Below are 70147 nucleotides of genomic sequence, written 5' to 3'. Positions count from 1 at the left end.
TAACTTATTTCTTTATTTAATAATTAATAACTAATAAATGCTTAAAAATCTTGTATAATTATGAGAATAAAATATTTAAGTATCTATATATCTTTTGCTTTTTAGTGTTTTTTAATTTAATGCTTGTATTTATGTGAGCCGAATACATTTCAATTTTACAAAAGGGAACTGTTCTTGTTAAATGAGAAAACTACCAAGTTAGAAACTACATATACTATATTTTACACGTGTCATTATAAAAAATGAAATAAAGTAAAAAAATTAAATAGATTTAATCTACTATTCGTTCTTAAATTAAATCAATTATATAATAAAATATAACTTTATTTATTAATTATTATATTTTTATTAATTAAATTTTAATCATGAGTTATTAATAATAATAAATAAATAAAATCACGTGTCAAAAAATATATTTGATATAAAAAATGTACGGTCATTATAAAATTATTTTAAAATATAAATCTTTTACTGGAAAACTATTTATTAAATTGAAAACTAAATACATTATTGACTTATATTTTTATAATAAATTTTGTTCTTTGTCGTGGACTACCAATTGCAATCATGAAAATTGCATTTATTTAATGTAACATTGTTTTATTTATTTGAACTTTTTGTCAATACCAGGGACAAGTGGCACTATCCCTTTTCTTTTTCTTTTTGTTTTTCGTCTTCCATATAATAATATTGACAACTTTTTTTGTCAATACCAATATTAGCTTTTTTTTTTTTTTTCCTTTCCATAATAATATGAGTTTGTGAATGCCAAATCATTTTTCTTAAGACATGTTTTTCCAGATTTGGAAAGATGTTCCAGGTTTTGGGGTGTGATTATCACGCGTGTAGTTAGTAGGCTGTCCAACACGGGACCGCAAGGGAGAGACAAATAACTATTCGATTGATATTCTCTATTTTATCTTTATATTTATAATTATTTATTTATTTATTTATTAATATATTATTATAAAAATATTTATTAATTATATTAATTAATTTAATATTATATAATTAATATATAAATAATTAATATCATTATTCTTAAAATTAAAAATTTATTATATAATCAAAATATTTATTTAGTATAAATATAATATTAAAAATATTATTTCAAAAATTATTGTTAAAATTAATATTATTATTAATTTATTAGTTTAATATAATATTAAAATATAATTAATATATTATCTCTTATATCAGAATTACTATTATTATCTTATTAAAAATTATCTATAAATTAATATATATTAAAATATAATTATTTTTTAAAATTAGAATCGGTGGTTAATTAGAAATATAATTTATGAATTAATAAATTAATAAAAATTATAAAATCATATATAAATTTAAATTTTATGTCTCAAAATTTAAATATATCTACCAAAGAAATTCTAATTCTCAAAATTTAATATATATATATATATAAATATTTATCAATTTGTATATTTTATTTATACATCCAATTTTTAAATATCTGATATAAATTTATTAGTTTTAGATAATTACATATATAAAATTAGAATATAAAATATTTATATTATTCGTTGGTGTAAGAATTAGTCTTAGTTTCTTTTTGGGGTCAAAATAGGAAGGTTACTTTGAAAATACGATGCTCACACACTTTGATAGAAGGTTGGGTACGCCTTATCGTCAACTAATATATAGTTTGAGGTCCAAGCAAAAAACAACTTTGGTTTACTCTAGAACGCGTTTTTACATGTGTTTTCTTTCTTATTTATGTAAGTTAGTAAAAAAATTGAGATTACCAATAAAAACCTGCTATTTTCTTTGCCTTCAGGAAAAAGTCTAACTATTCAATTTTCAAATGCCACTATCTTATTAGAAAGTAGAAGAAGACTTCTCAAACTTATGTGACGTATTTGCTTCACGCATTAACACTATCAAATTATGTATTCCAGTCTTAAGAGTGGTAATCTTAATCTTATTATTATTATTATTAATAACACTATTATAAATAACTGCATACATTATTAAAGTGCACGTAATATTCAGTTTAACTTAAAATACATCTTTCTTTCATCATAAAATATTTTTCATTTTTAATTGACAAATATACTAAGAATATTAGTTTTTTACAGTTGATACTATTAATTTTAATATTTTATTTGTTTAAAAGAGATAATCCATTTTCAATATACACGTAAATTAAGAAATACAGATTTGATAATACTAATTTTTATCATTATTTTTCTAGAATATTCTTGTTAAATTTTTTATAAAGAGTATAATTTCTAATTGACATGCGATTATATCTTTATTAATTAATGAAGAGTATTTTGACAATTACTTATTAGACTAATAATTAAAAATAAAAGATTGATCAAAAAAGAAAACAACAACTGTCTTTTTAAGATATGGACAATTTTATTAGATTTTCCAACACATTCATTATGTTTAATGATTTATTTATTACTGAAAATGAAAATATTTGGTATCACATCGGAACTAAGAAATATATCAATAAAAATTACAAACTTGAAATTTAGTTTTAAGTGATAATATTTATGTTAATAAATAAAAACAATTTTAACTATGAGCTATTGAACAATTAGAAAATGAAAGTGGGGTGTAATTTAAAATAGACAAAAAAAATATCTTTAGAAGATAAAAAATAAAATAAAAAAGTATATAATTGTACAGAATCATAAATGATTAATGAATGCATGTAGAGAGAGATCTCTAGGAATTATCCAAGATCTTAACAAAATGGCAGTATGTGCAAATGTGGGCCAAATAGTTAGGTTTACAGAATCAAGTGGGCGGCTAAATCTAATCTCTCACGCTTCTAAATGGAAAAGAATTAAAAGTTGTTGACATTTTGGTCCAAACTGTCAATTTCTTTTGATTATGTAATTCACACCTTTTTATTTTCTTTTCTTCTTTCATTAAGTGATGAAAGAAAAGAAAAGTGGTAGACATTAAAATTGCGTTTCCTGAATCAAATAAAATAAAATTGATTTTTAAAACTGTTTTAAGTCTACCAGATTGCAGAGTGATGATGAGTAGAAATACATGGTCTCATAGCTGTTGGTTATGGACAGAAAGAATCAATAGAAGTAGGCATTTCTAACTCGAGCAAGAAAAAGGGACCAATCAATTTTGAATTTAGGTCTGAGCTTATATATAATGCCGTTTAGGTAGGGTGCTCGTGACATAAAATTGTCAAGTAAGAAGTAATATACAAAATTTAATTAAAAAATATACGAGTTTAAAGGTCTAATTATACTTATTTCTTTAATATTTTAATAGTTTAATTTAAGTCAAGTTCAAGTCACTGCAGAAATATGAAATATTATTTTTATATAAGTATTATATAATTATTTATTTTTAAAATTGTTTTGTTAGTCGCGGACCACGTGAAGAAAAGGCAATTGGTAGTTAAGATAATACTATTAATTTCTGCTACTTAAATGTTTTAATAGTAAAAAAGAAAAGAAAGAGAAAAATATAATTCAGAGATTCCTGGAAACGATCTGATCTCCCTTGAAGATAGATAACATACTTTATTTTAATTTAATTTAATTTTCAAACGTATCTTTCATAGGAAGGGATAAAAAAGGTGGCTCCCTATGTATGCTTACCCCATGTTATCCTCTTGGAGATAAACTAAATGGGTCTGCAAATATTGACTTTCCTTCCCACCTTGTCTATCTATAATAATATTATAATAAACTTTAGAATTAAAATAAAATTCACAAACATCTACATAAGAAAATACACAAATTTATTTTCACTAAATTAGAATTTTACTGAAAATTCTATTTTAATATTATAAATTAATTAAATAGGGTAATAAAAAATATGTTTTGCCACGTATACAGACAGACACAAAAACTTGCTCTATCTCATGCTTTCACATGTCCGTACATTGCTTTGTGCATACATATATTATATATATATATATATATATATATATATATATATATATATATTTCTTTTGGATAAGGGTTCTCCATATATGATTAGATTCAAAGGCAAAGGCAAAGGCAAAGGCAGGCCATTATTATCATCTTTTGTTGAACCACCAATGTGATATCTTTTATTACTGTTGTAATTACACATATATAGGCTTTTTCCTTGCCATATTTTGGGTGGTCAACCTATGAATATATTCTATAGTATATATTCTTTAATATGCCTATTAATTAGTGCTAATTATTAAATATATATCAATCAATAAAGTAATTTAATTCGTATTTCTTTAAATTTGAATTTCTTTGTTGGACTATAAATTTGTGAATATAAAAATCAAACGTCAAGAGAGGAAATGGTAACGAAGGTGTTAAGAAATGAGGACTACTTTTGATGATAACAATAGTTTTATTACGTGGGTTCTCGCATCTTTAGCCTTTCATATTAAATAAACTTATCACTTGGTGTTAACATCATCCATAATGGACAATAAGAATATACTCCTTTCTAAATATATATATGCTTCCCCACACCCACCCATTAATATCTATTACATTTTAAGATCATCATAACAAATAATTAAGATGGATATCCAATTCTAACTCTAAGTTCTTGGATGGGACACTAAAACTATATATGAAAGCCGAAGTAAATGTTTGTTTATTTATTTATTCATACATAAATTAAGGATCTAATATTTATAATTTCAGCTGAAATCACATAATGAATGTGCTTATACCGAAAAGTTAATAATAAATTTAATTTATTTAATACTTATAATTTTTGAGTTAATTAAGTTTAAATTGTAAATATTGCCAAATATACTTATGTATAATACGTCATTATATATTATATTAATAAATTAAAGAAATAAATATTATTTTTAATTTTATAATTTAATTAAATTTTAATATTTTTTTATTCTTAAAAAATTTAAATTAGATATATTTGATCAAGATTTAAATTTGATGTATTTAACTCCATATAAAGTCAAAAAGCTATTTCAAAGTTATGAATTTCAATTTCCAGATTTGTCATTAGAACAAAATATTTCGATATCGAAGCATTTCAACGTCATATTTTGAATTATTCCATAATTTAATTTTAAATCATTAAAATACAACACTGTAAAAATTATTACCTATAGTCTAATTAAATAGCATATTGAAAAGTAACAAGTATACATATACTCTATTATAGAATTATAATAATGAAATCTCTCTATAACATAATCAAATAAATTATAAAATATTATCTTGTGAGATAAAAATATGAAAATCGAATCACATAAGTTTTAAGTTCTTATTATTAGATAATATAGATTAGATCATAAAAAATTGATGAATTAGTGAAATGAAAATATGGTTAAATTGTAGAGTGCAAGATGAGATAATAGATAAAGTTAAAGAGATGATTATTTGAAATTTTAAATTTCAATTCGTTTTTAATTGATAGAGAGAAATTTTTTTTATTGTGATAGAGGTAAGTATTACCGAACTACTTAATTCAATTCAATAATATATTTTGTATATAAAGTTACTTTATTTCGGTCTATCTCGTTAATCTCGTCCGGAATGACTATTTTAGTCAAATCTCAATCATTTCGGTCCGAAATGATCGAGATTTTGACTACTGCAGAATAAAAAATATTTTATTTCATTTTTTTTAATAAAATGAGACATCCCGGCCATTCCGGATGAAACGAAATAGAATTAATAATCTCAAACTATTTACTGAAAATGTTTAAATTATATATATTTGTCCCTTAGATTTAGAGGGCAAATTACCATTTGCCGATTGTTTTTTACCAATAACTTTTTAGTCTATTTAAAATTGTTATACGGTCTAACAAATTCAGAAAAAAAAAAAAAAGAAGCCTTTCTCTTTTTCTTTTTCCTTTTTCTTCTACGGAAAATGGCCAAAACCACTTTTCCGTTCTTTTTCTTCTTTTAATGTTTTTTCTTGTTTAATTTACGTTTTCTGAATTTTAGAGTGAGTTTACAAATAATATTTTGTACTCCCATGATCAACGGTGGATTTCTAGTGCTCCCAAGGTGAAGAATCTTTTATTGTAGTAGTTTAAGTATTTGAGTGTCTCCATTGATGTTTTCTTTCTGCGCTCTTTGGTGTGAAATCTTTCAAGTAAGCAGATCTTAGTTTAAAAACACAAAGTGGTGAGAGCATTTTAGCACCATGAAAGTTTGGTAGCTAAGGGAGTTAATCCCCCTCCCTCTTTACCACAACCCTTATTCGTTTCTTTCTTTTATGTTGCTTTTGCTTGGATTTCAGAGTGCCGGTGATTTGGAGTTCTCCTTGTTCACTAGGGCTGCGGTGATGGCCGAGTCGCGAGCACTTTTGTAGCTTCCTTTTCTTAGTTTATTGTTTGTGTGAGTTTGTTATGTCCTGCGAATAAAATTATGCATCACTGTGCTGTATATTATCAACAGTGACATTATATTCTATTAGTTGAGTCTATTTTGAAATTTTTTTTATTGGATTGAAACACTAACAATAAAATTTAATTTTAATTAAAAAATAATTATAAATCTGGAATATATTTCTGAAAGAAGAAACCCCATTGACATATATCATAATAATCTATTGTGGGTTTCATGGAAAAATACAAAGGGATGACACCAAGTTTAAAAAAAAAAAAAAAAAGGTTAAGAAGGAGCTTTTACTTGATGTGACACAGGATCACTACTCGCAACTTGTTAAGCAAAAGACCATTGAACTTGAAAGACGTGTGGAATTATGGATTAGCAAAATCATCAAAAGTGAGATTGCAATTGATGTTAACATTACACGTGTGCGGTGATCCATGACCGAGTCCCCCACACAAAAGTATGGTGGGACCGCGGCTAGATCCACGTGGAGAATTATGGCTGGTCAAGTACATGCACTAGACTTTTGAGGCAAGTCGTAATTGATTTAGAACAACCATAAAAAATTACCGACTCTTATTTCCCAAACACGCCCCTCATTTCACGCTACATAACCGACCTTAAAAGGGCATTTTTGGCAAGACATTTTTTTCTCAAAGAAAATCTGTTTCCGAAGTATGTTTGAATCCTCGGAAGCAGAATTCAATCTTTCATTATGATGCATCGGTGTTTTCCCAATTTACGTCCAAACAAAATGTAATAAAATCCCTCTACAAATAAATAAATAAATAAATGAGACGTTATCCAGGTTGAAGTGTTTGACTTAAATTTCTACAACTCCTGAAATGACCTTATTGTGCATTTGCGATTTTACCCCATTATTCACGGCTAAAGTGTCTTTACGTACACTTGGTGTTCCTCTTTGTGTTTCTTTTGAAAATATGTATAATTGGTGTTAAAAGTGTCATTTAAATCTTATCAAATCTCACTACGCCTACAATTATAGTGTCTAAAATAATTCCTCTATTCCGAATTTATTTTTAAATTCAGTTATATAAATTTTTATATTTTCTAATTTAATATCTTTATATAAACTAGTAAAAAAACCAAGACACTGATTTTTTAATTTAATAATCAACGTATTGATATTTTTACTATTAAAATATTTAATCCACTCCTTTTATTATCTAAACTCAAATTAAGTAATGTCTTAATCGTTATCGCAACTCGCAAGAGGACCAATCTTCCCTGTGGAGATAAAGGTTAACCACTAGTCTATGTTATCTGATGCTATTAATTAACGAAAGAAAAAAACAAAGTCACTGGATTAGTAATTAATGATTTCTTTCATTAACAAATATCTTATATATAAATACAATTTTTTGCACTTCTGCTTGTAACATGTTTCAAGAAAAAAGTTTATAAGGTAAATAAATATAAATGAGATCTGAAATAAAATAAAATTTATAATTTATTTTGCTTATAGTATATTATATTATTATTAATTCTAATTATAAATTTTTTATGTTATAATTTAATTTTATTTATTTTTAAATATTTTTCTTCTTCTGTTTTAACGGACAAAAATTTATACCAAACAACCCTTGATATATTTTCCTTGGCTCTTTTATAGAATTATCTTTTGGTAAATGAGTTGGTATAAGATTTAATAACAGTTGAGAATGAATACAAACATTTAGTCATCTAAAATTTTATTTTGTAAATTTTTTAAATATGATGTAGATTTTAGTCACTTTTACGATTCAAAATATTTGCAACTTCTAGAAATAAAGATTCAAATAAGAAACAACAATAATGTAGGATTAAAAGGAAATAATTATTAATCTAATAAATTTTTTACCAAATTTAAGAAATACTAATATAGAATAGGTTAATAAAAAAAAAAATTTAACCTGACAGATTTTGTAATATTTTAAGATGTGCTCCTTTACACACTAGAAAAAAAAAATACTAATAGTACATTCATATCAAGATTTTGTCATCTTAAAGTTTTAAATTAATTTTCATAAAAACTGAAACATCTAATTTCTTAAAATTATTTTTATATCTTTGAAATGTGATTTTTATTCTGAAAACTAATGCCAGAGAAGGTTTATATGGATACACCTAAAAAGAGCAATACAATTTCATTCTAATAAAATAGAATAACCCTTAAAGCAAATAATGATTAGAGTTTGAGTTGTTATTTTAACACAATTCATCCATATGATAAAAATCCCCTATTTAAGATAATAATCTATAGTAGACTAACCAGCAGTATTAAAAATCTTTCCCCAAAATAAAAAAAAAAAGTTTTAGAAAAGAAACATTATCCCTTCCGGAAGGGTAAAACAATAAATATACAGAAAGAGCAACGAACGATCCCCCGCTATCCTCTAATCCACTCCTAAATTATCCCCGCAGAAAAATAAAAATCTCAAAACTGCCCTTGACCTTCACCAATTGCTCTTTCTCCTCAAATAAATCCCCTCCTCAATCTCCTCACAGCCCCTCTCTCTCTCTTAAAAGTCTCTATTTTCATAAACTTAACTATATTTATCAATTCCTTTGTGCTTTCTGACTCGCGTTCGTGTGATTCGGTGCTGAGTCATTTTAACGATGACTCGACGGTGTTCGCATTGCAGCAACAACGGGCATAACTCACGCACGTGTCCCACGCGCTCTTCGACCTGCTCCTCGGCTGCAGGCTCTGGCTCGGCTTCGTCCTCTGCATCGTCGATCGCAGGTGTGAGACTATTCGGAGTGAGGCTTACGGATGGATCAATTATTAAAAAGAGCGCGAGTATGGGCAATTTGTCTGCTCACTACCATTCTTCAGCTGCTGCTTCACCTAATCCTGACTCTCCGCTGTCCGATCATGTTCGTGATTCGGTTCAGGATGGTTACTTGTCTGATGACCCGGCCCATGCTAGCTGCTCCACCAATCGACGCGGTGAGAGAAAGAAAGGTTAGCTAGCTTCATAATCTGTTGATTTTGCTTCGTTACCTAGTTTCATCCTCTGTTGATTTTGATATACTTCTTTTTCAATTATTATTTTAATTTTATTTAATTTTTGCTATATGATTTTTGGATAAGGTGCTGGGATTTGATGTTGAAAATGGTGGTTGGTTTAATCCGTTTTCTTTTCTGTTGATAAATATGTGATTGTGATTTTTTTTTTTTTTTTCTGAAAAAATCTAAAATATTTTGTTTGAGCCGAAAATTTCTTTGCGATTCTGAAGGATTCAGATTTAGAGTCTTTTGTAAAGGAGAGTAAAGAGAATGAAGATACTGTTTTTTCTCTTGTTTTGCCTTCTCTACTTTGACAGCTCTTGTATTACTGAAATATACTATGATCTCTATCCTTGTTAGTGTTACTTACACATGATGCATATGTTGTCTTTCAATATATTTCCGGAACTTGTTCTGCTATATGTGCATATTTTAATCAGAAAACTGTGTGTGTTACTGACTCAGGGGATTAGGTAGCAGGTAGTACCTTTTATTTCACAGGGGAAAAATCCTGCTTTGAATTATTATAATTTCCCCATAAAAAGACTAGCTTTTCACTCTTTATTTTTCTGGTATAGGCCTTTAATTGTGAATTGTAATCTAAACTTTCCTAGAAGTTGACAGTGCTAATGCATTCCCCAGATGATTATTCTGCCAAATAGGAGCAACTATTTGATTGGACTTAAGCTTGTTTTCCCTTTCTTTTGCATTTGATAATTGAAGAAGTAGCATCATTAGAATAAATTTTTAAATACTTTTTGGACTGTTGCAGTCATTGGGTTATTGTTTAACTGGCATTTGAAGTTCATGTGTTACTTGGTGCAATTTTTGCAATAAAAGGAGAAACGGCATTTTCAAACTGATCACTCCATCATCATTGTTTCTTCACTGTTCTTATTCTACTTCATGAATTGGATATGTTTTAGGAAGCCAGAAATGGTATAATGTGCTGCTTTTTTCTAAGTTTAGTGAAAATTATCTATGTAAGACCTAGGTAGGATGCAGCCAAATTTGGAGCTGTTCACTCATTTGTCTTATATATGAATTTTAGGTGTTCCATGGACAGAAGAGGAGCATCGATTATTCTTAATTGGTCTTCAGAAATTGGGGAAAGGAGACTGGCGTGGAATAGCTAGAAACTATGTGGTATCTAGAACTCCTACCCAGGTAGCAAGCCATGCTCAGAAATATTTCATCCGCCAGACTAATGCCACACGAAGAAAGAGACGCTCCAGCCTTTTTGACATGGTTCCTGACATGGTTCGTCTTCTCCTTTATGTTTATTTACTCATTTCAAAGTAAACACCTGCATCTTTATGTATTTGTCCATGGTAAAATACACCAATGGAAACCTGGCAGTTGCTTATTGGACTTGCCACATAACATGGAAATAACCTATTTTACTGCTTAAAATTATATATGATCTCAACTTATAAGTGCTAATCTTTCATTAAAAGCAACAAGATGACAAATATCCATTCATTTTGTCATTTTGAATCTTCAAACAAATGTGCAATTAATGCAGGACTACTGCATTATGTGATCTAGTGTTGTAACAACTTATTTGATTACTAGATTAGAAGATATTTTTTCTGTTATGTTATCTTTTTTTCCTTTGGAATTGTTGAAATTTATATGCACACTTCATCATGTCTTTGTTAGGCCACAGAACCCCAATCAGTACCAGAAGAACACGAGTTGCCATCATGTCAGTTAGGAGATACCGATAATGCAGATGCACTGCCTTCACTGAACCTTTCTCTTAAGCCAGAATGTGAAGCCATGGAGACTGCATCTGAAGAACCTGCTAGAGAACTTGAGGAAATGCTGACCGGGTCTAGTGAATTCAAACAAATGATACCGAAATTAAGTGAATTCACACCAGCTATACATCAGCTGAGTGAATTCACACCATTTGTTCCAGGATTCTACCCAGCTTATATGCCAATACCTTATCCATTTTGGCCTACAAATGCTGCTCCTCATGAAGAAGTGAACGGCATGGAGACATCAAACCATCAAGTCCTAAAGCCAGTTCCAATATTTCCTAAGGAGCCTGTCAATGTGGACGAACTGGTTGGCATGTCTCATCTTAGCATAGGAGAGACACAAAGAGATCACAGAGAGCCATCGCCGCTCTCCCTGAAATTAATAGGAGAGCCATCAAGGCAGTCTGCATTTCAGGCTAATGCTCCAGTCAGTGGGTCTGACTTGAGCCAAGGCAAAAGTAGTCCTATACAGGCAGTTTGAAACGGAGAAGAAAAAGGGAAACATTATTTTAGTAATTCTTTTAGTTTTTTCTTTCCCTCCTTTCCTCTCCTCTGTAAAATGAGAATTTTCCTCTCCTTTTGTTCTCCTCTCTATAGTGTCTTAAGTTTTATGGTCGTTATAACATAGGATGATGAATGATTTGGTTTGAAATATTTATTCTTTCTAACTGTAATCAGCTAGAATTATAAATAATTGAATCGTATGTCAACAACGTAGGGTGATGATTTGGTTTGGTACACTTTTGTCATTTCAGCTTTTTCTTTTTTCCCCTTCTTTTCTTCAATTCTCTCTATTGGAAAGGCTAGAAAAATCAAATTGTTGTAAAAGGTATTTTCAAAATCAGTAACAATTTTAAAAAATAAAGAAATAAATAATTTCTACTCAGAAATATTGTGCCCAAAGGAGGTTTACATACCTAAAGCGAGTAAAATGTAAAATTAGTTCATTATAATGAAAACATTATTAGTGTTTTACACAGATTATCCATATGATAAAATTCCCCTATTTAATATTTAATTTATAGTAGCGTAACCATTAATATTAAAAGTCTTCCGGAATAGAAAAATAAAAAGCCTTTTTGGAAGGTATAAAGTAAATATAGATGAAAAGAATTGAACGATCCCCCGTTATCCTCTAATCCCCACTTTAATTCTGCCCCCAAAATAATAAAATCCCAAAACTACCCTTAACCTTCGCAATTTCTCTTTATCCCTTAAATAAATCCCCACCTTAATCTCCTCACGGTCTCCCCCCCCTCTCTCTCTCTTAAACTATATTTATCCATTTCTTTCTTTCTTTCCGACTCCGGGGGGTGATCCAGTGGCGAGTCACTATAACGATGACTCGACGGTGTTCGCATTGCAGCAACAACGGGCATAACTCACGCACGTGTCCCACGCGCTCTTCAACCTGCTCCTCGGCTGCAGGCTCTGGCTCGTCCTCGTCTTCTGCATCGTCAATCGCAGGTGTGAGACTATTCGGAGTGAGGCTTACGGATGGATCAATTATTAAAAAGAGTGCGAGTATGGGTAATTTGTCTGCTCACTACCATTCGTCAGCCGCTGCTTCACCTAATCCTGATTCTCCGCTGTCGGATCATGTTCGTGATTCGGGTCAGGATGGTTACTTGTCTGATGACCTGGCCCATGCTAGCTGCTCCACCAATCGACGTTGTGAGAGAAAGAAAGGTTAGCTATTCATCTGTTGATTTTGCTTTACCCCTTTTTCTCATATCAAATATTCTTTTACGTCTATTTTATTTTTGTTTTATGATTTTGGATAAGGTGCTGGGATTTTATTTTGCTGATGGTAATGGTTGTTGTTAATGATCAATTATTTTGTTTGATCAGTTAGTTTTCTCTTCTTCTTTTTTCTTCTGTTATCTGAATTATAATAGTTTCTTCTGTTATCTGAACTATAATTATAATTAGTTGTAAATATGTAATTTTTTTCTATAATAATTTCTTCTGTTATCTGAACTATAATTATAATTAGTTGTAAATATGTAATTTTTTTCTAGTTGGAAGTCTTAAACATAAATGGATATAATTGAGTCAGTTACAAGTTCAATTAGAGATTGCAGGTTGAGCTCAAAATTTCAGTCTTTCTTCTGCAGTTCAGCAGTATTCAGTTATAGTGAAAGTAGTGCAGGTGACTTGTCGTGGATAAGTTGAATATGTTGCTTAACTTGAAGTTGTATTCACTTGAACAAGGATTTAGGATGACTTTGGGAAGAGGGGAGGAAAGAGAACGAGGTCAATACACTTATTTCACCACAATAATTGTGAACACTTTTTCTTCTTGTTCTACCTTCTGCTAGGCAATGTTTTCACAAGTCTTAAGAGCTTTTGCTTTATTCAAAGATACTATGTTTTCTATCCTTGTTAATGTTACTTACACCTAATACATGTTTTGTTTTTTGACATATTTGGAACTTGTTCTGCCGTATGTAAACATTCTAGTTTGCGAAATTCTTTACTAGAGATGCTCAGAAAATCGAGTGTGCAGAGGTGGGAGAATTAGGTAGCAGGTGTTACCTCACTGTCCTGCTTTGAATCATCTGATAGTGGTTTTCTGTATTTGAGCTTATTTTCCCTTTTTTTGCACTTGATATGATGAATTAAAGGGGTAGCCCCATGGCAGTAATTTTTCCACTGTAGTGTTTGGACTGGTCCAGTGATTGGATTATTGTTTAAGTGGCTTTTGAAGTTCATGTCTTACTTTCATGCAACGGCACTTTCAAACTGAGCACTCAATTATCATTGTTTCTACACTGTTCCTATTCTACTTCATGAATTGGAAACTCTTTAGGAAGTCAGAAATGATATAATGGGCTGCATTTCCTAAGTTGAGAGAAAAAAATCTATGCATTACCGAGGGGCAAGGCAATCAAAGTTTTCATGCTAGTTTTATATTGGAACTGTTTGCTCATTTGTCTTATATATGGATTTTAGGTGTCCCATGGACAGAAGAGGAGCATCGGTTATTCTTAATTGGTCTTCAGAAATTGGGGAAAGGAGACTGGCGTGGAATAGCTCGAAACTATGTGGTGTCTAGGACTCCTACCCAGGTAGCAAGCCATGCTCAGAAATATTTCATCCGCCAGACTAATGCCACACGAAGAAAGAGACGCTCCAGCCTTTTTGACATGGTTCCCGACATGGTTCGTCTTCTCCTCTTATGTTCATTTCACCATTTGGAAACAAACACCTGCATCTTTATGTATTTGTCTATGATAAAACACGCTGATGGTGGCTGACTTAAACCTGGCAGTTGCTTATTGAACTTGCCACATTTTCATAGAAATAAACTATTTTACTGCCTAAAATTGTATATGATCTCAACTTTATGTGCTGGTCTTTCATTATAAGCAGTAAGATTGAACGTAGTTGCTAATAAAATATCCATTCATTTGTCATTTTGAATCTCAAAACAAATGTGCGACTGATGCAGAATTAATGACTTATATGGCCTAGCATTATATCTATTATTACTTGATTAGAAGAAATTTTATTAATTACGTGATTTTTTGTCCTGTGATTTGTTGAAATTATTTTTCCCACTTCTTCATGTCTTTGTCAGGCCACAGAACCCCAATCAGTACCAGAAGAACACGAGTTGCCATCAGGTCAGTTGGGAGATACTGATAATGCAGATGCACTACCTTCACTGAACCTTTCTTTTAAGCCAGAATGTGAACCCATGGAAACTGCATCTGAAGAGCCTGCTGAAGAACCTGAGGAAATGCTGACTGGGTCTAGTGAGTTGAAACAAACTGAACACAGATTAAGTGAATTCGCACCAGCTGTACCTCAGTTAAGTGAATTCACACCATTTATTTCTGGATTCTACCCAGCTTATATGCCGATACCTTATCCATTTTGGTCTACAAATACTGCCATTCCTGAAGAAGCAAATACTGTAGAGACATCAAATCATCAAGTCCTAAAACCAGTTCCAATATTTCCGAAGGAACCTGTCAATGTAGACGAACTGGTTGGCATGTCTCATCTTAGCATAGGAGAGATGGAGAGAGATCATAGAGAGCTATCACGGCTCTCCCTGAAATTAATAGGAGAGCCATCAAGGCAGTCTGCATTTCATGCAAATGCTTCAGTCAGTGGGTCTGACTTGAGCCAAGGCAAAGGCAGTCCTATACAAGCAGTTTGAATTGGAGGCAACAAGGAAACAGTATTTTAGTGATTCTTTGGTTCTTCTCCTCCTCTCCTCTGTACAATGAAATTTTTCATGTCATTCTGTTTTCCTTTCTATAGTATCTTTAAGTTTTCTGGTCGCTTATGACATAGGGTGATGAAGGATTTGGTTTGAAATATTTATTCTTTCTAATTGTAATCAGCTAGAACTATAAATAATCGAATGGTACGGCAACAAATTGCCATTTTATTTTATTTTTAACTGTATTATTTTTATTATTATAATATCTTGAAAGTGACGGAGATCGTTTAAAAATTCCGTATGTTGACTATTTTTATTTATATATTAAATTAATAGATTGATTTAATTTTAATAATAGAGGGTAAAAATATATATATATATATATTTTACTTGCAGTTCACATCATTTAAGAATTAGCGAATTATTAATCTGTTGAAGTCAAATTTATTAGAAAAGATATAAAAAAATCAAGCTTACACCGCCAATAATGTTCTTTTTCTTTTTTAATTAATAAAATAAAATAAAGAAAAAATGGGAAGCTAAATAAAATAAAAGAAACAGTATGTATAAATTAAAAACGGCGCCATATACCGTTTAATGATTACCAAATTCTGCGCAGAAACCATTTTTAAACCCAACGTCTCTCTTTCTTGTCTCACATCATGTATCTCGCGGTTTTACTCCATGCTATGCCTTCTGTTTGTTTCTCAAGAATCTGAAAGAAACCATAGCAGGTTCTAACAATAATATTTGTTAGCAAATTGTATTTACTTCACAAGATTCGCTTTCATTGAAAGACAAAACAAACAAAAGGTACCTTGACCCTTTATTTGATCACAGTTTGAACTTATTACGTGTATCATTATTTGTTTCACTTTTTTTTTTTTTGCTTATTGAGACTGATAAGCTATTTAATTTTCTATTTATCGGCAATACCTTTTTTTTGATAATCGAATATTATTGCTTATGTTTCTTGCGTTAGGTGCAGCCATTGCGAGTGTATCGAAAATGTAGACGAAAATGGAGAATTGAAAATGATGATGAATTTATTATTCAGTCTTGTAACATACACTAATGCTTCATTAAGCTTTGTGGACTTCAGTGAAAAAGTCACCAGATTAGTGCTCATTGCGATTCAATTTCAATTGCATTGTCCTTCTAATTTTTGGTTATTGTTGATTGTTAAAACTCTCAATTTAACCTTGATCTTAATTAGCTGTCTAATCTTCTACATTATTATTTTAGTGTTTTTATTAGGTTAATAGATTAAGTTTGCAATGTCAATTAGCAGGGAAAGTGGATGTACAAACTCTCAGTCTTTTCAGTATGAAGGAAAGAGCGGAAGCAGTGCGGTTGGAATAATTGTTTCTACCTGAACCGCGAGTAAGATCTTTTTCCCTTTAAATTTCACGTAAACAATTACTTATTCTTACTTTGACGATACATACTGCTATGTATATTTCTTTTTGAGTGCTTTACTTTATAAATGTCAATCAGAAAACGGCTTGCTGTTTGCCTTTTCCTTTTGGGCTTTATGTAATTGACCCTGATTCTTGCACTTCAATTTCTTGTGCTTTTTGAAATTGTAAATAGTGAATACAAGCCTGCTGATTGTTGATACTGACATTTTAGGCATCTTAGATATTGCTGAAGCCTCTATGTTCTTGTGTTTGTAGCTATAACTAAAGTCACTTGCAATGGTAGAAGCAAGAAATAAGAAAAGGAAAAGAAGGTTTCATATTTTATTCATGCCATACATAAAGCTCTAAATTCTTCCGATTAATTGTTAGTAGTTTGTTGACAACTGGGATACAGGTCGAGTATATTTAGGTCTAGAATTTGCATTGGCATCACATGCAACATCCGCATTGGTATGCCTTTCATTACTCCATGCCTACTTGTGATGGGGTTAGGCTCATTTAGATGATTATGTTAAAAGAATTGAACTAATAGTGATGTGCATGAGTTTCTCTATCCATAATTTGCTTTGTCTTTGTAGCTGAAACTAGATAGTTTACAATTGAATCATGAGTTAGTAGAAGGAAATGACTTCATAGAGTTTGATCAAGTGAGGGGAACTAGACTGGGGAAGGACGTGAGGAAGTCGAAAAAAGAATCTTAGAAGCTCTATTGTTGTCGAGTCTTGGTCAGTGTTGTCTCTTTGCAATTTAGGATGTTTGACACATTGCTGTTTGTTTCTAATGAATTAGCAACTTGTACATTGCCTGAGGTGTTTGATTGGCTTCACGGAAGAACTAGACTTGCTCATGAATGTTCGGCTATGTGGTAAATTTACTTCTCCATTTCCTGTAAATACCAGGATGGATCTAGAGACTAGATTACTCTTCTGCTTTATGGGATCTTTCCTTATAGTCTATGCTCATTGATAATGCCAACAGAAAATGACTCATAAGATGCTGCAGAACAGAAATTGCTCTCGTATAATTCCTTGCATCTGTTTTGTATATGTTAAACACTGCCATGCACTTGTCTTTCATTAGACAGCATTTTCTGATAATGATGTAGCTGTTGCTTGTTTTGGCAAGAAACTTGCCTTTTGTCTCACTCGGTCACTTGTCAAAAATCTTGTCATAGCAGTGTTTACTTAGGTGTATAGCAATATTATCATAACTCTGCAAAAAATATCTCACACATCTTTGATATCATAGAATTCTATTATGCATGAGAATATCTTTAGTTTGCTTTCTAAGGTCCACCTGTGGTGGGAACTTGACGAAACAATGGCCATTTTGTTCTTTATTTACTTTAAAATTTTTTCACTAGTCTGCTATTGTTGGCCAAGTTCTAGAGAAGGTTGAACTGCTCATGGCTTCTTTTGAACACATCTTTTTGTGCCAGTGACGAACTTATGTTTTTCTTATCCATGTCTTTATCCAGAGTAGAATATTTTCCAACATGATTTGGATTGATTTGATTAAGGAGAACTGCAATTTGATGTGTGAAATGGGACAATAACATATGCATAATAATTATACATTGGGACAGGTGAAATACACAAATATTTGATTATGTGGTGACAGGCTTTTCCTCTCATACTCTCTTTTCAATTTTTATCACTTGCTCTGCGAATTTCCGTCTTCCTGCTTAAACTCAAAGAGCCCTTCTAAGTGATCAATAAGCTGAATGTAGTTCTTTAGAACACCCTGAAGTGTTTATTGCTACCTCTTTCTTCCTAGAATTCTAGAAATGTGTTCTTTTTTCCAAAGTTTGATAGGCGTGGAGGTTGCCATTCAGTGAATGGTTTGCTTTTAGTACATCTTACAATTTTTTGTATCCACTGTGAATTTCTACTTTCTTGTTTGGAAGTCAAGAATCCTCTTTCTGGAATCAACAGTTTGGACATTGAAGTTTCCATGATTTCTTGTCTTTCAGTATTCTTAATATGATTATTATTTCTGAAGTTTATTTTAATATGGAAATTAATTTTATGAATTCAGAAATGTAAATTTAAATATTTTTGTTCTTCCTTTTTTTTTAAACTTAATTGTAGTATTCAGAACTACATTTTACACCAGTTATCCTTAGTCAAACGCTGTCCCGTTTACTCATTTAAATTAGTTTATGAAAATTCCAAAGGACTTAAATTTCTGGAACATTGTATATAAGTCTTTTTTGCATTTGTCAAATTTGTTTTAATTTGAAGAATATGTTTCTGCTGTGGTGTTAAAATTATGCTGCATAATTGCTAAGGGTAAATTAAATTTAATGGAAGCTGGAAAACAAAGTTGGATCATCTCATGGAAATAGATGTCATGGAATGCAAGCTTCAACTTGAACACATTATGACTTTCTGTTACTTTCTAGTTTACTCATCTAGCATTATGTTTATACACTTCCCCACACCCCACTAAGAAACCATCCCATTGTTTCTTGTTGATTTTCTCTCGTGGCAGAATGCATTATATGGTTTAGGTGCTCTGCCTATCCACGCACAGAAGTATATTGCATCTAGATGGTTTAAAGCTTGTAGTGTCCTACTTGACAGAACTATCTTGCTCATCCATGTTACTTTTGAATGTAGCATGGAAACAACCTTCTAGGTGAAGAAAATCAATGAACAATATTATTAGCACCAACATTTGCAATCACCGTGCACTTGGCAAAGTATGGTTCCCTCTCTCAAAAGTTTGCAAGCATTACTTTTCCTGTTTTGATGTTCTGTCATCACTAATTTGGTGGCTATATGGTCATTTGTTTATTACTTTTCAGGATTGATACTAGGATCACTGTCTCATTCAGTTTATTTGGATAGATTTTGGCAGACTGAACAAAAGCTGTCTATAGTGGGGCTGCTGCTTTCAATAATGTCTACCAGGCAATAGGATTCTTACATGGAGATGAGCAGAATTGATGCTGCAAGAAGAATATCTCCAAAAAGGTTAGTGAGAAAGCAACATGAAAGCTAACTTCTTGCATGATTGCATCAATGCCACAAGTATTTAGATTATTCGCATAAGCACATCCTTGATGAGGGAAAAGTGACTTCTTTTCGAGAAGGACCGCCGAGCAGCTAATTCTTTGAAATGGCAACCCTTAACTAACATCTCACTAAAAGACACTGGCACTGCAAACTCATGCACCACGCACTATCTTGCCACCAAAGCTACTAGCTTTTTTTACCTCTGCCTGTACTAATATTGCACAAACCTCATGTAATACCCTTACTGTCAAACATTGACAGTTGTTCATCGGGTGTTAAGGTTACATCAACAATTTTGAAGTTCAACTCCCTGATCTTTTACAAGTGTTTCTCTTAATGCTAGAGACACATTGATTTTGACCGCAACTGTTTTCTGGGTAAGATTTCTCTTTCAAATAACAAAAGAACCTATTCTTATAATAATTCTCATCAAATAATTTGCAATAGTGACCATTTAGAATTAGAATAAACTTTTATAATGACATGACTGCCTAAATATTATTATTTTTTTCTCTGTGATTTTAGAGACGGAATTTAAAGAAGAGTATATCAGTTTATATTTATTGTCTTTTCTTTTCGTGTTGGAAGCCACAAAGCACTTGTACCAATTTTCTAATTCTGCATTCTATCTGGATTGGCACATAGATACGTGCTTTAAATATAGACAAGACTGCATCTGTGAAATGGAGATAATTAAAAACGAAAGCTTATAACTCATTTGATAAAAATAGCATTTTGTTATGAAACCACATATGCAACTAAACTAAACTTTAATCTCATGGTATATCCTGCATTATATTGTTGAATGAAACTAACAAATAAATAAATGAGATTTGCATTGCTTATTATGGAAATATCGCATTTTTTTTTATAATGGAATCATTAGTCTCAGATCTATGCTATGACGTTTTTCATTATAGTTTATGTAATATATATTGTTGCAGTAACAAGGTTATTACAGTCACAGACACTTTAGTCTTTGCTCTTTTTTTTGCCTTTGTGTCTCTCTCTGTCTCTTGCTATTCCTTTGCTCACGTAATATGGGGCATAGTAATTACTATAACTCAAATTTTTTATCCTAAAATGTCCCCAAGCCTTGAACTCCACCGAGGTGGCTAGTATTTGAGATGACTTCGAGTGTTAGAATAATACAGAAATCTCGTTATTTCACTCTTTTGGTAGGGAAAAGTAACAACTAAACTAGCATGTCTAAATGATTTGCTGATGTAATTTTGTCCGTGATTTGATAAATAATTAACTTTCATTCACAAGCAAAACTTGATACTTCTAGCTGGGATTGATTATTGTCCAGGGTGGGATTCTTATCAACATAGGAGACAGTGATAGCAAAAGGGAATCACAATCTATGCCAAGAAAACAACATAAAATCATATTCTGATCCCTCTCCACCCACCCATACCCTCAGCTTTTTTTAAACTCTTTCTCTTTTATTAAAGCAGCAGATGTGACCACACCAAACATTTGCAAAAGAAAATGTGTTGTGGCACTGTAAAACATCTCGTCTCCTCTCACTTGGCTGTGGCAGAGGAATAAAGAGAGAATCTTTTCTTAACACTTCTCCCCTTCTAATATCTTGCTAAATTTGTAGACAGAAATGGAGAAAGACATGACCATTGCCTGCAAGGTGAATTCTGATGTCAATCATCATTGGGAATTTGTCCATTATTGTATTTTTTTGGCCAAAATTTTTTCCTCTTTTGGTCACTTACGAATCTCCTCTTGCTGGAGTGTCTGCTCTTGTTATATTCTCCACCCACTATATCTTTACTTATCATTGGCTCTTTGTCACATAAATAAATGAGCAAATTATTTTTCTTTTTCTTTTTCCTGAAAAGAAACCTTATAACAAGATTCCATTTAGCTTAATACATATTCATCTACTTGACTAATGACCTGTCAATTTAGAAGCAGTTTCTTAGACTATAACCGAGAGTCAGTAAACCAATACAATTAAATAAACCCTGAAAACCGCTACTAGTAACATTTCATTTGTACATGGCCCTGACCACAGTTTGGTTTAGATTTGGAACCGGAAACCAGTTTTGATTCCAGTTTTAAAGTAGGAGAGAAACCAGCTCGTTCCAATTCCACCCAAGGACCGGATAGGAACTGCCAGACCAGCTTCAGTTTAGAACCCTTTGAAAAACAATAGCTGGCAGCTTGCCAGGTACTGGTTTTTCTTTTCAAATTGGTCTGAAACTAGAAGTGGAACCAACCGGCCAGCTATGATCTGACTCCGGTTCCAATTCTGGAGGAATCCAACTTGCTGGTTTCGGTTCGGTTCCATAGTCAGGCCTAATTGTCCAGTCTCTTTAAAGATTTTTTTTCTTTTTTTTAACAAATGTTATACATCAATAGGTTAGTGGTTAGCATGTAGATGCAAGCTGATGACGTACAATCACAAAAAAAACACTAGACTCAATAAACAAGGAAAAATTCTCCTTTATTAAGAGGCCGAGGGCTCAAACTGAAGTCCCACCCACATGTATAGATCATAGCTTGAACCCTTGAGTATTTTTTCCTGTATAAGAAGAAAAACTTTTGTAATTTTTTTCTCAGATATTCTTTTCTAGTGTTCTCTGTTTGGGAGCCAAATGAAGTGTGTTGGTTTGCAATACTATTGCAGGAAGTACTTGCCTATTCTCCATCTATGTCTCTCTTATACACCAAACAATGAATATTTGATATAAATCTGGTAATATTATAAAGATAAAACTTTTCTGACTTAACTGCTTGTCAAATATTAATTGATTTATACACCAAAACTAGGAAAGTGTCTCCCATTGTTGTATTCTTTTCTTTCCCAATTCTTATGAACTAATATGGGCATGGTAACTTATAATTACCTCTAATTGCATGAACTTGTGACTTTGGTCAGTTGTAACAGTTCATTTACCTAGTCACTTTTCAGTTGATCTTATTGCTATAATTAGTTAAAAACAGAACTCTATTTTTTTTCCTTTTTGTGATAGACTTCATTGTTTCCTTCTTTTGTTCTTGTTTTTTTTTTTTTTGGAGGGATGGTATTAAATTAGGTTTCATTTTTAGGCTTTTTCTAGTATGCATTTGGTCTAATCTACACTTTTTAGATTATAACCATTAGATTTTAAACTATTAATCTTAACCACTAAAATCTATTACCTACAACTTACTAAATAGGTAACAAAAATAGAAAGGATGGGTGGGGAAACTTGATAGCTTATTTTAACAGGTTAGAAGATTATCTTTTGTCCATCCACTGTAGCAGGTTGTGCATTCTGGAAAAAGCCCTCTTTTTAATATACAAAATTGCACTGGACTCTGAGTTACATAAACTGCAATACTAATGCAACGATGCTATACGCAACACATTCTCAGAGACACGTGAGCTTCATCTTAACTCCCTGCTGGCACGTGACCCCTGAGGTTTGGTAAAAAATTAAAGGAGGGTTTGACTTATGTTGTGTGAAAAATATTTGGGCATTGCACTACTTTTAAGTGAAATGACGTCGTATTCACATCATTAGTCATTCTGTCAATCATGCAAGAACTAAACGACATCATATACGGGACCCTTCTTGATTGATGCTGAGAATAATTGGTTGTTACTTCAATGTTGAATCGAAATCAATATTTCCATGCAATTATGAAGGTTTTTCTTATAATTATCTCTTTCTTTTTCTTTCTTCAACTCACTTGCCAAAATGTTCATATTTTTTTATGAAAGATGTTGAAACCCAAATGAAATAATTATTGAATAGGACAGCATCGTACTCCTATCCTCTCACTTGAATTGTCATTTCATTTGGGTTTATAGTATACTTTATATGCATGTGAGAGTGAAGAACAATGCCACTGCCTGTACAATAGTTTCAGGTAGGTACGTTGGACATATGTATGAAAAGAAAGGGTAAATAGAAACACCCTTTATTCATTATAAATAGCATTTTTAAACAATATCTTTATATACTATATCTGTAAAGAAAGCATATTAGGAACTGATAGTATAAAAGCTTGTCCGTACATGGTCTTTTCACAGAATCAAATTTGTCCACTTTCCCTTTGTCCTGATCTCATTTTGCCCTTTTGTTTTTATTTTTGTTAGAAGCTAATTATTTACCCGATTGATATATTTAGGCAGTGGTTTCTTTTCCACGGTAAATTTGATACCTTTTACAGCCATTGTAATCTACTAAGAACAAAATCTGACAATCATATATTAATTATCAACCATTAACTTATAGAATCAGGTCTAAAACTCGGCTTCTGAAATACAATTATTATTAACAAATTCATTTGATGTCCTAACAGTAATATCATTTGATTTGACAACATCCATCAATCGGTAATAAGAATGAATTTCAATCTTTTGGATTTGGCTAGTTACATATGCTAGTTAGCTTTCCCCTATCTTTGGATAAATTCTTTGCCTCATGAGATGCCCATTAAGATTAATAACATAGTTGGTCGAAGTAACATCGTTAAACAGAAGCAGAATATATCTATATTCAAGTTTGGAAGTTCTTGGCTTCTTTGAAGATAATCATTTAGAGCACATTTATAAGAAGCGTAAAAGTAAAGGGCACAGAGAATATATGTGTGTAGGCATGCAAAAATATCTAGCAATTTGTGGAGTGAGGATGAAGAAAGTGGGTGAAATTAGTTGAAAAGATAAAAGTCAGAGCTAATTACAGCTCAGTCGTAGTACCAAGAAGAACAATAAGGTGATGGGGATAGAAACTTCTCAAGGTGTATGTATAAGAACATGCAAATTGAGTTGGTGGTAAATTTGTTCACTCTCATTGTTAATTAGAAGTAGTGACAGAACCTTGCAGGTTATTATAGCCCACAGACAAAAAAAGAAAAAGAAAACCATTGCACTAAAGGAAATGAGCACATATAAGAATCTGCATGTATTTTTTTTCTTTAAGATTTGATGTAAGTAATAAAGAAATTAGATACTTTTTTATATGATGGAATCAGAATTCATACACTTCAATACCCGCATTAACATTGCTGAGATACTAAAATCTCTCTTTTCTCCTTCACGCTAGACTTGTCTGCTTGTATGGTGAAACCACTTATTCTCTTCACAGTTCTTGCTCTTTATGTAGAAAGTTGGTAAACAGTCTCTCCCTTCTCTACTATATAAAGCCCTTGCCATATTGCAATATCATTTTAACTTTGTAGGTGTTCTCTCTCTCTCTCTCTCTCTCTCTCTCTCTCTCTCTCTCTCTCCCATTGGTTTGTCCAATATCCTTTCTCAAATAATGGAAAGAAACAAGTTGCATAGGCAGGTTGCTCTCGCAAGGCAGTCTCTTTTTGATCAGGTCTTCACTTTTAAAATTACTGACTGTCAATGAATGCTATTAGCCAAATATATCTCGCACATAAAGTTTGAGCAGCAAGTTATAGTCGTCTTTAGTTTTTATATTAGCTTACAACATCTCTCTGCATGATCTCAAGTTTCCTCAATGAAAATCTTTTTAGATCGCTTTGTTCATCTGAGATAGCCAGCAGCATCCAGGGAAAATGCAGGCAAACCCACAGTGGTTGGTCTAATAGCACAGATACAAGTCTAGGACATGGTACATGTCGCATATGAATTCAAAAACTAGTTAGTGCAAATTTGTGTTCTTTTCAGTATCCTTGGTCTGTAGGTGGCTGCCTCTACTATCCAAGTTACCATGTGACTTTTGTAATGCATGACAGGGTGGGTCATAGGATTTTCTGATTAGAGAAAAAGAGAAAATGCACACTTTTGAGAGACTGTAGATATGGGAAATAAGAAAATAAGTACTTTATAACATGTTTTAATGAGTGTTTATGTTCATTCCCAGCTAGTTTCCCTCTTTAATTATTTTACTTTAATGCTTGTGATGGAAGTCTAAAAAAGGGGACCATTTTTCAGGGATTTCTTGATGAACAATTTCTCCAGCTTGAGGAACTCCAAGATGATGCTAATCCTAACTTTGTGGAAGAAGTTGTCACATTGTACTATAGGGATTCAGCTAGATTAATCCTTAGCATAGAGCAAGGATTGTTAGTTCAAAACTTCCCCTTCTTTTTACAATTCTTTTCTTTCTTCACTTCTCTTATTCTTTTTGACCCAAACAAGTACAGGTAATGATGGGTATTGATAGTGGCATCTTTGTTGTTTCTATGCAGGGAGAGGCATCCACTTGATTTTAACAAGCTAGATAGCCATATGCATCAATTCAAGGGAAGTAGTTCAAGGTATTAACAAAATGAGCATTAATAATGAGATTTACTAAAGGTATCATTAGGTATATTCTATGCTGGCTTTAACACAACAATCTTTTCATCTCTTTTCTTGTCTATTGGGTGTAGCATTGGAGCCAAAAAGGTCAAGGCCGAGTGCACTCTCTTTAGAGAATATTGCAGAGCAGGAAATGGAGAAGGGTAATCCTCCATTTTCCACTTTAGTTCTTAAAAATCTTTTCTAACGAACGCCCAAGATTGTTTTGGGTCCACTCTGGACATTTTTCCCATATGCAACTCATTTAGATGCCATAAATAAACTATGCAACGTTTTGATAGATTTCCTTGTAAACATGCAGGTGCGCCAGGACATTCCAACAACTCAAGAAAGAGTATGCAACTCTGAAGAAGAAGCTCGAGTCTTATTTTCAGGTGCTTTCCTTTAGGTAGTTTCTCATGAAATTCTTACATTAGGAAAGAAAAAATGCAAGTACTGGTACTAAAATTTCTATTCTAAAAATTCAGCTAGCAAGGCAAGTCGGGCCTGCTGAGACTGCATGCCGCCGCAAGTAAGAAATTAGTAGGAGAAGGAAGAGACGTGGGGATATAGTTGAAAATGTTTTTGATACTGCCTGCCTACTAACCCACCAGTAAAATGGAAGAGTTTGTATTGGGTTTAGCAGGGCTACAGTATGGTTTCACTTATAAGCTATGTATTGAATGGAAGTGATGTGCAAATTTTTTTGCTACTTATTAAACTCCTTTTACAGATTTTACTATGCTTTCTCTTGGGACAACAATTATTACTTATTTCTATTACCTTCTCCCACTCGAATAAAAAGCAAGTGAGAGTAGAAATCTGCAATTCCTTGAGCAAAGAGGCCCGACTGTATCTAAGTAGGCTAGTTCAGAAAAAGCTGATTACAGCCCAATTTCACCTCTTAAGCAACACAGCAAGCTAGCAAGTGTGATATATAGATTAATGAAATGTAAGAAACCCACATGCTAGCTCACTGAATTATTATTTACTTATTTTGCAAGAAGTTTTAACTGTTATTCAAATGATGTGTGAAAAAAATAAATAAATATTCATTTGAAGTCCATTCTTTGTCAGTAATTCCTTAGCAAGGAAGACATTTATGTCATATGAATTTATTTCGTTATAATTCATTAGTTAAAAAAAAAATTTAAATAAAATTATATGATGGCTTTTATTTCTTTTTAGAAATGAAAATCTCATCAGAGTACTTTTTCTCCACTACAAGCAGGGAAGGTGAATGCTACAGATACTCGTGTCATTTATTTCATATTATTGATTCCCACCAAACGAACACACATTTGTTGTATGTTGTGTTATGTTCTTTTATGGGTAAAAACTAAGGAAATAAAAGAGGAAAATAAGGTTGGAGAATGTTTGTCTGTGACTCTTGCATACCTATACAATCATCTCATTGGTCGCTTACACTATTCATCATATGTCACTTAAAAATTCAATGACCGAACCAATAGAATAGTGACACATCATCTTTTTAAAAAATTACTGCAGTGCTTCTCGGTCTTAGTTACGTTTCATGAAATTAATCTATCTTCTTAATCTATAAGCATACAAATCTATTAAAGAACAACTAGAGCATCTAATAGTTAGAAAAATCTTAAATTTAGACTTATGAAAAATAAAAAAAGAAACGGTATTCACTCACCAGATACCCTAAATTATAATTAATCAGATAGACGTTGTGGTTTTTTGCTATTGTAAGTTTTGTATTATTATGAGAAAATTTAAGAATAATATATTATTTTTATTAGTAAATTAAATTTACGTGCATATAATTATTGATAATATTGAAATATATTTATTTGAAGAATTTTAAAATCTAAACAACTTCAAATACTTAACTATTCAAGTACTAGTAAGAAAGACTTTTATTGAAATAAAATCACAAAACCAAACCTTGGATTTTGATTTTATACAACTCTTAATACAAATAAAACAATTCATTCTCAAATAATCACTCTACTTCCATTTCATAGGTGAGAAAAAAATTTAAATTTTAATTCAAGAGAAAGCTCTAAATTTTCCCCCTTTACCATATTAAGATAATGGAGGCTGATCCAAATAATTTTCATTTCTTTAAGTAACTTCATATTTACATCACATTTTACTTATATGATAAAATTTACATCTCTCATTATCTTTCATTAATTATGTTGCTCTTCTATTGTGTTTCAAAGATGAGACATGACTAACATATCACTTTCTCTCTCTTTCTTTCTTTCTTTTTTAATGCAATCTTTAGATAAAATGCTCATACTTTTCATAATATATCATTGAAATTTTTCTAAATTGATTTACTAGGAAAATCTCATTAAATAGAGCTAGCATCGACTTATATTATATCTCTGTTGAGAACTAAAATGGAGAAAAGTAGGCCCTACGCATGCATTTTCTTCTATCTTGTTTCGATATATTTTCAAGGCTCCATTTGCTTTTCTTTTCTTTTTTTTTTAAAAAAAAAAACTTAATAATACTATTTTGTTATGTATAAAACACTATACTTAAGATATTTTATGATATTCTCATATATATATAATGCTTTTTAGGGTGTTTTTATTTAAAATAAAATACTATTAATTTTTAATTACTTTAAATTTTATTCTTCAAATTTTATAAGTAACAATAATTAGCAACATGTTAAACCTTTTATAATTTTATAATTATAAAAATAATTAATAATTTATAAAAAATGACAATCATTTCCGTATATTTCGTAAATTATACTAACTTTTTGTAAGTATTATTAATTGCAAAAAAATAAATTATATTATGAAAAAAATGATTACTTGTGTGAAATTTAATAATTTAAGAAAAAATTGACTGATTTATGAGAAATACAAAATTTTTTATAATTGCAAAATATATTGGTAAAATCAAAAAATGATAACCATACAAAAGATAATAAAAGTAAAACACTTCATTTATAAATAGTTACTTCCATATTTATAAGTAGGAAAAAGACCAAAATTCTGATCCAATAGAAAGCTCTAAGCTTTCCCCTTCACCATCTTGAAAGAACGGAGGCTGAACCTAATGATTCTAATATTTTTTTAAGCTTTCCATTCTGACATTTACTACACACATTAATCATATGATGAAATCTTCTATTATTGTTATCATTTTTGAACTTTCATTAGTATATAGCATATATATATATTCATAATCTATTTGTTATATTATTAGAATTTAAATTTACATCTCATTATCGTAGATTAATTATGTTCCTCATCTATTACACAAATATGTTTATGGAAAGAAAATTATCTATGCATTTAAAAGATGAAAAGGTGACTAATTAAGACATCATTTTCTTCTTCTTCTTTTTTTCTTTCTTTCTCAATGCAATCTTTAGATAAACGCTCATAATTTTCATAGGATACAATATTGCAATTTTGCTAAATTGATTTTACTAGAAAAATATAATCAAATTGGGCTTATCTTATATATATCACTATTGTGAACTAAAATAGAGAAAAGTAAGTCATACGCATGGATACTTTTTCTATCTTCAATATACTATTAAGTCTCCATTTGCTTTTAAAATTATTTTTTTAAATCAAAAAATTTCTGCTATTTGGTTATGTACAAAATATTATGATAAATATATCTTTTATATTTTTTGTAACAAAAATATCAAAATATTCAAATTTATCAAGAATTTATATTTATAGTTTATAATAAGATATAAACAAAATAGACTAAAAATAATAAAATTATAAAAGAATTCAGTATGCCGTAGTTACCGGCATTGGTTGTTGATTATACTAGTGGCCGGAACCGATTGCCAATAACACCAAAATAAATAAATAAATAAACAAACAAAGATTTTGTCCAGAGTTGCTCAGAATTGAAACTAATGATGTTTTTGTTACTTGTGTAAGTAAACCCAAGAAAGGGAGAAAATATATTGTTACTGTGTGAAAATATTAAGAATATAATTTATTTTTTTTTAGATATAAGGTACTGGTTGTTTTTTTAATTTTATTTTTTTTATGTTTTTTGATAAAACAACCAACGAAAAACCAAAAAAACAACCACGCAATATTTTTGAAAAAAAAAAATTTACATAATAAAAATAATATTTTTTATTAATTTTAAAATATTTTTAAAAAATTTCCAAAAAAAATATAAAAATATAAACCCATTCCAGAGTAATATTGGGCCTAAACTAATTCGAGACAGAGCATTTTGCCAAACTTCTCCACTTGTTTCCACTCCTTTATGAGCATATTAATGGGTAAAAACCTTAGGAAATGAAGAGAAAAGTGAGGTTTTGTGGAGAATGTTGGTTTGCGACTCTTGCATAGTGGCACAATCATCCCATTGATGGCTTACACCATTCATCATTTTATGAGGAACAAAGAGAATGACTGAAACTGCATCTCAAACTTACCTAAAATCCTAATGAGTTACTTGCCTCACCTTATTGTCGTTCCTATTGTTAATTATTTCAAGCCATCTATCATTATGATATTAATCTATCTTCTCAATCCTTCATCTTTAATGAAAAATTAACTATGTCAATAGTGTGTGCATATCATTATTGCCATACAAATCCCCTGCAGTATATAAAGAAAAACTTTTGGATATTTCATACTCAACTGGTAACATTCATACATCTCCATTAGAAAAGCAACTAAAATAATTGATGATCACATAATTTTAAATGCATGAAACTAGAATTCATAAAGAAAAGCTGCATATAGCAATTTACAATATATATCTTGCTCTGTCGTTACGGTATAAGAGAGTTTTATAAATTTCTTATTGACTGACATGTGCATATAATTAGTGACATGTGAATTTCATGCAATATTTATCTTTTTCTTTTAGTCTTTTAAAATCACGTGACGTCAAATGTGTGAATCTATTAGAAAACAATTAAGGCATTAAATGGTTAGAAAATTTTAAAATTAGACTTGTAAAAAGTAGAAAAGGAAACTGTATCCACTCGTCAGACACCCTAATTCATAATTAGACAGATGACAGTGATAAAATCTGTATTGTTCTGTCTCAGAGTTATTTTTTACCATTGTAAGTGTTGTATCATTATGAGAGAATCTGAGAGTAATATGTCATTTTTATTAATAAATTAATTACACGCGCACACAGTTATTGATAATATTCAAATAGATCCTTAAGTTATTTGAAGAACCTCAAAAACCTAATGAATTTCAACTACTTAACCATTGAAATACTATTGAGAAAAACTTTTACTGACATAAAAAAGCTTTTAACCAACCCTTGGATTTTGATTTACATAAATTTTAATACAAAAGATAATACAAACAAAATACTTCGTTCTTAAATAGCCCACTCTACTTTCATTTTGTAAGTAAGAGAAAAACCTAAATTCTCATTCTAGAGAAAGCTCTAACCTTTCCCTTTCACCTATCTTACAAGAATGGAGGCTGATCCAAATGATTCTCGTTTCTTCAAGTAAGTTTCTTTCTATTCTCATATTTACAATACACAAAGTTTATTTATATTCTCATATTTATAACACACATTAGTTATATGATGAAATCTTCTATTATTGTTGTTCTTTTGTACTTTCATTAGTATTACATATATATTCTGATAATCTATTTATTATACTGTTAGAATTTAGTTTTACATCTCTCATTATCGTTTATTAATTGTGTTCCTTGATATCTTAAACTCATCTTTAAACCTTTTTCGAGAGATAGTTTTCTCTATGGTTGCTGAGAATTGAAACCACTGATGTTACTTGTAGGGGTGAGCATTCGGTCAGTTCGATTCAAGATCAAATTGAACCAACTTTGCTAAATAAATCGAATCAATTTTAAAAAATGAGCCGAACAAATAAAAGGGTAAATTATAATAATTAATCTAAACCTATAATTACTTTGAGAATTAAATAAAAAAATAATAATAAATTTAGTAAATAATTAAAACAATCGATTATTTCAGTCAAACTGAATTTTTTGATATTAGTCAAAACGAACCGATATAATTTTAAATTTAAAGAAATTTAAACCGAATAAATTGAATTTACAAAAGAAATTAACCAAACCGAGCTAAATAAAACCGGCTTGTTTTGGTTTGGTTTTCAGGTTTTTTTTTTTAGTATTTTGCTCACCTCCCCACTTGTGTGGAAAATAAAATAAAATTCCGGCGTAATATTGGGCCTAAACTAATTCGGACAAAGCATTTTCCCAAACTTCTCCTCTCTGATTCCACTCCTTTACACATAATTGCTGTTTAAATAAAGGGGCCGGACCTGAAACTATTAACAAATGCCGAATTTACATGGATTTAGAAGTCCGTACCAAAAACAGATCGGACTTCAAAACAATGAGTTTTCAGCCCGCCCACATATGTTTTTGTTTTCACTTTTGGTCCTTTTTCTTCTCCTGTTGCTTTTACCATTTAAGGATGTCTCTTTCTCGAATTCATCTAAACTATAATAGAGATAGTTACACTTAAAAACTTTTTTATAATTATTTTATATAAAAATAAATTTTATGTAATTATAAAAGTATTAATTCTAACTTGAATCCGTAATAAGTTATAATTTTTAAAATTTTATCTTAAAAAGTTTTCTCTATATAATATATTAATTATGCTATATGAAAGGTTTAAAGAAAAATAAAATATTCATATAATGTAATTTGTTCAATGATTTAATCTTTGGAGTTATTATATCTTTAAATTTATCCGTGCATGAACAACTTTTTCTTCTTTTAAATTGAAATGTTTTCAAAATTATCCATCTCTTTTATAAATGTAATTTTTAAATTATATTATTTATTTATGTATATATTCGGTTTTCACATATTGGACTAACTAGTGATTAAAATAGCGCATGCTTTATTTTTATGCTACTTGTAATTGAAATAAATAAGTTAAATCAAATCTTTATGACTGTACAAATATAAAATTATAACTTTCTCATAACAATAAAATTAATTTAGTCTGAAAAATATAAATGTAGAAAATATTTATTATATATCTTTATATTTATTAGAAAAAAATTAAATTTAAAATTTTATTTAAATTAAAATATATACATAAATACTATTATAAAAACAAAAATAAAAATGATAAGAGGTAAATAGAGAATCTCAACTAACTCTTTTCAAAAAGAAAAGTAGTTTGACTTAGTTACGTTTAATGATTTGGATTTCTGTTCACAGCTGATATCCTTATCAACTTTGTCGTAAACATTTAATGATTTGGATCTTAAATACCATCTTTAGCATCCATTTCATTTAATTCATGGGATTTTCCTTTGAGCCTTTTAGCCACTGGTTTTATCATGTTGTGTGCTATCCTTATCATGACTGGCTGTTACAAAATTTCAAAAATGACTACCATTAGTCAACAGATTTACTTGCCAATACTTTGTAACATTACTTATTGTGGGTTAAATAGTTATTTGGATACTCCTTTAGAAAATTGTTGAATGGGTACCATTTCTTTTATCATAATGTTATTTAGGTACTATTTTATCATAATTGCCAAATAACTAAAAAGTATCCCTATCAAAAAATAAATAAAATTCTCAGAACTTGATTATTTATTTATTGAGATATAAATCTTTCTTAATATTTTATATTATTTTATAGATTCTTTTTACATATATATTTAATTATAACAATAGTATTCAACTTATATAACTTATGTGTATTAATTGACTATTGAATAAGTGAGTTTTAATTAAATATTATAAGTTTAAAAATTAATTATATTTTAAATACTACATACATTAATAAATTAATAATTTATTTAAATTTTTATATAATATTTTAAATTAGATTCTTAATATTATATTAACTAATGTAGTATTTATATTATAATAATTTTTATATTATATTATATTTAATAAAATTTTAGAATACTAATGTTTTTAAATTATTATTCTAAGAAATATAATAAACTATTATAAATTATTAAAAATTTAGTTAAGTTTTATTTATAAATGTTTTCCTGTATTATTAATTAAAATAAAATAACAGCACTGGTGATGCATTTAATTCAAAAGGAAATTTTAGGAAATAAAACTAAATTAAAAGGAAAAAAGGAAACAAAATCTAGTAGATTTTGATGACTAGCATTTGCATGCTAAGTAAAAACCCAAAAAAGGAAAAAGAAAAGAAAAAGGAAATTACAACAATGAGTTAGCCGAGATTTCCCGATATATTTCATAAAACTTATTAAAAATCCAGAATTGCATTATATTCAATCAGAAATTGAAATCTGTAAAAGAATCTAAAGCACGCAGATTTGTGTGCTCAGTCTCTCTTTCTCTATGTATATATACATGTATAAATACATGCAAATCTCATTAGATAACCTATCACCCGAATCTTTCTTTGTAATCTTAAATCTATTCAAAAGCTTCAATTTTTATGGTTCAATTAGGGTTTCTCTAGCTTCTTGCTAAAGATTTAGAGTGTGAATTTTCTCTAGTCTCTGCTACTACTGCTGAAGCTAGCTAATGGCTGCAAAAGGGTAGTGTGAATTCAGCTCTTTCTGTTTTCTTTTGTTTAGCTAGGTTCCAGCTCTGTTATTTTGCAAAATCAAGAATTGGGTATAGAAAAAACTTCTATTTGTTGTCATTGGGTTTCTTTGATTAGTTTTGCAAGAAAAAAGCTCAATAAAGAAAACCCGGAATTGAGCAATTGAGTTATCTGTCTATATAGGAATTAAAAATTAGATTTTTAATTTTGAGGTTTTTGCGTTCCGGTCTACAATGGCCTCTTATAGGCAGTTTCCTTCACAATCCACACTACCACCACCACCACCACCACCACCACCACAACAGCAGCAGCAGCAGCAAAGACCTAATCAATACAATCAAATGCAAATTCCTAACCAGCAAAAATTCTCACAACATTATCCTCCACCACCACCACCGCCACCTCACCAACAATATCCATATCAACAACCACCTCCACCACCACCACCAGACTCATCATATCCACCTCCACCTCCACCTCCACCAGCATCAGGAGGATACTACCCTTCATCACAGTATCCTCCTCTGCATGGTCATCAACCATTGCAACAACCAATGCAGCCACCTCCTCCACCACCTCCTTCATCTCCTCCACCCAGCTCTTCAATGCCGCCACCACCACCACCACCACCAAGTTCCCCACCACCACCACCTCCTCCTAAGGAAAGTGGAGGTGAAAGAGATAAAGGAATGTCTAGAGAAAGGAGAGAACTTGGAAATTCAAATCATGGTGATGTTTCTAGACATGAGCAGCAGCATAGGCCACCAGCTCCACCACCTGGTGGGAAGAAGGTGAGTGGTCCACCATCAGGGAGAGTGGAGACTGAGGAGGAAAGGAGGTTGAGGAAGAAAAGGGAGTTTGAGAAGCATAGACAAGAAGAGAAGCATAGGCAACAAGTAAAAGAATCTCAGAATTCAATTTTGCAAAAGACCCAGATGCTATCTGCTCAAAAGGGGCATGGTTCCATTGTTGGGTCAAGAATGGGGGATAGGAGAGCCCCTCCATTATTGGGTGGGGAGAGGATTGAAAATAGGTTGAAGAAGCCAACAACTTTCTTGTGCAAATTGAAGTGAGTATTTTGACATTAAATTCTTGCTTACACAACATTCACTTATATAGAAACATACAAATTAGCTGTCAATCGTGAACAGTTATTCTGTTTATGTTCTTTCCATGCAAACAGCAAAAGAATTTTTTCCAGTGGCACCCAGCACCCTGCCTTAATGAGTTAATTTTAAATCAGGGTATAAGTGGCCTCTAACTAGTTTTGCTACTATTTAAACGTCGTCCTGCAGATCACTAGTATTAGCTTGATGCAGTGGCTTTAGGAGACTTGGTGTGAGAATGCATAATACTTTCACAATTTTTATTCTTTTTGTTCATATTAGGTATTGCCAAGATATGGATTTGGACTATTATGTCATGTAGGATAATGAACGTGCACTTTGCTTCTATTTGCTTTCTTTATGTTTCCACTTGATAGAACTAAATGAAGTGGAATTCTTTGAAACTGCTGCTTATATGTTGTGGTTGCTGTTGGATAATATCCAAAAAATGATGTGATGTGTGCATAAGTGGTGGTCTAAATTGGTATGTTCTCCTTATGAAATCTAAATCTTTGTCCAACAATTGTGCGAAAGAAAAACCCAAATTCACTAATGCTTTTGTTGATTACTGAATCTTATATGTGTTTTTCATTTGGTTTCTATTGTATTATAGTTTTGTCTATGTGATCTATTGGTAGGCGAGTAATATTCTGGTTAGAAATGGCATTCTTACATCTCTTATAAAGTGCTTTGCTCACTTATTTTCAATACTGATACTAACTTTTATCTGTTCACTTTCTGAAGATTCCGTAATGAACTTCCTGATCCAAGTGCGCAACCAAAGCTTATGACTATGAAGAGGGATAAAGATAGGTACGTACATGTAGTATGTTCCTTTTATGGTGTGGATGCACCTTTTCAACTTTAGTAACTTTTTTTGACTATAGGTATTTATACTGCCATCTGAATAGGGATGTTGTATCTAACTGCAATGCATTTTAGTGATGGAGGAATGGATCTTTTGTAGTGAATTAAGTGAAAATCAATTGTTGGCGCAGGGATTAAGTATACTGTTCATAATGTTAAACTGAATATTCCAAAAGCAAACAAGTAAAGTGCACCTCAATCATAAGTTGACAAAGTTTTCACATCTGTTTGTAAAAGGCATTCCAGTTAAACAGATGCCAAAAGGAAGGAAATTGAATATGAGATTTCTACTTTATATGAGACCTGAACTAGGTGATAATTGTTGCATATGATAGTTCACCACTGTTAGAAACAAATATAGTGCAACTGAATACTGTACATTTGTGGCAAGACAAATTGTTGGGGATAATAATATGCATCTAATTGACTTCTAGAAGACTTGAAGTATTAATGTGGTGCTGTTATATAAAATCATGAAAGATTAATACATTTCATAGGAATAATAGTTTAATTTATTTTCAATGATATCTTTCACATATCTAGAATAAAAATTTTGTTTAGTGAAGCTGATTCTCTGATCTTTTGACGTCATATTATTTGAAATGAAAGATTTGTTCTTGTGATAGGCTCAGATCAGATGTCAGCTCTACTTCCATTATAAAGCTATTATCATTTATGCGTACTTCTGTTGCAGGTTTACAAAATACACAATCACATCATTGGAGAAAATGTATAAACCCCAGCTGTTCGTGGAGCCAGATCTTGGGATACCTCTGGACCTACTAGATCTCAGCGTATACAAGTATTGTGTTTTTGCATCTATAACTTTCTGCTTTCTCTATTTTCTTCCTGACTTGTTTATACAACATGACAACCCTAAATATCTTTTTTTCTCTCTTAGTCGTCCTCCTGCTAGTGAGAGGCCACCTCTTGATCCAGAGGATGAGGAATTATTGCGTGATGATGAAGCGGTTACCCCTGTAAAAAGGGAAGGGTTAAAAATAAAAGAGCGCCCCACTGATAAAGGTGTCTCTTGGCTGGTCAAAACACAGTATATATCCTCTCTAAGCACGGACTCAACCAAACAGGTACTTTTCTTTTGGTTGCTTACTGTTCTATTATCTGCTTTTGCAAATTGCTGGTTGTAACCACATGCATTCAAATTTTGCAGTCTATGACTGAAAAGCAAGCTAAAGAACTGCGAGAAAGGAAAGGAGGCCATAACCTTTTGAAGAATCTCAATAATAGGTTTTTGCTATTTGAAGTTGACCTAATTTTTGAAGAAAATGAAAGAAAGGAAAAATATTGCTCATATTTTGTTCCTTTTCTTTTCAAAAAAAGTTTCTAAGAATTTTTAAACTTTTCAGGGAGAGTCAAATCAAGGAAATCGAAGCATCATTTGAGGCATGCAAGCTAACTCCTGTCCATGCAACCAACAAAAATCTTAAGCCTGTTGAGATTCTGCCTCTGATACCTGATTTTGATCGGTAAGGTTTTAATGCTTTTATACTGTGATTCAGCAGAACTATTTGTGCATCTCTTCCTGACAAACTGAAATACTTTAAATGCAATAGACAAGTTTTTGGAAGTAGCAGAAATGTTCTTCAGATATGTCTGTTTGACAATTCTTCACTTATTCCTTCTCTAAACATGGATCCATTCTGATGGAACCACTCAATTATATTAAGATAGGAACCTATCAGATTCGGAGTGGTTGATTGATAGGTCACTGTCTTTCTAATCTCATTGCTTAGGTTGTACTGGGGTTAAAAAACTATGCACGACGTATGTGCATCAAGCAAGAATTTATTGCTGGTTTTGTTTCTCAGTATCATTCCAAGGCATTTCTGAGATGAAAATTTTGAATCTCCTGATGAAGGCCAACTGCTGGCCTAATTAAAGCATATAACTACAGAATAGTGTATTATGGTGCATCCCAGCATTTCCATGTCAAACTTTGACTTGATATTATAATGCTATTGCACCAGGTATGAAGATAAATTTGTTACTGTGGCATTTGATAATGCTCCTACAGCTGATTCAGAAATCTACAGCAAGTTGGATTCATCTGTTCGTGAGGCCTGTGAATCACGGGTAAGTTAAATAAGTAGGTGTGCTGCACATATGCAGCAAAATCATAGTCAAATCCAAAATAAGACTGCTAGCATACTTGAAGGTTTATTTTGTATTGGCTAGGATCATTATTTGCTAGGATCAAGAAGTCAGATTGCTAGTTCAAGTTAAGAATTGGAGAAAGTGTTACAATGTAATTTTGATTAACCAATACAGGACCTTAATTCTATGAGCCTTCTTTGTAAAAATATACTTCTCATTATACTTCTCATTGACCCATGTAGTGTGTCATCACATCTGTAAAATGCTCATTCAAGTTAATTTTGGTACAGAATTATCCTTCTAATACTAATTTCAAGACCATGTTTTAAGTGCCTTTTTTTTGGTGTGGTTACAGGCTGTCATGAAAGCTTGTGTGGCAACAGGGTCTGATCCAGCTAACCCAGAAAAGTTTTTAGCATACATGGCCCCTTCTCCTAATGAGGTATAAAAATCTGATTTGAAATTTCAAACGTTATATTTGCTCATCTGTGCTGCAGTTTTGAAACTTGTTACATATGGTTCAGTGTATTAATTATATTATCACTGTTTTGTTTAATTTTTATCTTATTATGGCAGCTGTCAAAGGATATGTATGATGAAAATGAGGACATCTCATATAACTGGGTTCGTGAGTATCACTGGGATGTAAGTGCCTCGAACTTTTAACATCCCCTGGAAATCCAGTATTTAATGGGCTATTGACATTTTCTTATTGACACCCCAACCAGGTTCAAGGTGATGGTGGTAATGACCCAACAACATTCCTTGTTTCATTTGATGAAGATGCTGCTCGTTATGTGGTATGAATTTGAGCTGGAGCCTTTTTTCTTTTTGAACTGTTGCAGAAACCCAATCTCTTTGTCACCAATTGTGTGCATTTTATGGTTGATTAGTCAGTATGACTTCTACATTTTCTCATCTTTCTGCAGCCTCTTCCCACAAAGATCAACCTAAGAAAGAAGCGAGCCAGAGAGGGAAGATCTGGTGATGAGGTCGAACATTTTCCGGCTCCATCAAGCGTTACAGTAAGGAGGAGGCCAACTGCTGCTGCAAGGGAACTAAGGGATTCAGCGGTATGGTCGTGGAGGCATTTGTGTAATAATATTATTAATTGGATTAGGTCTCCTTGACTTTTGACTTGGTTATTCTTACAGGGAGCTTCAAGTTCAAGGGGTAATATCCTGGATTCAAGGATGGGAACAGGAGATGATGATGATGGCCTCGGAAGAGTGCATAGGGTTGCTCGAGATGATGATCTTGACCATTCAAGTGAAGCTGAAGATGACTTGTCTGAATGATTGGTCCTAAAATGCTGATGCTCTTATAGTTGGTGTGGCAGAAGACAGATAGGATTTCTTTTTTCATCTGGATGCTATAATAAACTGAGATAGAAATAATCCAATGTACATGCCAACCGTCCAAAATATACATGTTTTTCTTTTCTTTCTTTTCAGGTTATAGCTGGTTTTAGTCGATATAGATTTCCCATATACCATAAAAGGCAAAAAAAGGAATGAAGGTTAAAAGGAGTTGGACATGGGAGAGTTCTGTTTAGTTTTATGTAAACTTGTTACATTTAAGTTAATCTATGGAATAGTTTCTCCTTATCCCTGGCTTTCATTAAACATCTTGCATCATTTGGATATACTTGGTGCAGCAAATTGTCATCAAAGATCCTTTTAGTCTCTGTTTATATTGTGGATGGAGGCATTAATCGGGTGTTTGAGATTGGATCTTACAACTGCCAAATGGAACGCGATATTGGTTACAATCTTAAAATGCATGATGGTTCCTGAACCAGCCATGTAACAATTTTTTTGAAAAATTTTAAAATTAGATTTTGAGCTAAATAATGTCACATCATTTGAAGTTAATTAATTGTTAATATTTCCTTTTTTATATATATTTATTTAATTAATGTAGTTCATTTTTATTGGATGTGATCTTGATAGAGATAATCCATCTAAAAAATTTTCATATTCTTTTTGATACTTCTATTATCTAGTCAATATTATAGCTCAGAAAAAAAAAGAAAAAAAAACTCTTTCCGGGGAGATCATCTTGACATTGAAACCAGGCTCTATTTATTCTACATGTATAATCAATTTGTGCAATGCGTTGTCTGGTTAAAAAGCTAGGCAGTTTCTTTTCTTTTCAAAGTTATCACACCCTTCTAATATATGTATACTTTGGAGTTGTAAGCAAAAAGTTTTTTCTATTCGCTAAATCGCTACCTCTGTCCTTTCTTTTCAAAGACCCAACAATTGGCACATAATGTTGAGAACAATCTACTTTCAAAGTATTCTTCTGCTCCGGGGGCATAAGTAGTTGGCCAGAAAGCAAATGTATTTACAAATGGGTAGCACTAAAAAGTATGATATGCCTAACCAGTGTAAATGGCCTTTCGAGTTGAACTTCCTTTGGAGAATTAGGTCTTTAATCTTCAATAATTTGCAAAATCTGCTATTCCAAATGTACTATAACACATGGTTATGCTAACAAGGTAGAGATTTCTCTTAAAATTAAATTGACAGATCCCTTCAAATGTACTTCCATGCCAAATGTCTAGCACGCTAGCTGTCATAACCAATGAACAGGAACCTTTTTCTTTTTTGTTGGTCTCCCAAGAGAGAAATCAACATGTGGATTTTGTGCTACAAACAAGTTTCAAACTCTGTACATTTATAAGACCTTTAGAGTTTGATAGAAAAACTGCAGTGTTTTGGTATAGAGAATATTTACTGCGACATGGTGAGGAAAAACATAATCATGTCACCAGACTTGTTTTGCAGAGCACTTCGTAATGAAGACTCGACATAATTAATGCCCTATGCCTGCGATCTTCAGTAATGAAGACTTCTCGATGCAATTGATGCCCTATATTTGACAATCAAGAGAAATCATAAGATTCATAAATATGGAGTCTCATGGAGCCATTAAAAGTTAAAAAAGGATATATATCTAAAACACTGACCATGCTTGCCGGCACCTCACAGCTTCTTGACGAACAGCCCTCTTTGGATCATCCAGTGCTTTTGATATTGCTTGTAATACCTGAAGAAAGACGCATATTTCACCAATGCAAGGTAGACAAAAGCAGAGAAAAGCAACATCAGGTCCAAATAGACAAATGATGAGTTGATATACTGCAGCAAGGCTTTTGTCAAATTATCTGCCAACTCCAGCAGCCTATCGGCTCATAAGTGGCAGAAAGCAAGTTCAATTCCCCTGAGAAACTGCAGGAGCTTGTTCTGTAGAACAAGGTAGGGTCAATTTCTCAGAGGGAGCTTGTTCAATAAGACAGGGCAAGGGTCGGATTTGTCAGAATAAAGGGGAGAGCATATCCCTGTTCATCTTTCCAAACTGAGCAGCAGAAATATACATGTATTGAAGTGTTGATCAATAACTCAGTTCAACTAACCTGGATTCTCACAGGGTAGATCCTTGTGTGAGGCAGCTCTGACATGGCAACAAGACATTGAACTGCTGTCTCTCTAATAAGCTGAGAAGAATCATCAATAATTTGATTGTTCCCAGATATCAATAGAAAGCACTAGAATTTGAATGGTCATAAATAAAACAGTGGATCTATGAAAGAACATAAAGGCAGAACAACAGAAAGGTAAACAAAGATGGGCAGAAGTTGAAAGTACGAAATAAGCCACATGAAAAGTTAAGTCAAAAAACAAAAAGCTAAGAAGTGAATTCCCAAAGGATAATTATGGAGATGAGCTCACTAAAAATGAAGTTATAGTGAAAGAAAAGGTTGGAAGGCATTTGCAAGAAAGGAAAAAAAGAACTATGTTTAAATTGTTACAAAGCTAATTCATGTTAAGGGTAAAAGTCAGCAGAATAATAGAATTTTAACAGAAGGTCTCGTTTACCATCATATGAGGGTATGCAACAAGTTCAATAAGGCATTTAATGATAATGTGAGCATTCTCTATCACAGCTTCTTTTCCTGCATGCACAAGCAGTTAACAGGACATACATTAACTGAGGACAGAATCATCAAAGTTAAGTTGAATAGAGTGTGATAAGAGAAGTCTTACCATTCGTATCTGTCAATATTCCTGATAATACCAGCAAGAGACCATACATGATATCTTTATCCAAAACATCCTTGCCTAACAAGGTTAAGCCATCCAGCAACACTGGAACCAACTGAACGAAAGGTGACTGCAATAAGTTTATGCTTCCTTGATTTGAATTTTACATACTAGAAGTTCTAAGATGTGTCAAAACAAACCTTCTTTGCATCATTCGATATGACACTTAGCGGAGTGTCAGATATAACATGCGCAAAAGCTCGGTACAGCAATGATCTGAAATAACGAAACCATATTATTGATCAAGAAAGACTGGAACAGACTTCAACACTCCAAGACATGGTGTAGTATATAGACTTCCAAAGTACATGGGCTGGTAGACTAATCATGTTACATGCATATGCTCTGACACCATAACATTGTTCTGCCAACTACATCGGACATCATGCAGTGATAATTCTGCTTTAACACATAGATGATGTATGCAACCTATTGTTGTCTGTTGTCAGTGATTTCTACTTATTATTCAATATTACATTATTTTCCAACGAGATTTATAGATAATTTAGATAGCAACCTCCCATACATTTTCCTTCAGACTTCACTACCCACCACTGGCAACATAACTTGTACTCCTACTCCGAGTGATAGATGAACCATATAAAAGTAAAAACACATCAAATATTTAAGAAAACAGGAGCTGCAGGAATTAGAATGCTCTATCATTTCTGTATGCAAAGCACAGTTGGATCTGGATAATTCATGACAGCATCAAAAAAAATTCTCTGTAACTGAAGGAATGCTATAAATAGGTAAAGATGGAAAAAAATTACAAAATATAAATGCTAGGAGTGTAAATACAGTACAACAAGACATATCAAGAACAAAATGTGAACAATAGCACAGGCAGAGGCTTATTTCAAAATTCAGGAGTAGAAAGGAAAATAAACAATTCACAAGGACCTTTTTGACTCACAATTACTTTCTTTATACAATAACCCAACCAATATTTGAATGTCCCATAAAATAAAATTACAACAGTGTAACAGAGATCCCTCCCAAATGATAAGATGTAAAAGACAAACAGTAGGTAAAAAGAAGTCAATGCAATATAAACAGTGTGGTCTGTTTTTAGTTTGTCTACAAAAGACAATCTTTCCCTATAAATTGTGGCACCAACAATTGTTAACCATTCTATTGCACATCAATATCATTCACTCAACAACAAAATGCTAAGAGATGAACAGTAAGCTCAACAAGATAAATTCAAGAAACAGAACCTACTTTGAGAATGACGAATCAGATTTAGTTATCAAAGGGTAGAGGATAGGCATTATGCTCGAGAAAAACCGTTGTTTGTAAAGTGGTCGTACTATTGCATGATATTTGCGGTTCAGACAAAGTTCAGAATCACTCATAAGAATTTGAAATGCATCTGAAGCAGATTTCATCACAGATTGTTGCATATCTTGCTCGCCATTGTTTTCTAATGAACCATGTTTCAATGGCGAAGCACCAATTTCACCATCTGATAGTAAGCAATTGAGGAAAACCATTGTTATGTCCTTAACCTTTTCGTGACCACGCATAAGCAAACCCTTCCCAATCCATGCTAGTCCAACTATAGCAGGAATTTTAATCCATGCAAGGTTTGGAGCATCAAGGCATAACTTAATGAGATCCATCTCATCCCCATTTCTCGTTCGATCAAATCTCCCAGAGGAACCATTGCCAAAAGAACATAACAAATTTATGCTAAAAATTATATCCATTGCTTCTTCAATGGTACAATCACCAGAAATACAAGCATCATTGGACTTCTGATCCAATTTGTTAACCAGAGAACCCAATGCTTCAGCCGTAGTAACATGGCCCTTGAGGAGAGCTGTTATAAATAAATGCAACACTATTCTTGTATTCGGAATGTGTGTTTGGGGACGCAATGCTATAATCACTGACGCAAACAAAGAATGGATCCATTCATCTCTACTGGACAACCTGTCCATTTGCTGAATAGCCCTAAAACATTCCAGCTGCACTGAATTTTCAGACAAGGACTCCTTCAGAGGTAAAAAAGTGCTTGATGAGAGTACGCCATAAGCTTTATAAATTATTACATTCTGGCTTTCAACCGAACAGAATGCAACAGCATCCTTCATAACCTTCATTATTGCATCAAGAAGTGATTCCTGATAATGAGATAATAGTTGCTATCACCACTTAATCCGACTACACAAAATTCCACTTTAAATTAGAATCTTTCATTTATACTGAAAGCTTATGGTGTAAAAATAATGATCAAAATGAAAATTTTTAGGGGTCTCTGAAGTCAGCTCAAGTATCAGTGATACTTACTTTTCCATGGAATGCAACAGTGAAAGCGTTGAAATTTTCAATTTGGTTCCATAAGTTCACCACAAATTGCATCAAAACTTCCTCAAAACCTTCAGTCTTCTGGATCCTGAACCAATTCAAATTAACAGGAGATAAGTATGTTAAATCATTCCCTTTCATCCCAATTCCCAGCCCCCAAAACGGAGAAGGAAGAGAAGAAGAAAAGAAAAAGGTCAACATAATGTAAAACCAGAAGTACTAGCTCTTACGAAAAACTAGAGAACCTATTTTTCCTCCTCAGTTATCTAAATAATTTTTCATCGGAAAGCTAGTGAAGTAATAATGATTTTCAGAGAGACAGTCCCATCTAGATCATTATAAGAAATAAGATCTGCATTAAAGATAAAGAAAATGATGTCTAATTACAGAAAATTGAATTGACTTGAAACATAATAAAAGTTCTGTGGTTGAAATTATAAAAAGACTTGAGTATTTTTTTCATAAACTTTTTAAACCCCAAAACAAAAAGACAATCCAAAAAACAAAAAGAAGATTTACAAATACAGTTAGAATGTTACATAATTGCATGAGAATGGAGGGCTTTCTTCCACCCTCTTTAGAGTACAAGTGACTTTATGTGCACAAACAACCATAGACCCTTAAACAAATTGGAAATACTAGTTATGAATGATGCTTAGATCACATAATTCCTTGCAGTCGTGTACTTGCTGGATATGCAGTGTGAAACTTGCAACACAATAAACCATATGCAACAAAGAGAAATGTGCATGAGAATCCAGATAACCTGAAAGACATAAAACGTACTGCAACTCAAGTATAATAAATACAGGCCTGAAAGATATAAAACATACTGCAACTCAAGTATAATAAATACAGGTAATAAATAGGAAGACTCAAGGTAGCTGGATACCATGGAAGCAACTCATCAGAATAACATTCCAAAAGCTGAAGTAAGATCTTTGCTGACTTTAGATTTCCCTGGACCTATACAAGAAGAATAAAAATTAGATATTAAAATTAGTCCGGAAAGAGGAAAATAAACTAATAAGGTGAAAAGAACTCATTAAGTTTATTCAGTAACTAAAGGTGCTATTTTGAGCGAATTTCTTGATAGTGCTAAATAATGGACATTTTCAACATGAAATGCACATTTGAAAAGAATATTAAAAGCATCAAAGGAAGAATTTGTTCCATTATTATCTTCTTTCAGTGGGAACATTCCCTAAGCTCTTGCAAGATTAACAGTTAACAAGACAAGAATACAGAACATAGATTTTTTTTTTTATCATGCATACATAAATTTCAGCTAGATTGGCACGTATAGCTTCTTCCAGCCCTAGAAAAACTTTCAGCATATACTTTTGCCCACTCATGCCGATGCTAGAGATGGCAGTCAATTTGAGTGACCACGGCATACTAAAATCAGGAGATGATGCCAACAAAATCATCTTGCCAACTACTATATCCACATAGCTCATTTCCTTATCAGACTCATTGCATCCATGAACAAATGAGCCAATTTGCACTAGTGCCTTCAATGCCTGATTCCACAACAGTGTCTTATTGAAGTCCACAGTGATGATTGATAAAAATGTCATCAAGATATTGTCAAATGTCAACTTTGATAGAAACAAATAGCCCCCAGGGAATGTTGCCAGAATCTGCAAACCCTTCACTGCATATCAATTCAAAAGTTAAAAAGCAATATAATCGAAATTCTGATAATCGATTCTCATTATAAAAGCAACATATTTGTTTTAACAGTCAAAATGAAATTGAGGAAAAGAGTATGAAAAGAATGTCAACATGAAAACAAGCACATTTTTACACAATTTTTTTTTTTGTATTCCTGAACTCTTGGTATATCAAGCAACTGTAGCATGCCAGATATACATCATGCAGAACCAATTGAATGCCAGAGCTGGGGAATGCCTGTGTCCAGCCCAGATAACATGCATGTTCTCCCTCTGAAAATAACAAGGCATCAGTTGAGAGATACTTGCCAAAACATTAATTTTAACCGCCAGTAGATGTGCATGCGGACTACATACAGACACACTCCAAGACAACTTAAAGGTTCTTTATGACTTGAGTTAGATGCCAAAGCAATTAGGAAACAGAGAGGTAATAGTTTAAAAATTTTGTGCCATTGTTCATTTACCCATAATTTTCCTAACCTCACTTTTATTTTTTCATCCAAAGAAAGCCAAACACATGCATGCAAGATGTAATATGTCTACAGCTGCAAAACCAAGGGTGTGAGGACTTAATTGTTGGCTTGCTTGCCTGGTTTATGGGCTATAACATCCAAAATTCCTTGTATTTTATTGTGAAATATTTACCTCCAAGATACATATCTACATCTTGAGCAGGTCCACTGGTAGATGTCGCCAAAGCAGCACTGAAGGTTTCAGTTAAAGAAGTAGAAAAGCGCTGAAGCAAGCAGCAATATGTCTCATTTGTAGATATACATTGTGATGCGAGATTATCAGAACTTGTGCTCAAATCTCTGCATGCTCCAAGAAGTTTGATGCTGAGATAAAAAGATCCATAATTCGGTTGTTTGGCTTTTACGCAATTTTCATTGGAATGGCAAGCCCCAGATGTGTTTTCAACTAAAATACCCAGAGCCTCCATCAGGCGGGGAAAGTAACTCTCAAATATTCTATTGCAGGAGGAAACAGAAACTTTTGCACAAACATAAAGGATACGACCAACCATGTGCAGTTTCTGCTTGCTTTGCAAGGAAATTTCATTGTAGCTCTTATAGCTGGTGATGGTGTTGAAAATCATCTTAACCTCTTCATCACTAATAATCATACTTAGAAAGAAATTGTTGTTTTGTACAATAAGATTCTCCAATAGTAACAGAGCTTCTGTTGCTATTTCATTCTTCTCAGAACCTGGAGAATCTACTGATTCCAAATCAGAGGATAGCATAGGCTCTTCTCCTGAACTATATATTGCATCTTTCAATGAAGACCAAATAGCTCCAGCATGTTCTGCTATTCTGTCTGCCCTAAACTTCAACGTACAGTAGCTGAGATACTTCAAAGAATCAACCTAGTAGTGCACAGAATCACCATTCAGCTTGACTAACACTAGAAAGGCACAATCATTTGGCATACAAGTGATGCTCGCTGCAAAAGTACCAATGAACAGAAATCAACTAGAATTTACCTTTGCAGTTGGCAAGGAAGAGGAAAGCTTCTCCAGAAGCAAAGGCATGGCAAATGGCTCAAAAAGAGGTGTAGAAGAAAATGCAAGCTGTGAACGAAAAATAAATGAAACATATTCAAGCTTCAACTTGTTATATTCAAAGTCACAGCCAACACGGATTCTGGTAGTTCATGCATGACCTAATGTATAAGACTCTAAATACAGTCTAAAAAGCCAGTGGATTAAAATTGAATCAGCCTTTTAAGGGCCAAAATGTCATCATCATAACACATCAAGAACCAATTTTATTCTGAGATTCTTCCTCAGGATTCCATATCGACATAAGTTCCAGGAAAATGATTAGACATCAATTACTAATAAGCAATTTCCATATTCCATGTATCCTTTGCTTACAGCATTATTAATCTACAAGGTACATATCATCTTCTAAGAAAACACAAGATTCCCAACAAAACTGTATAGCTTCAACTAAAAAGAAAGTTCTAAGCAGAACCCCCAAAAATGAGGAAGGCATGAACTACATTGTTTACCCAATTTCAAATTATACATTGTGAAAGTAAAAAATTACCCAGAGATCATATATTACCAGCAATCCTTGCACAAAACTATAGCATGAAACATAAAACGGGTAATAAAAAACACTGAGAAATGCCTAGAGAAGCTCTACCTATAAGTAAAAATTGTAACTAAGTTCAACTCTAGAAGAAAACATAAACATTTAACAAAAATCACAAAAGAAGCGCTGCACGGTAGTAAAAATTGCAAAACAGTGTCTACATATTAATCTCCTTCAAGGTAGCAAGGGTTTCAAATGATATTACATACCATTAATGCCCTTGAGAGGTCATCCCTTTTCACATCAACATCTTCAGCTTTTGGCTGGAAGAGAAAGAAGAAAGAAAACAGTGCATATGATAAATCAATGACATGCAAGAACCAAAAAAAACATGGAATATAATGAAACAAAGAAAATTTTTAGTCTAAAATGCGAATCATCAAAATTAAAATCAGAGCAACTAGAAGGGGCATAAACAATTTCTAACAATGCTCATAGATTAACAATGGTCCCAAGGCATCAATCTATCATAATAATATACAAATATATATATATATATGTATTAGCAATTTTTTCTTTTCATTTTCCCCCTTGTCTTTGGATAATTACAGGAACAAAATAAATAGAATTCTAAGCGTCTTGTTAATTTAGTCTCTTTTAAGAGTAAGGCTATCAATATACAATGGCTTATCCCACCGCGAAAAGAAAAAAAAAAAAAGAAAGAAAACGAAGAATAAATCATCCAAGAAAAAAAAACTGTTTAAACAAGCATTGCTTGTCACTTACAAGGAAAGGCTTAAAATAACAGATTTAAAATCAGTTAATAGACATCTTCATTCTAATAAGTACATGACTGAGAATTTTGTAATTTTGGAAAGCATTAAAATTAAGGCTTAGACAAATGCACACTGCACATACAATCCAAGTACGGACGAACAGGATGCACCGAACTTACATGTGTAAAATGAATGGGGAAGTAACAGCCCAAAATACTAAATATGTCACCAGCAAAACTTGAAAATGGACCACTAGGATCTGGAAATAGTTTCCCCAGCACCTCCACAATGTGAAACGTTAGCATCAAACACTGAGGGTCCTTTTCTCCGTCTATAGCTTCACAGATTCCATAAATAAGGTCCTCGCCCTAAGAGAGAATTTTATTTTTTTTTAAGAAAAGTAAACATCAGGGTATCAAAAGGAAAGAACATAATGAAAGCATCAATTCAATATTGACAAAACATAGGGATAGAGAGAGAAAAAAAGAAAGAAACAAATAATTGAGTGGCTCAACTCACAAGCAAATAGAGCAAAGTTGTAGTTAGTCAAGTCCATTAGTAGAATGACACCAGCAACAATTCTAAATTTGAGAATCTAAAGACACGCTGAGAACTAACAAGAGACTACACAACTTTACAGAATGGTATTTCCAAGTTCACTAAGAGACAGTTTAGCATAACTTTTCAGAGAATGGCTTTTGATATTTTTTTTCTTTAGCTTTTTCAAAACCGTGGTTCGGGAGAAGCTGGATTTTCTAGTTTATACCAAATCAGGGTCTTAAAAAAGCAGCCTCTGAAATTAAAAAAAAAAAAAAGTAAATAGAAAAACCAAAAGCTGATTCGGACAAGGCGTACTAAAATGGGCTTAAATCTAAATCTAAATCTCATTCTGCTCCAGGTTTCTAAAAAACTACAATGAAAAGCAGGACCTTTTATTGCATGTACAGTGTGGATATGTAGAAAGAGAGCTTCAAAGTAATTTGGAAACAATATTGGCTTAAAGTTATATCCGCATATATTCTCCAAACACGCATGTTTGTTTTATGGTTATTCTTTACAATACATCTTGCATTTTTTGTCCTGCACAGCCTTGTGGTGCTATAAAGATGTCAATTTAAACTCCAGCAAAATCATACGTTCAGTTCTTCAGGATTTTCCTGAACACTCTCCAACCCTCTAAAGATTGCTGAGATGGTTCAGGACACAGCATACAATCTCTCTCTTGTATACACGTGTTCTCTACTTCCATTATGTAAACAAGCATATGCAGATACTGAATAGACAGAAGCCAATCTCTTGGAAAAATGAGTTGAGGAAGACCAAGACCAAGAGTAATACCAGGGAAGCAACTGCAGCAGGACAATTTTCTAGTAGGCATTCCAAAAGTTCAAAGCACAGCTGCAAGATGAATTTAAAGATAATTTACCAGGAAGTTGGCTTGAAAATAATTGCATAAGAATTTTCCCAAAGCTGAATTTTCTCCTAATATTAATGTTTCTTTCAGAACTAACATTGAGAAGGTGAACATACAAACCTTCCTGTCGTATTGCGCTAGAGACTGCACCTGCAAATTCTGTAAATAAGACTCAGCAACAACTTTTGCATCAATGCCAGTGATAATGCCATTACTTCTCCTCCTTATCAGTGCCAAACAACCAACAAGTGCACCACGTAAAGCTCTCCAATCTGCCTGATTAAGTGCAATATCATCTATATAATTTGGATGCAATTTAATAAATAATTAGCACTAGATTACTAGGATTAAAATAAAGAAAAAGCATTAGACCATAGCCCCATTTCATTCAGTGTATTGGTTATGTTTCTAATCAAAAGGAAAAAAAATTATTTCCCAGTTCTGACCATAAAACACAAATCTACCACTATATAACTTCCTTAGGTAGCAGATTATAATTTTTGAAAACCCTACAAGCAGTGGGGTGCTGACCATCTCTAGCAATTAGTAATCATAGTAGCACCAAAAATACATCTTTTAAGTGGCGACAAAGAGCAACAATCTTCAAATAAGATGATTGGCAAAATTCCACAACTCCTCAAGGTTGTAAAGGTATACAAGCCTCTAGATGCACCCAAATCCAAGGTGCATATTCTTCTAAATTTCTCCAATGGAATCCCAATTAACATTTAAAGATGTTATAAGACAAAAATCAGAAAATTACATTACTAAAATAGGGCCTTCAGTGTTATCCTGAACCACATGATTAGAAAAGAGAAAATAGTAACATAGAAGAAGAAACAAAAACAGTAAATGAATTGTTATGTTTTATAAATAAAAAAGCCAAACTCACCAATCGCTCTGTGAAGAATGCTATCAAGCTATGTATAGTCGTATTGTCTAGTGGCTTTGATGAAAGATGGCTAAGAGCTTCTCCAAGCAAAAGAATTCCTAAGAAGGAAACCCTTATATGAGGTTCGAAATAAAGTATTTCCATTTTCTTTATATTCCCAACAAAAAGTAACTAGAGTCACAAATAAAAGTTTCTTAAACCATTATTTCAGTAAGAAAAATTGGCGGAATTAAATTATCCATGACCTAAAAATGATTGCAGAACTTTATTAAAATGAGACAATGCAGTCGTTCAATCTGTAAGCTCATAATTTAAGTGAGAAACAATTGTAAAACAAGATTTACTTATTTGTAATATTTTCATTTCAATTCATTTACACAACCTATCAATATCCAATTTACATACTCATAAAATAAAGAGAAGGTACCTCTTGCACGTATTATATCGTCTGTTGTAGTCAAATACATCTCCATTTCCTTAACCTAAATTTCAAAATGACATTAAACTAATATCCAGCTAAAAATTGCAGTTTAAGCAGAAACATTAAAAGATTAAGTAATGAAGCATACCAATGATCCTATAGTTACTGCATCATTCTTCAAAAGCAAAACAATCGCGTCCAAACTTGCAGCCTGTATTTAATAAATACACAAATTAAATTTGAATCAGAAATAGCCTGAAAGTTTCGCATTCACACAAACATACATTACAAAATTCCGTTTTTATTTTTATTTTTTTAAAGTCAACTAGACAATGTAGCAACATTGAACAATTAACAGTAAACAGATAAACAAAAACAATATCAAGTAAATCAAAATTACAGCAGCATTTACTGTGATTGACAAGTAAATCAATCAATTTTCTGGTTTAAAAGCAATAATTTAGGAAACCGTTTAAGGAATTGAAAATTTAAATAGAATTCAAATTTAGTGATGCATAAGAGGAGGAGAAGAAGCGTCGAACCTGCTGAGACAGAGAGCGAGACGCGTCAACGTACGATTCAATATACTGAGTCAGTTGAGTTGGCTCTGCCATTGTTTTGTGAAGAAACACAGAGAGTTTAGGGTTTTAGGAGGTTTCCAGAAAAGAAAGGGTTTTAACCGTTAATAAGTGACTTTATAGTTTAGCTTTATAATAACATAAGCAGACAGCGAAAGGTTTTGAATTTCTAAATTAAATATCAATAGCTTTTTTTCAATTTGTAGCATTTTCTCATCCGTTATTGTAACTTCCCCTTTTTGGCCCCATTTTCAATTATTTTACTTTTACACCACAAATTACTACACAAATGAAATATCAGATTGTGGAATTGAGAAAATTTGTTGCATATCTCCTTAGTCCTTAATAAAAAAGAATTTAGAAAATTCTTAATTAATATGAAAAATTTAAAAATTCTTATCTACTGTTTATAAACCGATAAATAATTGATATAATTATTAATTTAAATAATAATAAAAATATCAATCATCTAATATTAAAATAATTTAAATTTTCCTATTTATTTAACTTATTCTTTTTATAAAAATATCTTTATTTGTTTTTAAATTAAATTCTTTTAGCTCGTTTTAAATCATATTTGATAATATAATTTAAGAACTAAAAACATACTATAAAAAGTAATGCAAAAAGGTAATTTTACAATCATAATGACCTTTACTGATGGTTGTATTTAGTTTTCTCGTTCTTCACAATAAATTTTTTATAGTTTTAAGTTATTTATTTAAATAGTAATAAGTTTAAGAATTTATATAAAAAAAATCACTAAAAAATAATAATTGAATAAGTATTAAAAAGTACATTAATTATTGTAGAAAATATATATATAGTAATTAGTATTAAAAGAGTTATAATTGTATACTTAATCATTTAATTACTTTAAATTATTTTTCTCATTCTATCATCATAAAAATTATACTAAAATTTTAATCCATTTATAAATTTAATTTAGTTTTTTTTTAAATCTATAATTTTTCTCATTTATTTAATTACTTCGAAATCCTTTCTTTATTCTTTTGCATAAGAATTATATTAAAATTTTTAATATATAGTTTAATAGAATTTATATATATATTTTGTTCGATTTCATAAAAAAAACTCTAATTTCATATTTTAATGTAAAAATTTATATATATATTTAAATAACTTATGATTAATAAACCACTACATCCATATTAATATTTAATTTACATAAATATTTTATGGCTAAATATATAAATGGATCTTTGAATTTGTTCTGTTGTTGTAATTGGCCTCCGAACTCAATTTTGATTCAATTTATTCTCAACTTTATGGATTGTTATTTTTAACCCTCAACTAATGGTAGTAATAAAAAATTAATATTCTCGCTAATAACATTACTTATAATAGGCAAAATGCATAATTAAACTATTTAAACTTGTCTTATTTTTATAATTGACCTCCTAAATTCAATTTTGATTCAATTGTGCATATTAACTTCATGAGTTATTATATTTAAATTCTTCACAAACAGAAGTTAAGCGTTTTGGATTAATTTCTTATGAAAAATGTGTTCTATTATTTTTAATATATTTTTATTGTATATTCAAATTATTTTATTGATTTATTAAATAAAATAAAAAATATATATTTTTCAAATAACTAAATCAAAGTGTTGTAATCCTTTAACTTTAATATATCATCAAGTTCTTTTTTTTATTCTCACAAACTATACCCATACCAGTAACCATAACAATAAAATATTTAACATATATCAAAAAATGACAAGTTTTGTTTGAAAATTAAAACTCATTATTTTACTTTTTATTTTATTTTCTAAATACATTATTATTTTATTCGAACTTACGTGTATTTTAGATGGCGTAAAACATACGCCCTTAATGTCTATGATTGAAGAATTTAAAAATAACAGCCAGTAAAGTTGATAAGTCCATTTGAATCAAAATTGAATTTGAGGGGTCAATTGTAAAAACGAGACAAGTTCATAGGGCCATTATGCATTTAGCCATTATTTTATATTTTAAATATATTATTATTTTATTCAAACGTACATATTTTTAGATGGTGTAAAATATACGTAAAAAAAGTTTGTGATTGAAAGGTTTAAAACTAATAACCCGCAAAATTGAAAAGTCTGATTGAATTAAAGTTGAAATCATGATACCAATTGTAAAAAACAAGACAAGTTCACGGATCCATTTATGTATTTAACCATATTTTATTTGTATAAATGACTTTCGCCTAAAGAATAAGTACTATATTATTTTATTACTGTAATCAATTTATTAATGACTATTTTTTATTCATATATTTTACTTTCATTAGTATAAGTAAGTAAAAAAGTTTAAAAGAAGATATTTTTAAAATTGTATTATAAAATTTATAATTTCCAAATAGTGAAATTCTCAATTTGTAAAATAATTTATAATCGTTTACTTATTCTCATTAAAAATTTAATACTTTTTTATATATTAGAAAAGTTTAATTTTATATTTTTATATAAATTTAAATTTATATCTAAATAATTTATTTTTAATAATATTGCAAACATTCATATTAATTTTAATTTATATAAATATTTAATTTATATAAAATGATTTCCGTTCAAATGACAGATATTGGGCTAGTTTATATTATAAATTTTATAAAATCTTAAATTTAAAATTTATATATATAATTAAAATAAAATTTATAAAATTAGTTATAATTCAAATAAAAATACTAATAAGATATGTAGAATTTTCAAATAAATTATATCCTAATAAGTTAATATATTTTTTAAGACCAAATTTCCCTTTTCTCTGTAGATATTTACCAAATAAATTATTAAGTTGAATTTTAAGCTACATTTTATCTAAAGTGGAAGCATAAGAATATAGTTGCAAATGAAATAAAATTAATGTTTTTCAATCAAATATGATATTAAAAGAATTGACTAAAGTGGAAGTATAAGAATATATTTGCAAATGAAAAAATATTAATATTTTTCAATCAAACGTGATATTAAAAGAATTGACTAGATACTGAGCCGTGATAACAATAATTTTATTGCAATAGAAATTAGAGTAAATTGACCTTCATGACATAATTGAAGTTAAGTAACTATAATAATTTATATCATGGCTGAAACCAAACTTATTAGAATATTGGTTTTCATGGATTAAAAGAAAGTATTTAGTTCTCATTTTTCACAAGTTCAACATGAGGTAACTACAACTTTTCGGGAAAAATATAAACTTATGGTAATTAGTGAACCATTATGCTTATAAACAAGGTGTAATTGTTTAGTAAACTTCTCTAGAAGAAAATGGTTTTATTTCTCGCAATTGATAATCCACACAACAAGAAACAGACCATAAGTAAGGAGTGGAGAAATGGAGAGGGAAAATATCAACCTTTTCAGGACATGAATTTATGAACAAGGCCAAAGACATGTGCTGTGGAGCTATAGTAGTGATACAAAAAGATATTGGGAATACCATAAAACAGGATTTGCAAGTCAAAAAAATTTCAAATATCAACTGGGCATTCCCCATCGCAAGAAACTTCATCAAGCATGTCAAGAAATCCTTTCTGTGCAGTCCTTTGCAAAGAAGAGACATCTAAACGAAGCCCATAAGAAGAGGCTGCTTCAAACTTTGTCCATAGCTCCTTCTTCAGAGTGTTCTCGCCTGGACGCTTCCCTTTCGTCATTGTGCTTTCAGGTTCTTTCCACATGGGGGTGCTTTCAGCTAGTGTTAGGCTGTTAACTCTAGGTTCTGCAGAAACTAAAAAAGAAAAAACAAAAGGAAAATTCAGTTACAATGATGTGATGTTCGACACATTATATTTGGCAAGTAAATGAAAAGAGTATACACATACCTTTGTTACAAGGTTGATCATTGTCTTCTTTAAATAAACTCAATTTTATCTGCTGATTCGAGTCAGGAGCAGTGATTGACAAGCGGTGATCAACAGCAATGGTGTCCGGTGATTTCTCATCTGGTGGCTCCAATAGTACACAAGTTTTAGGAGGTGAAAACAACCAACCAGGGGATGTCTCAAACTCTTTCTTTCCCACGTTGGGTTTATCACAGGCCCGTTGTATCCCCAAAAGCTCTGGATACTTGGAAGCCAAGTCCTCAGAAGAAGCTTCACTGTCAGAGGAGGATTCAGAGATGTGTGCAAGCATCCCAACAGGGAAAGGGGTAGACTTTCGAACCATGAATCTGCCTTTATGAGTAGACTCAGAAAAGGGTTCGAGCAAAACACAAGATTTTGGAGGGGACATTTTTAAGTAAGGAGTCATAACAAGGACAGAGTGATCTGTTTTAGAGAAGATTGGAGAGGAAACACATTGAGAATCAACAATTGTTTTAGCTTCAGTCACAACCGAATCAGAAGGCTTTTCGGGGGTTGGCTTTGTAGCTGTACCTTGAAGCCAATCATCATTTTCATGTTGAGAAAATGTTAGAAATGATGGTACCTCAACAACAGGATGATTTGGAGTAAACCCTTCAAATAGTGATTTAGACAAGTCCATACGTTTCGAAGACAGCGTTTTCGACATAGGAAGAGGTGTGAGCAGGAAAAGATGTCTGCCTCTATCAATGTTGGCGTCAGCTGCTCTCCATGAGACAAGAGGAGAAGGAGAAATCAAGGAGTTTCTCCCTGTTTGTTTTGGACTTTCAACTTCGAATTTGTCATCATCATTTACAGCAGAAACGGTTTTATTTGCCAAACACTTCACCCCAAACTCAGCAGAAGGACTCCTAGAAAGGGCTTTTTGAAATCTGGGAACCCATGGCTGCAATATTGCATGCGATGATGATCCATATCAGGTATATAATAGAGATTATGCAAGTCAAAACTGAAGATAAGCTAAAAATATACCTTTAAAGATGAAATCATATCAGACAAGACATGAGAAAAGGATTCAATTTCTCTTCTCCCTTGTTTGCTTGTGGTCTTCACTTCAAATGCTTGCGCAACAATTTCATCAATCTGTCAAAATCATTTAACCAAAGCCAATTTAAGATAACTGTTTATACCAAATCAAAACGCTTACAAGACGCAAAATCAGGACTGAAATCGAAAATGTAATAATGAAATGTAAACAACTTGAATCAATAAAACTAAAATTAAAACTAAAACTAAAAGAAACAATAAAGTAGCAAATGTTTTTGAAATTAATTACCTGACGAGTGAGGGAGGAGAGATCGGACTGGACAAGCAAGAGAAGATCGAGACAATCTTCTTCTTCTTCTTTTGCTTCTTGGTGTTGCCGTTGTATAGTAGAGGCAGTTTGTTGCTTTTCGATTTCTTTCTCAGAGATACGTTTCTTGGTAGTCTTTATAGATTTCGAGAACCTTCCACAATCGTTGCTGCTGTTTGTGTGAGTATTATTATTGTTATTGTTCGGTAAATCCCTCAGTGCTCGCCTCGCTGATTTGGCCTTTGCTTCGTTTCTCGCCATTTTTTTTGGTCTCTCTCTACAAACCTCTGCTTGAGAGTTAGTTTTGAAGTTTTGGATTTGAATTTGCGAGCAGGGGGGCGAAAGACAGACGCTCTAACGGCCAAATCTATAAAAAGATCGGGTCGGATGGCCTGGCTATAGGAGTTGGCTTGCTAAGCTGAGACCCGAATCCACCCTCTATATGGGCTCAATTTACCAACTATAACTCGAAGCAATGAAAATAAATGCACTTATTAATATCCATTAGAGCTGTTCACCACCCTGAATAAATTAGTCACTGCAAATAAAATTAGAAGAATTTTCACGGTCAATTATCTTTTGAAAAAAAAAAAAATTACAGTCATTATTTTTTTATTTTTACGGTTTTTTAGAATTCTTTGCTTTTTACAGTTTTTCTCAAAAAAAAATTATATGATTTTTTCTAGAATTTCGTCACAGAAAAAAATAATAAAAATATACATATAAAATATCTAAATGATATTTTTAAATTTTTTTATATTATTGTGATTTCAGTTTTTATTTTATATTTTTCTATCTTTTTTAGAATTTAGTCAAAAAAAAATTAAAAATATATCCAAAATATACTGAAAGAAAAAATACTAAAAATATATTTATAAGATATCGAAAAGATATTATTTTAATTTGTATTATTGTGAATTCAGTTTTTTATTTTAAATTATTTTATTCTTTTATAATTTCGTTAAAAAGAAATATTAAAAATATATCTAAAAAATATTCAATTTTTTATTTTAATTTATATTATTATGAATTTATTTTTTAGAATTTCATCCAAAAAAAATACTAAAAGTATACCTATAATATACTAATAGAATATGATTTTAATTTATATTAGTCTGAAATCATCTTATCATTTTTATTTTATATCTTTATATTTGGTATTCATAAATTAAATGATATTATATATTTTTATAGCAACTAGTGTATTTTGATATCATGAACAAGTGTGTTTCGAAAAATATACCATAATATACTAAAAATATATCAAATGAAATTTAAAATACATGAAGATATATAATTAAAATAAAATTTTAAAATATATTTAATGGTAATAAAAATATACTAAAAATATATCAATAAAATATCAAAAAGATATTATTATACAATTCTAAAAAAACCATATAAATATTTTTTTCTAAAAATGTAAAAAAAATTAAAAATATCATAAAAAGTCGTCGTAAAAATACAAAATGGTGCACACTTTCCCATAAATTTATAGATATCCTATAAAATTATATATAACTAGTAATTTCTACAACCATAATTATTATTTTAATTATAAAATTAAATTTATAATACAAGCTAATAAGATTTTAAATATTTAATATTAATTTATAATATTTTAGAAAGTAATACCGAATTAACTATTTTAAAATTTATTTCTTAGTTGTTTTCAATATTTTAGAAGTAATAATATAAAAATTATTTAAAAATATTTATCAATTATTTGTAGTATTATATAATTTAATACTATAAATATAATTAATATTATCTTCTTTTATGATCAAAATTTTATTAGTTAATATAATATTAAAACATAATTAATATAATATTTTTAAGATATAACTAATATTATTATCTGATTAAGAAATTATTTATTAGCTACTATAATTAGTATGTTGTTTTTTAAAATTATAATAAAGTGTTTAATTAGTAATATAATTTATTAACTAATAAATTAATAAAAATCTTAGATCTCATGAATTAATACATATATAAATTTATTATATATGAGGTGTTGTTTTTGTATTATATTTACATTTATAGTTAGTTAATATTAGTAATGTACCATAATATTTATAAAAATTATGTCACGTTGTATAATTCTTGTGAAAAATTAAAACCTTCTTGGGGAACTGACTTCGTATTTTCTTATATTCAATTTGAAAGCTAAATTATATGCAAAATATACGTAATAGTAAAGTCTAATTGAGGATGAACATTTTGAAGATCAAAAAGCTGAGACGCAATTGTTCTTGGGTCCTGGCATGTTAGATCGGGTACACAAATTGCAAGCCCAATATTACAGGAATAACTACCGTTTCAATTCTTTTCCTGGGAGGCTTTTCAGTTACGTCCAAAAAGAATTCCACTGAACCTAGACGCCATTTCGCTGCAAGTAAGTTCCTAGAAAAGTCAAGACTAATAGCAATTATTACAAATACCTCAAGTTTTGCATATTATTACTATTGCCCATCATATTTCAATATTATGCTATTATATCCTTATTGTCATTTACTGTCAATTCTCATATTAAATTTTATACATTTAATCAAAAAATAGAGATGAAGGCTATTGTTTGCTAAATAAAATAGAAAAGTGGAAGAATTTAAATTCTAACATTAGTATGGTTTAAATATATTTTTTCTCCTATTTTATATAGGCTAATTATTTTCAAAATTTAATTTCTAATAAAATAAATAAAATATTAGAAATATCCACTTAACTTATAAAACTACTATTAACTTAAATTATTTTGCATGTCTTAATAAATAATTTTATTATTTACTTTTCAAATTTAGTATCTATATTTATTATTTTTTAATTTTCCACCGGTTCTTTTAAAATTAACAGTAATAAATAATAAACTCATAGATTAAAAATAAAAATTATACATACTAATGAACAAATTAAAAAGATCGAAATAGTTTCTTGCCAAACGCAATCATTAAGCCCATAACTAAACTCAACTATACAAACAAATCAAAAGAGATCTTATAGATGGCGTAATGAAAAATGTTTGAGAAAGTAAGTGAATGTTTGAGTACTAAATGAAAGGTTACTTGTCTAATAAAATACAGTAATAGTATTATAAGTTGATTTTGGAGTAGTAATGATATCCAAGTAGATAATGAAATTGTAGTATATATTAATTAAATTTTATAATCTTAAAAAAGTTATATTGTAATATGAGAGGGTATTAATATACAATATGCCCAAACTTTGGGGAAGTATTTTGTAATTCACCTTAAAAGAATCTGACAACACAAAACAAGAACATGATCACAACCCGAACACTCAAGAAAGTAGAAGCACAAGACAAAGACCAAAAATGGCGAAACAATTCAAAGAAATCGAAATCTCACATCAAAAGCATTTCAATTCCCTTCTTTTCCCTTCTATTCTATCTCCAAATCCTTCCACTCTGTCTTCCCTAACAGACTCCATTAAATCCGGAAAACCATACCTTACCTCTTTACTGCACAAAAGTGGAGCCATTCTCTTTAGAGGATTTTCAGTAAACACAGCCTCTGACTTCAACGACGTCGTCGAGGCTTTCGGGTTCGACGAGTTGCCTTACATAGGCGGTGCTGCCCCTCGCACCAACGTTGTTGGTCGTGTCTTCACAGCCAACGAGTCCCCACCTGATCAGAAAATCCCTTTCCACCATGAGATGGCTCAGGTGAATACTCTACACAAAACAGATCAACGCTTCTTCTTCTTCTTCTATATTTTCCTGTACTAAGTTAATGATTGTATGAAAAGTTTATAAACTCTATTTTGTCAGGTTCCCGAGTTTCCATCCAAGTTGTTGTTTTTTTGTGAAGTGGAACCAGGGAGTGGAGGAGAAACTCCTATAGTTTTAAGCCATATTGTGTATGAAAAAATGAAAGAGAAATACCCTGAATTTGTTGAACGACTGGACAAGTACGGTTTGATTTATAATCGAGTTTTACCTGAAGTTGATGATCCTTCTTCCCCAATTGGTCGTGGATGGAAGTCCACTTTTTTAACCAATGACAAGACCTTAGCAGAGGAAAGGTTTGTCCTTTATTCTTGGACTTGGATATTGTAATAACTTACTAGGGGTACTGCTATAATGAACTAATACCAAGTTGCTTAGTTTATATTTCCGCTCGCGAAGATTGAGAGCTTTTAGATCGAGAGATCCTGTTTAGCTTCTTTTATGAACTATGTTCCGTTTGAAACAGGGCAGCTAAGCTTGGGATGAAGTTGGAATGGTTAGAAGATGGAGGAGTGAAAACAATAATGGGTCCAATTCCAGCAATCAAATATGACAAATTAAGAAACCGGAAGATTTGGTTCAACAGCATGGTGGCTGCATATACAGGTTGGAAAGACATGCGAAATGATCCTGTGAAAGCAGTCACGTTTGGAGATGGTAAGCCATTGCCAGGTGATATCATCTATGATTGTTTGAAAATCCTTGAAGAGGAAAGCATTGCTATTCCTTGGCAGAAAGGTGACATTTTGCTGATTGATAACTGGGCTGTTCTTCACGCCCGCAAATCATTCACTCCGCCGCGCCGTGTTTTGGCTTCTCTTTGCAAGTAGTTTTCTACCTGCCAATTCCATGCAGCTCTGAACTTCAACCAGTTATGATAGGAGAGTAGATTGTGAGAGTAAATAAGCTTGTGAAATTTTCGAGTTTGTGGCACAATAATATAAGAACGTTACTGTATTCAGGAGGGCTAATCTTTCAAGCTTCAAATAAAAGTTCCATCGTTGCAGAATCATATTGTTGATAACCCCTGAAGATCCTTTTCCATGAGTATCCTCAATGGTGGAGTGCAAGAAAACAAGAGCATTCACAAATCGGAATATGCAAAACAAAACGAGATGAATGAATAAAACCAATATCTGCCACTTCAATTAAGCTACCAAACTATCGTCTGACAAGAGCAATCAAACGTTTCACTAGCTATATCACCACATTTTACATTACATCAAAATTTTCAACTCACAGGTAAAATTTGTATACAATAATCAATCGCTGGAGAAAAGGGATAGAAAGATGTAGATAGATAACCTGTAACTAGCACCACCATATTACCACTTTATTGAAATACCAGTGCTCCTATGCATGCGTAACTACAAAGACTATAATAGGCTCAAGTGGGGAAATAAGGAAGGAGAGCAAAAGAGTGGGAACTGAAAGGAGCTTGCACAAAAATTATCTTCCTTGGACCAAGCCACTGAATACTTGGCTATTTCCAGCAAGAGTTGCTTCCCATTCAATAGAGGATAAAAGGATCTGTGATAGTGAAATCACAACTTGCTTCATGTCAGGCCGTAGGATGGGATCCTCATCCACGCACTGTTTCGCAAGCATTGCCATCTATGTATTTACATCCATCATGAAAGGCAATTTTAAAAGTTAGTCACTGCATTATCATTGAGAGATGCGATTGGAAAATAAGCAACCCTATCATTTATTAGCAAAAGCAACCGATACAATTACCACCTATAAATACATTTGCAGTATACTGATTAACTTTGGCTAGGAATGAAGGCTTGTCGTATAAATTATGATTCCATTCCTTGTGGAGCTATTAGGAAATTCACAGCTTTTATTATTTAGATTAACTAGCATTTTCCTATTTGCTTTCAAGATCAATTATTACAAGAAATTTTATGGCCTTTTGCCTTATTTACTTTTCCTGACCATCACATTAAGTGATCTAACAATTAGCCCTTGTTTGGCCCACAGAAAGATTGCGGGCTTTAGATTCTAATTGTCAAGGCAAAGTATGATCAGCCAATTTGTGGTGGCATTTACAACATAAGCAAAGGTAATGAAAACTTACCTTGAATACACAATCATGGGGATATAAACCCATCATATTACGATCAATGTAATCTTTCAAGCTTGACATGCTCATGGAGTCAGGTGAGTTCCTAAGAGCTGCTAGCATCTGTAATTTCCAAGCATAAGCGAAATGCTTTAGCATTGCATTATAGTATTGGGTATGAATACTTAACCAAGGAAAGACTAGCATCAGAAAAATGTGAGACAATTCCAACAGAAGTGGTAGTTGAAAGTTAAAAAACAAGGAAGAAGTCAAACAATGTTTTTCTGTGTATATATGTATATCAAGGAAAGTTTGTGCAATAGCAGAACTTACAATGGATGCCAATGAACGCCTCTCAGAGTTTTTTGTCGCTGCACCTTCAGTCCGTATGATGGCTTCCTTCCCTGATATGATTTCGAAAAGTACGACACCAAATGCATACACATCACTTTTGGTTGTGGCAAGACCATCACTCAAATATCTGCAACCAATTCTTAAGCTGAGAACTTCTTAAAGATTCATGATAGAGCAAAATAGCTGACTAGAGAAATAATTGCTTACTCTGGGGCCAGATAACCAAATGTACCAACAACTTTTGTTGCTGTAGTTTCTCCCTCTCCTCTTTTTCCAACAAGTTTTGCCAATCCAAAATCTGAAATCTAAAATACAAAACACTTTTTGAGACAAATCAATGTATATTGTGTTTAAAATAATGAGAACTGGTATGTTAAGAAAACCTTAGCCCTGAAGGAACCATCAAGTAAGATGTTGCTCGTTTTGATATCACGGTGAACATAGTGTGTTTTGGTGTGCTCATGGATGTATTCCAGACCTCTAGCCGCATCAAGTGCAATCTGGACCCTCATAATCCAAGATAGTGGTGTGTGACCTTCATAAATCAATTGTGAAACTTAGTAACCATAACTAATGGCTTATGGGTCCAACTCAGTCAAATAAATGCCACTATTTAGATGATGGACAGGAGAACTTAATAGTAAAAAGAGACTGTATGTTCTTATCCTTTTCAAGTAACCATGCTACAGAATGAACTACAATGACATAGATTCTTCTCAATATGGTTATTCCTTTTTCTTTTTCATTGTTACTTCATAAAACTATCATGTTAACTCATGACAATCTTAGACAGCGTCTGTCACAAATGTTATCTATAAATCATACAGCTTTTACCCCAAACCATAACCATTTTAACATTCCATTTCTTGTAAGTGAATTTTATATCCATATCACAGGTAAATATAAATTTAATTAAGATATCTTCCCAAACCTCCATCTAGAAAGTATAAGTATAATCCTTTATCACTATCCCAGCTACTACTTACTAGTGAAAATTCAAAATTGACGCGTTTAAATCTTCTTGGAATAATTATTAAAGGAAGTTTAAGAAATTCAAATCATCCAAAACAGGTGAGGTAGCAAGACAAGACAGAGTTATGAACACTTAATTATACCAAGCAAGTAATTTACAAACAGCTTACCCCTATTCTGAGGGTCGTGTAAATGGCTTTTAAGTGAACCTTTTTGGGCATATTCATAAATTAAGAAGAGCTCATCATCACTAGCTGCATAGCCAATCAATTCTACCTTGACAAATTTAAACCAATAAAGGAGTCAATTTTCGAATTGCTGAAACCAACAGACCTATAAACTCAGAGCATCATTGGTGAACCTTCAATTTATAAAGAGCACTACCAGATTTGTATGGTGGACCTTGCATAAGACTTTCATCTCTGCCATGAATTCTTTAGTTTTTGTAGCAGTCATTCGCTTAATAGAAACTTCCTGAAAACATCGGCATAATATTTTATTTGGAGTGATAGCAAAAGTTACTATACAAAGTAATGTATAACTCAAGAAACAAAGGAAACAGCTAGAAACCTGGTCATGAAGGTGGCCATAATATACAGAACCATATGTTCCATGCCCAGTAAGAGTTGCATCAGAAAATCCATCAGTTGCAGAAATAATTTCTTCGCATGTGAAAACCACAGGCTTCTCCATGTCAAGCATATCCGTTCCTAGAGCTGTGAATAAGAATATAAAATCAAACATCTGAAGCTTAATTTCTGTAAGGAAATCATGTAGTCTACTGGCACCATATACTTGAAAAAGCAATGCTTAATACTGAAATTCGTGGAAGTAAAGCCATTTCAGAATATCTTATATAATCTGTAAACCTTTGGGTATAGTAATGTGGTGGCTGCTAGATTCCCCATTTGTTTGCTTCCAGTCTCCAGATTTTCCAGACATGTACCTTCCTGAAGCACAACAGAAGCTTGGCTTGCGAAGAATTTGAAACTTATGAGAAATCTTGTCATTACAGTCTTTAGCATGATCTGATTTAGCTTTAGAAAAGCAGCTGGAAGACTTCAAGCATACACAAATAGCTATACAAAGTATTATCAGTGCAAGACCAAAACCAAGGCCCCCTATGATCCATCCGTACGGTACATGTGCCTTATTCTTTGGTGTATTTGCTGCAAACATAAACCATCCAGATCAATAAAATGCATAAAGAAGTGATGCTAATGAAAACCAGAAGAACCAAGGAAAAATAGATAAAATAAAAGAAGTGATTAATAATCATGATCAGAAACTCAGGGACCAAACTAATACTCATGAAACTTTACTGCAAATCCTTCTAATTTAGACTACAGTATCTCCACAAATGTGAATTATGTTTAATCAAAAGAGAGCAATCTATTAGTCAACACAGAAGAGGAATGGTGAACTAATAGGAAATGCAAGTTAACACTTGTCATCTGTCCATAGCTTAAACTTCAAGTACTTCAATTCCTAATCAGGCTGTATTGCAGGTAATTATTTCATAGCAGACTATAGGATTTCTTGATATAGTTTCACATTTCCATGTTCCAGTTAGATTCATGGTATTTCTTTCAGAAGTTGCCAGAAGAATTTGTCATTATCTTATTTCAGAACCAATGAAGTACACAACTATACAATAGCTCAATCTCTGTATGTGTGTGCAGTTACGTGTATTCGTGAAGTGGCACAAAAATGGTACAGCAAGCTTCTAGTGTCTGGCAACACCATAGAGACAGAAAGCCACACCTGAGAAAGTGTCAAAAGCAGGTTCAGGAACTGGAGCAGGACTAGGAGGAATACCAGTCTCCAGAGGATAAGGCTCGCCAGGAACTGGAAAAGACAGGAAGAGATTAATAAGCAAATAACTACTAGAATATAGAGATCTGCATTGTTCTCAAAATGAATGAAAAATAGAAGTCCAGTTGAAGGACATAACGTAGAGGACTACATGAGGAATCAAATGTGTGTTGCTAATAGGATAGGGAGGAGAACTGGCCACGTCTTATTAGCAAGACAATCAATGTTCCAACCACAATTTTTGAACCTAGTCCCGGTAGTTTTAAAATAGGATAAATAATTCATAAGCAACTCCAACTACTGTATAGCCAAGAATCATTTCAATGAACCACATTTCTGCTATTGCCTCTCAACCAATTATTCATACCAATATCAACTTCTTCAAATCACATAGCAGATTGAAACAGGGCGTTCCAACTTCACAGATACAGCAACTACATTCAGCAAATTATCAACATCTTCAACCAACATTTCTTATTAATCTCTTAACAAGCGAAGGAAATTAAGAGCTAAAAAAGGCAAAGCATCATAACACGGGTACCAGAGAATTTAGTCAACATACTAAATCACCATATCAACCTACTTTCACACTGTCAAAATCAGAGAACTTACTTTAGTTTTACCATTTAATATTGCACAACAAGAGCACCCACCAAAAAAAAAAAAAAAATCAAAAAATCAAAAAATTTAAAAAAAATAAAAAGAAAAATGCAGTAGAAGACTAACCTGAATTCAAAGGAATATAATAAAGAGCGCCAACAGTAACATTATCAGGATTTCCTATCCCATTTACTGATTCAATGCTGTCCATACTAACCCCAAATCGACTTGACAATGACTCAACTGTGTCTTCTTCCCTCATGACATAGCTCATCAAGTAATTCCACAACCCATTTGAACACCCACAGAACAACCTCAATGAAATTACTGCACCAACTTTAGCTGGTCTTGTAGTATTAGGAAGGAAAGCAAGCCCATCATAAGCATTGATCACAATGTCATACACATAACCCTCATTTGATTTCACTGTGAACGTACTATTACTGGCATAAACTTTGGTCGTAAATAAGCAAGAACAGTTCTTTTTGATAAATATGTAGCCATGATCATTGTCCTCTATGGTTACATCTTGAGGTAGCACATCAAACATGCTTTGGATCACTGCTAAAGACTGATTTTCTTGAGGTTTAAAAGCCAAATATGATGTGCATAGGCGTGTGGTGTCCGTGCAGTTCATGGGTTGTGTAGAATATGAGTGTGCATAAAGGATTTGAAGTGAAAGAAAGCAGGCTAGTGAAACAATATAATTCATTGTAGTTGAATTTAAGAAGATTGCGTACTATGCAATAACAAGAGTAGCAAGAACTTTGAAAAAGATTCAAGATTTGAAATTTATGAAGAAACTTGGAATCTAAATTAAAGAAAAATAGAAGGGAAATTAAAGATTTGATCTTTGATGAAGAGGACTTGGAGTAAAAACATTAAAACGAAACCATTTAAAAACAAAATCAATGGGAATGAAAGAAATAGCGTAAGCTAAATTTCGTGAAAGAAAGTGAATAAAGCTGACAAGTTATCAAAAAATGGTAAAAGAAACATGGGTAGGGTACCAAAACAAATTATCAAGATTATGAAATGGGATCTACTGAAGTCTCAATCTCTTTTCCTTTTTTCCTGATAGTGTTCTTTTCAGTAACAGAGGAGCAAAATAGCAGAACATGGGTACTGAAAGAAAACTGGTGAAAAAGAGAAGAAAATGGTGAGGGAGCGATGATGAATTGCGTACTAGGGAGGCTTTTGGAGGAGAAGAAGAAACAGAGAAAGGGGGGCCTGCAGAGAGTGCATTTTCATTTGGGTTTGGTGTTTTTGTTTTTCTTATTTCAGCTTCACTTCCTTCTGGCGGTAATTGCTGTCACTTGTAAAAAAGCGAAAGCGACTTTGAGAGAGAGAGAAAAGGCTAATTAAGAAGACAGGTTGTGTTGATATTTAGAATAGTTTTTTCATATGACTAAACCACCCTTGTTTTATATTCTAGGATCTGTAATGTTGAAGAACCATTTTATGATTTTATCTATCCACAGATTAAGGACAAGAGTGGATGAAGCCTAGTTTAACTTTTATGTTTCAAATTTCAACTTATATTTTACATATAATTAATAATATAAAGCTCAAACATATAAAAAAAAAAATTAATATTTAATATTATTATATTATATTAATGATAAAATCTAAATATTTTAGTATTTATGACATAATAAATAATAACTATAAATAATGCTAGTCTCCAATTATGCCTTTGTGAATTGCTTTGAAGTATTTCTTCTATTCTGATAGTTTCATATGTAAAGGAGACTTTCCTATCTTCATTTCACTAACACATACTATTGAAGATGCCATTATCATCTTTATAATCACTAATATTTCTGTTCATTCTTGCTTACTTTTGTCCTTTTATTTATCACATGCCTATCACCAACTTATATCACTCCTTTTTTTCATAACAAATAATTAACATCACAATTATTAATACCATTGTCGTCTTCATATTCCCTTAATATTACTATTTTATTTATCACTTTCTGAGTTCAAGAACAACATTATTAATTTACTAGTATTTTTTTTGTATCAAACAAACTAAAAGTTAGTAAATAATTCTCTATTTCGAAATAAAAAGACAATAACAATAAATTATGAAATAAATCATACTCAACTTTTTATCTTTGTTTTTTTTTTTTGAAAGAAGAATTTTGATTTTTCTATAAGAAAAAGAAAATCCAGTATATCAATTTATGTTATAATTCGTTGTTCAATTGTTTGTTGTGTGCGAAAAATTGATATTTTATAAGAATATGATTGCTTCTTACATAATTTAGCAAATAAATGCCAATTTTGTTCTTCATAATCCATGCAGAAAGACAAAGCTTGAGAGTGACTCCATCAAAAGGAAAAACCCATAAGAAAGGGACAATGATTTCTATTCAAGGAAAATCCAACAAAAGAAGAAAGCGAAGTTATTACTTCCGTTCTATTTTAGTGTGGCCATATTCTATTTATATAAAAATTAAAATATTATTTTTTTTATTAATGCATTATCTTTAATTATTTTTACTACAATATTTTTAATAAAATATACGATAAATAAATAAGAGTAGCTTATGAATTCATCTATAAATTGAGATTCAATTAGAAAGATAGACATTGAAACTCAAATATTTTGTATAATGATTTATG

General features: G+C 31.6%; 8 protein-coding genes across 11 annotated transcripts; 5 read left to right on the top strand and 3 right to left on the bottom strand.

The window, feature by feature from the left end:
• Positions 1-8581: 8581 nt before the first annotated feature.
• On the top strand, positions 8582-11837 carry LOC107261006 (transcription factor MYBS3-like). Its single transcript, XM_048377721.1, has 3 exons — positions 8582-9285; positions 10382-10590; positions 10993-11837. Exons 1-3 carry the CDS (start codon positions 8937-8939, stop codon positions 11578-11580), a joined length of 1146 nt encoding a protein of 381 aa, XP_048233678.1. The 5' UTR covers positions 8582-8936; the 3' UTR covers positions 11581-11837.
• A 473-nt stretch (positions 11838-12310) lies between these two features.
• LOC8273781 (transcription factor MYBS3) lies at positions 12311-15509 on the top strand. Its single transcript, XM_015717362.3, has 3 exons — positions 12311-12788; positions 14055-14263; positions 14683-15509. Exons 1-3 carry the CDS (start codon positions 12440-12442, stop codon positions 15268-15270), a joined length of 1146 nt encoding a protein of 381 aa, XP_015572848.1. The 5' UTR covers positions 12311-12439; the 3' UTR covers positions 15271-15509.
• A 9382-nt stretch (positions 15510-24891) lies between these two features.
• On the top strand, positions 24892-26715 carry LOC8273780 (histidine-containing phosphotransfer protein 4). 2 transcript variants are annotated; one of them, XM_002515919.4, is made up of 6 exons: positions 24892-25047; positions 25629-25759; positions 25886-25954; positions 26069-26140; positions 26299-26371; positions 26465-26715. In XM_002515919.4, the coding sequence occupies exons 1-6, from the start codon at positions 24988-24990 to the stop codon at positions 26510-26512; spliced, it is 453 nt and encodes a 150-aa protein (XP_002515965.1). In that variant the 5' UTR covers positions 24892-24987; the 3' UTR covers positions 26513-26715. The 2 variants fall into 2 exon arrangements, with proteins under 2 accessions (XP_002515965.1, XP_048233680.1); XM_048377723.1 differs by lacking the exon at positions 24892-25047 and adding an exon at positions 25285-25305.
• Positions 26716-34115: 7400 nt separating this feature from the next.
• LOC8273779 (protein PAF1 homolog) lies at positions 34116-40175 on the top strand. The gene is made up of 12 exons (XM_002515918.4): positions 34116-35549; positions 36331-36399; positions 37148-37255; positions 37355-37541; positions 37625-37701; positions 37821-37940; positions 38442-38547; positions 38924-39010; positions 39145-39213; positions 39297-39368; positions 39498-39641; positions 39723-40175. The coding sequence occupies exons 1-12, from the start codon at positions 34714-34716 to the stop codon at positions 39864-39866; spliced, it is 2019 nt and encodes a 672-aa protein (XP_002515964.1). The 5' UTR covers positions 34116-34713; the 3' UTR covers positions 39867-40175.
• An 883-nt stretch (positions 40176-41058) lies between these two features.
• LOC8273778 (MMS19 nucleotide excision repair protein homolog) lies at positions 41059-52919 on the bottom strand. 3 transcript variants are annotated; one of them, XM_015717374.3, is made up of 20 exons: positions 52754-52919; positions 52360-52422; positions 52218-52272; positions 51791-51888; positions 51019-51174; positions 50823-50882; positions 49664-49852; positions 48978-49031; positions 48153-48239; positions 47315-48035; positions 46268-46647; positions 45883-45956; positions 44973-45078; positions 43902-44806; positions 42818-42893; positions 42621-42732; positions 42453-42529; positions 41990-42070; positions 41543-41622; positions 41059-41445 (listed from the first exon to the last, which is right to left on the bottom strand). In XM_015717374.3, the coding sequence occupies exons 1-20, from the start codon at positions 52823-52825 to the stop codon at positions 41412-41414; spliced, it is 3480 nt and encodes a 1159-aa protein (XP_015572860.1). In that variant the 5' UTR covers positions 52826-52919; the 3' UTR covers positions 41059-41411. The 3 variants fall into 3 exon arrangements, with proteins under 3 accessions (XP_015572860.1, XP_048234609.1, XP_048234610.1); XM_048378652.1 differs by lacking the exons at positions 52360-52422; positions 52754-52919 and having other exon boundaries at positions 51019-51170; XM_048378653.1 differs by lacking the exons at positions 52360-52422; positions 52754-52919 and having other exon boundaries at positions 51019-51194; positions 52218-52260.
• A 3237-nt stretch (positions 52920-56156) lies between these two features.
• Positions 56157-58371, bottom strand: LOC8273777. Its single transcript, XM_002515916.3, has 4 exons — positions 57945-58371; positions 57641-57751; positions 56630-57554; positions 56157-56535 (listed from the first exon to the last, which is right to left on the bottom strand). The coding sequence occupies exons 1-4, from the start codon at positions 58221-58223 to the stop codon at positions 56279-56281; spliced, it is 1572 nt and encodes a 523-aa protein (XP_002515962.1). The 5' UTR covers positions 58224-58371; the 3' UTR covers positions 56157-56278.
• A 2855-nt stretch (positions 58372-61226) lies between these two features.
• LOC8273776 (clavaminate synthase-like protein At3g21360) lies at positions 61227-62719 on the top strand. Its single transcript, XM_002515915.4, has 3 exons — positions 61227-61644; positions 61750-62003; positions 62174-62719. Exons 1-3 carry the CDS (start codon positions 61294-61296, stop codon positions 62535-62537), a joined length of 969 nt encoding a protein of 322 aa, XP_002515961.1. The 5' UTR covers positions 61227-61293; the 3' UTR covers positions 62538-62719.
• Positions 62720-62827: 108 nt separating this feature from the next.
• LOC8273775 (lysM domain receptor-like kinase 3) lies at positions 62828-68889 on the bottom strand. Its single transcript, XM_048377953.1, has 11 exons — positions 67643-68889; positions 66866-66949; positions 65971-66270; positions 65672-65817; positions 65486-65575; positions 65272-65377; positions 64513-64664; positions 64337-64434; positions 64109-64256; positions 63791-63898; positions 62828-63321 (listed from the first exon to the last, which is right to left on the bottom strand). Exons 1-11 carry the CDS (start codon positions 68226-68228, stop codon positions 63157-63159), a joined length of 1983 nt encoding a protein of 660 aa, XP_048233910.1. The 5' UTR covers positions 68229-68889; the 3' UTR covers positions 62828-63156.
• Positions 68890-70147: the final 1258 nt, after the last annotated feature.

Source organism: Ricinus communis, chromosome 8 (genome assembly GCF_019578655.1).
Source record: "Ricinus communis isolate WT05 ecotype wild-type chromosome 8, ASM1957865v1, whole genome shotgun sequence".
Classification (NCBI taxonomy): domain Eukaryota; kingdom Viridiplantae; phylum Streptophyta; class Magnoliopsida; order Malpighiales; family Euphorbiaceae; genus Ricinus; species Ricinus communis.
This window is presented reverse-complemented; position numbering and strand designations above follow the sequence as displayed.

What these genes read in the sequence shown, in the direction of transcription:
- LOC107261006 (XM_048377721.1), top strand. Translation starts at nt 8,937, where the DNA reads ATGACTCGACGGTGTTCGCATTGCAGCAACAACGGGCATAACTCACGC. An exon ending in ACGCGGTGAGAGAAAGAAAG is followed by an intron (nt 9,286 to 10,381) that starts GTTAGCTAGCTT and finishes TATGAATTTTAG; the next exon opens with GTGTTCCATGGACAGAAGAG. An exon ending in TTGACATGGTTCCTGACATG is followed by an intron (nt 10,591 to 10,992) that starts GTTCGTCTTCTC and finishes TGTCTTTGTTAG; the next exon opens with GCCACAGAACCCCAATCAGT.
- LOC8273781 (XM_015717362.3), top strand. Translation starts at nt 12,440, where the DNA reads ATGACTCGACGGTGTTCGCATTGCAGCAACAACGGGCATAACTCACGC. An exon ending in ACGTTGTGAGAGAAAGAAAG is followed by an intron (nt 12,789 to 14,054) that starts GTTAGCTATTCA and finishes TATGGATTTTAG; the next exon opens with GTGTCCCATGGACAGAAGAG. An exon ending in TTGACATGGTTCCCGACATG is followed by an intron (nt 14,264 to 14,682) that starts GTTCGTCTTCTC and finishes TGTCTTTGTCAG; the next exon opens with GCCACAGAACCCCAATCAGT.
- LOC8273780 (XM_002515919.4), top strand. Translation starts at nt 24,988, where the DNA reads ATGGAAAGAAACAAGTTGCATAGGCAGGTTGCTCTCGCAAGGCAGTCT. An exon ending in GGCAGTCTCTTTTTGATCAG is followed by an intron (nt 25,048 to 25,628) that starts GTCTTCACTTTT and finishes ACCATTTTTCAG; the next exon opens with GGATTTCTTGATGAACAATT. An exon ending in AGAGCAGGAAATGGAGAAGG is followed by an intron (nt 26,141 to 26,298) that starts GTAATCCTCCAT and finishes GTAAACATGCAG; the next exon opens with GTGCGCCAGGACATTCCAAC.
- LOC8273779 (XM_002515918.4), top strand. Translation starts at nt 34,714, where the DNA reads ATGGCCTCTTATAGGCAGTTTCCTTCACAATCCACACTACCACCACCA. An exon ending in GCACGGACTCAACCAAACAG is followed by an intron (nt 37,542 to 37,624) that starts GTACTTTTCTTT and finishes CAAATTTTGCAG; the next exon opens with TCTATGACTGAAAAGCAAGC. An exon ending in TTCGTGAGTATCACTGGGAT is followed by an intron (nt 39,214 to 39,296) that starts GTAAGTGCCTCG and finishes CACCCCAACCAG; the next exon opens with GTTCAAGGTGATGGTGGTAA.
- LOC8273778 (XM_015717374.3), bottom strand. Translation starts at nt 52,825, where the DNA reads ATGGCAGAGCCAACTCAACTGACTCAGTATATTGAATCGTACGTTGAC. An exon ending in CCAATCTAGCTGAAATTTAT is followed by an intron (nt 45,957 to 46,267) that starts GTATGCATGATA and finishes CTTCTTGTATAG; the next exon opens with GTCCAGGGAAATCTAAAGTC. An exon ending in TTGCATACCCTCATATGATG is followed by an intron (nt 42,071 to 42,452) that starts GTAAACGAGACC and finishes GATTCTTCTCAG; the next exon opens with CTTATTAGAGAGACAGCAGT.
- LOC8273777 (XM_002515916.3), bottom strand. Translation starts at nt 58,223, where the DNA reads ATGGCGAGAAACGAAGCAAAGGCCAAATCAGCGAGGCGAGCACTGAGG. An exon ending in ATATGATTTCATCTTTAAAG is followed by an intron (nt 57,555 to 57,640) that starts GTATATTTTTAG and finishes GCAATATTGCAG; the next exon opens with CCATGGGTTCCCAGATTTCA. An exon ending in TGATCAACCTTGTAACAAAG is followed by an intron (nt 56,536 to 56,629) that starts GTATGTGTATAC and finishes TTTCTTTTTTAG; the next exon opens with TTTCTGCAGAACCTAGAGTT.
- LOC8273776 (XM_002515915.4), top strand. Translation starts at nt 61,294, where the DNA reads ATGGCGAAACAATTCAAAGAAATCGAAATCTCACATCAAAAGCATTTC. An exon ending in TCCACCATGAGATGGCTCAG is followed by an intron (nt 61,645 to 61,749) that starts GTGAATACTCTA and finishes CTATTTTGTCAG; the next exon opens with GTTCCCGAGTTTCCATCCAA. An exon ending in AAGACCTTAGCAGAGGAAAG is followed by an intron (nt 62,004 to 62,173) that starts GTTTGTCCTTTA and finishes CGTTTGAAACAG; the next exon opens with GGCAGCTAAGCTTGGGATGA.
- LOC8273775 (XM_048377953.1), bottom strand. Translation starts at nt 68,228, where the DNA reads ATGAATTATATTGTTTCACTAGCCTGCTTTCTTTCACTTCAAATCCTT. An exon ending in TTATATTCCTTTGAATTCAG is followed by an intron (nt 66,950 to 67,642) that starts GTTAGTCTTCTA and finishes TGTCTTTTCCAG; the next exon opens with TTCCTGGCGAGCCTTATCCT. An exon ending in TGCTTTTGACACTTTCTCAG is followed by an intron (nt 66,271 to 66,865) that starts GTGTGGCTTTCT and finishes TTATGTTTGCAG; the next exon opens with CAAATACACCAAAGAATAAG.